The 69,689-nt window shown below is 42.4% G+C and overlaps 1 protein-coding gene across 1 annotated transcript; it reads right to left on the minus strand.

Annotated features, from left to right (window-relative positions):
• Window positions 1-33,069: 33,069 nt before the first annotated feature.
• On the minus strand, window positions 33,070-59,071 carry LOC132821678 (extracellular calcium-sensing receptor-like). Its single transcript, XM_060834388.1, has 6 exons — window positions 58,932-59,071; window positions 51,868-52,159; window positions 45,695-46,531; window positions 42,513-42,740; window positions 38,020-38,143; window positions 33,070-33,995 (listed from the first exon to the last, which is right to left on the minus strand). Exons 1-6 carry the CDS (start codon window positions 59,057-59,059, stop codon window positions 33,070-33,072), a joined length of 2,535 nt encoding a protein of 844 aa, XP_060690371.1. The 5' UTR covers window positions 59,060-59,071.
• Window positions 59,072-69,689: the final 10,618 nt, after the last annotated feature.

The following is a 69,689-nucleotide window of genomic DNA, read 5'->3' on the forward strand; positions in this document are numbered from 1 at the left end:
GACTTTGGTACCTGATCGAATCCTTACAGAACTGTGACTGGTTAGAACAGAGGGATATTTTGCCTAAAATTCCTGATGTGACAAAGAAACAACTGATCATTTTGTAAACATGTCTTACTATTGGGAACCATGCTCACCAGGATTTCTCTTACAATGCCCAAAGACTAGGATCGAATTTAATGGATCACACATTTTCACTGTTCATAATAGAGACACTTAAAATCAATGCTTGAATTCTTACTGTTAGGGTTTCATGTTGGAACCAAATATCACATAATATCATATTAATCATGGCATTGTAATTATGGTACTGAATGAGCAATGCATGAATTTAATCTCAACAAAGACTATTAAAAAAAGGGCTGAGCATTCAATAACTTTATAATTATTTTTGTACAATTTAACTGGCAGATCTATTGTTAACAACCGGGTTTTTTGGCATGTGAAACCCGAACTGATACATAAATAAAATACTGCAGTTGCTGGAATTCTGAAATAAAAACAGAAGGACGATAGACATCAAAATAGGTCAAGCAGCCTTAATGGACAGAGAAACGCTTTACAAATTTTGATTCACTAATTCCCTCATCTGTACAACATGGGTGAGGTTAGGCCTTGATGCCCTCATAAAGATAATGACTTACAACATTATTGCTTCAAGAAGATGTCTGAAAGATGAAATACTGACAGTAATCTTTTCATGATTGGACCGATATGTGACTTCAGACCCCCAGCAATGTGGCTGACTCTCAACTGCCCTCTCCAAATGGACCAGCCATTTGGTCCAAGAGCAATTTTGAATGGGAAACAAATGCTAGACCTGGAGGGGTGCTTGCATCCCTGAAAAAAATCAAACCATCACAAAAGGAAACACGAGGAAGCATTTTTACAGAGTGGGTTATCACAATCTGAAACATATTTTGGAAAAGCTCCTGTGCAGAGGAATAGGACTAATTGTTTATACTTTCAAGGAGCCAGCATGGGCTGATGTGGCAATTTCCCCTAGCTGTCCTGAAATACTGTATGATTCGATGGATTGTTCTAATTGATATTGCTATAGTTCACCCAGGAGAGTGACCTTGCTTTCAATGATTGATATTTTAATTGGAAATTACCTTCTGTTCCAATTTATTCCATAAATGCATAAACTATTCTCATGCTACAGAAAGCACAATAAAATCAGGCTTAAATATAGCAGGGCATTGCATCAAGGATTGTTATAACCCATTTTAGTAAACACCAATATAATTAGGATAGTTTGCATAATTAATATCTATGGTCATTAGATGGTACAAAGCTCGAGCAATGCCAATTAGTTGGATATTGCTATTTTCAGCAAGACTGAAATTAAAACTTAAATCAATACATCATCATGAAATTAATCCAATCCACACCGGTAAACTCTTGGAACTGTGCTGATGATTTGAGGCCTGGGTCACGATATGGACGCAGGTGTTACAGTTAGCTGAAATTTCTGCTCATTTCACCAGAGACTTTCCTGGTGTTAGACTTGCAGCTGGTGTCTCCTCAGAGAGCACTATGTTTGTCAGGACCATTTAGTACAGCTCTGTTAGTCCCTGCAAAGTCACAAATTCCAGCTTGTATCTAATAGCACCTATAAACTAGTAAAATACCTGAAGGTATTTTAAATAGTTAGCGAACAAAGTTCAACACCAGGCCGCAGAAGGATCGAGAGGCTTAAAAGAGTGTCATGAGAGAATTAAGAGAGAGATAGAGGCGAGGTTTAGCTTAAGACACAGCTGGCAATGTAGAGCCAAAGAAAATCAGGGCCGTGGAAGAAGTCAGATTTGGAGAATTACAGACCTCCCGGAATCGTAGAGTCATGTAGCATAAAATCAGGCCCTTCAACCCTTCCCTCCATGCCGACAAAATTTCCTGAACTGAACCATTTGCCTATATTTGGCCCGTGGCCCTCTAAGCTGAAAATGTGTTGCTGGAAAAGCGCAGCAAGTCAGGCAGCATCCAAGGAACAGGAGATTCAACGTTTCGGGCATAAGCCCTTCATCAGGAATGAGGAAAGTGTGTCCAGCAGGCTAAGATAAAAGGTAGGGAGGAGGGACTTGGGGGAGGGGCGATGGAGATGTGATAGCACCGCCTTCCTAACCTGCAATCTTCTTCCTGACCTCTCCGCCCCCACCCCACTCCGGCACCTATTAAAGTTCATGTTTAGGGTCAAGAGTGTGAGATGGGATGAAGGATAGAGAAACAGGAATTAACTTTTTTTTCCAAAACGGATTCTCTATTCTTAACTTTTACTTTGGATATAACTCAATGTCTATGAAAATTGAGTAAAAAATGAGGTCTGCAGATGCTGGAGATCACAGCTGCAAATGTGTTGCTGGTCAAAGCACAGCAGGCCAGGCAGCATCTCAGGAATAGAGAATTCGACGTTTCGAGCATAAGCCCTTCATCAGGATTCCTGATGAAGGGCTTATGCTCGAAACGTCGAATTCTCTATTCCTGAGATGCTGCCTGGCCTGCTGTGCTTTGACCAGCAACACATTTGCAGTCTATGAAAATTGAGGCAACAACTTTGGGAATCAACTTCACTGCATTAGCTATCTCTTCACTTTCCTCAAATTTAAGACTGAATAATAAATATAGGTTTGGTAATTAAAGTTAGCCCCGTTGTATTTGAATTGGGGATAGACATTAAGTATCAGTATTACCAGTGTTGCTCACATTCCATGAGTGAATGCAAAACACAGGCAATTTTTCTTATTTTCAGCAGATTTAATGACATTTTATTTTCCATGGTCCTATCTACTTGAGGTCAATTTAGTTATTGTTCCTGAGACAGTGAAGCTGTTGCGAAGTGATATCATGGTTGGGAAACTTTAGGAACAGGAATTGATTTAACTCCTTGAATCTGCAGAATCTTGGATGGTGAATTTCATTTCCAAATATCTGACAGTGTCTTTAGTGCCTGGTCTGGTCCTCACATAACTGTGACTGGCTACAGGAGAAGGACATTTTGCCTAAATTCCTGATGTGACAAAGGAGCAGAACTGATCATTTTGTAAGTGTGTCTTACCACTGGGACTGTGCCCACCAGTAAGATGCACCAGAAATTTTCATTCACTGCCCATGGTCTAGGTTTGATGGGTCACGTTGTTGGTAATATATTTATTGAAATTCTTTGCTCCTGTGTTTACAATTTCCTGTTTCCTTTCTTCCTAATTTTCAGCCCTGTTCTGTGCACAAAAGAGGTAACAGTCTCTTCTGGAATATTCAACACGCATCAAAATTTAAACTTCCTGCTTGCTATTGGATTGGAGTGATAAATGAAATGTGGTTCACAGATTTTTACCACCCAAAATATTCTTGAATTTTTTTCTGGAGAGTAAGCAGGCCATCTTCCATGATGAAATGTCATACACCCGAAACATCGGGCCTTACTTTCCTCTTCAAGGTCGGAAATCCTGAGTCAAGCCATTTCTCAATATTGCAATGTCATTTACTGAATGGGGCAGTGCCTGCCCAGATTAGCCTCATGGTAGGAGGTGAGGAAGTGTTTGATTCGCAGCCATTATCTGGGTAAGCAGGTCGAATGAGTGAATGGGATACAGAGTCAGACAGATTATAAAGCCAGTCTTTGTGATTTTCTATGATACTTTACTATCGCTAGTGTCAATGCCACATCGGTTCTGTAAACTGAACTGACAATTATGCAGGCAGTAGGAACCAGAAACAATTTTCTAAATGGATTCAAAATCATTAATTTACAACAACCATGGCAAGTAGGATTTTCTGGTGTTGTGCTATCATCAGATGCTTGCTAATGTAGTAGACTCTGAAAATGTGGTTATTTTTAACATTATTTTGACAATGTACACCCAGTGAATTTCCAAAAAGGCTCTCAGCGGACTGCACTGTTCACTGGAAAGGTTAAAGAATGATCAAAAGTGAACATATAGGCATAGAGCATTGTAACAAATCAATACTGCAGTGAGTAGCATAACTAATATAAATAAAAGTAGAAAGTGTTGTAGGAGCCAACAGATTGGGTGGCAAGCTGGCTCAGTGGTTAGCACTGCTGCCTCACAGCACCAGGGTCCCAGGTTTGATTCCAGCCTTGGGCAACTGTCTGTGTGGATTTTGTATGTTTTCCCTGTTTCTCAGAACCACCTGATGAAGGAGCGGCGCTCCGAAAGCTAGTGCTTCCAATTAAACCTGTTGGACTATAACCTGGTGTTGTGTGATTTGTAACTTTGTACACCCCAGTCTAACACCGGCATCTCCAAATCATGAATATTTGCCCAGCAGCCTATTGTCTTCCTTTGTTAAGAAGGCGTTAGTGGATCAACAGTTTGGATCCATATCAAGGGGAACAGGTGGCTGAGTTGGCAGTGACTGAGATTTGCTGAAGGATATTGTAATGCTTCATAGCTTCCACAAAACTACGTACCCTGTCAATATCCACAGTCCCTTTAGGCCAGGCCAAACTATGACAATGCCACTTGCCTGCTGGTGATTCAACAAGATTGAAAATGAGAGTAAGTAGGTTCACAAAGACATCTGGTACATTAACATTTCCTTGAGCCAAGCATATTCTGAATGAATTTCTTTTATGTACAGTGATACGTTAGGAATGAGAGAATATCTGCATGCAGATTAGCTCATCAGAAGAAAATTGACTTCTAAAAATACAATGATCTGTGTGCGTCAAAAACCCCCTGTTGTTAACAGCAGGCTGCTTCTCGATTTATCTCCTTATGTTTGAGGTCCTTCCAAATCAACACTAAATTTCTCTGCATAAAAATGTCAGATGACCTGTTCCCTTTAAACAGACATGTTGCCTTTTATGGGATCTTGCTCAGCCCAACACAGATTATGGAGCTGAATCTTACTTCTTTTTGGCTAAGTGCACATTGTGTCATTTTCTTTGGAGGGATTCTCGCCACAGGGCGCAACAAAATTTCTTGCCATATCTGCCTCATTGACAACTAATCCCCACTCCGGTAGCATCCCGCATCGATTCTGGCCCTATCTTAACACTTGCCATTCCCAGAACAATTCACCACTCACTGGATAGCTACAAAAAGACCTGCTTCCCCTAGCCCCATGCCACCTTAGACAGGTGGCTGTACACCCACTTAACTGTTGGCAATTCAGCAATGACCTTCACAGGCCAGCAGGTCATGCAGCGTCTGAGGAGCAGGGGAATTGATATTTTGGGCAGGAGCTGGTGCAGCAGCCACAAAGACATACCGCCCACAACATAGAACTATTTCAGCTGACACCCCCTCGCACATTCCGTCCCATTCTCTCAGCCTCGTCACTACCAAGTCACAAACTTTACCTGTCCTGAGACAGATACCGTCTAAACACCCTCTCTGATGCCCCGCTACAGTTTCCCGGTTCCCATTCCCTAATCCCACAACTTCCCTCGCGGGGATCATCACATACAGAGAAGCATTCGGACAAGTCTAGACAGGAGCATTTATTGATAGCTGGCTAAAGGGAGCGAGAAAGGAGATGAATAGAGTTGTAGTTCACACCTACGGGAAACCCAGTATCTCGACCTTGACAATGCATGGAGGAGAAAGTGAGGACTGCAGATGCTGGAGATCAGAGTCAAAATGTGTGGTGCCGGAAAAGCACAGCAGGTCAGGCAGCATCCAAGGAGAGTCGACATTTTCAGCATAAGCTCTTCATCAGAAATGTCGACTGTCCCGTTCCTCGAATGCTGCCTGACCAGCTGTGTTTTTCCAGCACCGCACTTTTTGACCTTGACAGTGCATGATGCAGCTAGCACAACAGAACTGAGTGTCAAGCTGGTCCTCTCTACCTTGGAGTGCCTGATGTAGCTGAGCTCTGCTATCCAGAAGGAGAGCTTCCCCCAGCACAAGCACGTGCCCCTTTAAACTCCTAATGTCCATCAGATTTGGAACCTGCATTTTCACCCGTCGAAGTTACACTGACTCTGTTCACCTTGGGCATTGCTCCACTTGTTGTCCAGTCTAGAGAGCAACAAGCAATGGCAGGGGGTGTAGCTGTCATCATAGGCAACGGGCCCCATCTAGTCATTGGTAAGTTACCCTTCACACCACCTCACACCATACCCCCGAGCCGCCGGGTCCCGTTTACTACGCTCTACCCTGACAGTCCATTTCCACCCATCTGCTCAATGTGGGGACCCACCATATTAAATATCATCTCTAACTGCACTCCCCCACCCCATACCTGGATATACCACCTTAATGATGCCCTCCTTGCTCTTCTCTGCTTCCCTGTGGTGGCCAGAGCAGTGGTCACTTCTAATTAGCTCTGCCCTGTAGTCTGCAATGCTCTCCAAAACCATTCTATATACTCCCCCACTCACCACACAGCCTGAGATTCCCTCTGTCACCGCCTTTGTTCCCACCTCCACCAATAGCTCTAATTTCCTTTGCTAATCATGACTCTCTCTGCCCTTTTTGATAGTGATCCCACTATCTATAGCCCCAAAAGGCCTTCTTAATATTCAACTGACAGACACCCAGGACTATATTTAATCCCTTCCAGTTTCCATCAGGGCTACTTGGCTGAATATACCTGTTGTGTATTTGTCACATAGACAGCTGACGTGGGTGCTGAAAACAGGGAGAGGCTTATGTGAAGCATTAATAACAACATGGGGTCCTATATCCTTTCTGATAACACACTGCAGTTCTCACACTCAACAGGGGGACTCAAAGAATGCCACCAGCCACGAGAAAGTTATTTTATGAATTAACCAATCTCTCATTCCCTTGAGTGCTGAGTAAAAATCTACTTAAAGCATTTGAAATAACTAAATGAAGTTCAGGGAGAGTCCAAAGCAAGGGAAGCAGATTGTTAAAATTCGAGCTAAATCATTCAACAATGATGTCCAAAGCACTCCTTCACACAAACAGAATACTCACCCAAAATGTTGCTGATACTATTAAAAATCACACAACACCAGGTTATAGTCCAACAGGTTTAATTGGAAGCACACTAGCTTTTGGAGCATCACTCCATCATCAGGTGATAGTGGAGGGCTCAATCCAAACACACAGAATTTATAGCAAAAATTAGATACTGTGAATCCATTCTGAGATTTACAGATTTTTATATCAAGGAAGTTGGAATGATGGCATTTAATCTAAAATCTACTTAGTTGGGAAGGGTATTTGAAAATATGAATGGACCACACTTGGACATATTTTCCTCCTCCTGCAGCTCAGTGCTTTACTTTTAAAGGATTTCATGGTTTAGAGAGATTAGATGGAAATTCAAAGCCATTCCTGGAAGTGAGTTCAGAGCCAGTCAGACAGGGTACTATTGGATCGAGAGCAGGGTATCAGTGTGCATCATATTGCAGCTTGTGGTACCTTGCTGTGTGCAAATCACCACAGGTATTTTTTTCATACGAGGGATGTTTCCTACATTACATCAATGGCTACAGCTCAAAGAACATCAGTGACAGTACTTTGAGGCATAGTACAGTCTAAAAGCCACAATACAAATACAAGTTATTTCTTTGAATTATTAACATATAAAGAAATAAATAGGCATTATTTTCAAGCAAATAATTTTGTAGATCAAAATGTAACGTGTTGGAATTACACAGTGATATGAAATACTTCCTCGCAGAGCAATATTCAAGAAGACTTTTAATTCTGTTTCTCTCTACAGAAGCTACCAGACATGCTAAGCCAGCACTTTCTGTTTTTATTTCAGATTTTCAAGATCAGTAGTAGTTGAATTACAATTATTAGAGATGCTGGGAAATTGTTTAGGTATGACAGTTAATTAACGAAGCACAGAAAACGGGAACAGGCATAGACCACTTGGCACCTTCTAGCCTGCTCCACTATTCAATATGACCATGGCTGGTTATCCAACTCAGTGCCCTGTTTTGACCTTTGCTCCATGACTTTTGATTCCTTTAGCATTAAGATCTATGTCACATCCCTTCTGGAAAATATTCAACATTTTGCCTTTCTGTGGCAGAGAATTTCACAGGCTTACCACTCTCAGTGAAAAAAAAAGTTTCTTTTTCTCAGTTTGAAATTGCCTGCCTTGAAACTGTATTCTTATATTCTGAGCCCCGCATCTGTATTTAATGGTCATCAGGAATACCATTTCTGCATTAATCCTGTTGGAATATGATAGATTTCTGTGGGACTCCCTCGACAACCCCCATGCACAATGCCCACCCCTGTCATTTTTCTATACTCCAGTAAGTATAGTCCTATCTGATCCAAGATGGCAGCAGATTAGGACTTCTCAGCCAGTGCTCATCCACTCCAACTGTTTCGTTTTTTTTCTCATTTGAGTTTTTTCGCCTTTTTTGTCGGTGATGTTCTAAAGTCCTGGCCTGAGCCCGGCCTCAGCATGGAGACCTCTCAGCCCATCATTGTATTCCTAACCAGTGTGGTGGTCTCTCAGCATTCCAATGTGGCCATCTCTCAGCGTTCCAGTGTGGCAGTCTCTCAGCATTCCAGTGTGGCAGTCTCTCAGCATTCCAGTGTGGGAGTCTCTCAACATTCCAGTGTGGCAGTTTCTCAACATTCCAGTGTGGCTGTCTCTCAGTGTTCCAGTGTGGCGGTCTCTCAACTGTTCCAGTGTGATGGTCTCTCAGCATTCCAGTGTGGCAGTCGCTCAGCATTCCACTGTGGCACTCTCTCAGCATTCCAGCGTGGCAGCGTCTGAGCATTCCAGTGTGGCAGCGTCTCAGCATTCCGGTGTGGCAGTCTGTCAGTGTTTCAGTGTGGCAGTCTCTCAGCATTCCAGTGTGGCAGTCCCTCAGTGTTCCAGTGCGGTGGTCTCTCAGTGTTCCAGTGAGGCAGGATCTAGGCATTCCAGTCTCTCAGACTCTCAGTGTTCCAGTGTGGCGGTCTCACAGCATTCTAGTGTGGCAGTCTCTCAGCATTCCAGTGTGTCAGTCTCTCAGTGTTCCATTGTGACAGTTTCGCAGTGTTCCAGTGTGACGAACTCTCAGCGTCCAGCGTGATGGTCTCTCAGCATTCCAGGGTGGCAGTCTCTCAGTGCTCCTGTGTGGCAGTCTCTCAGTGTTCCAGTGTTGCAGTCTCTGTGTTCCAGGGTGACTGTCACTCAGTGTTCCAGTGTTGCAGTCTCTCAGTGTTCCAGTGTGGCAGTCTCGGGCATTCACAGTGTGGCGTTCTCTCAGTGTTCCAGGGTGGCAGTCTCTCAGCATTCCAGTGTGGCAGCCTCTCAGCATTCCAGTGTGGCAGTCTCTCAGCGTTCCAGTGTGGCAGTCTCTCAGTGTTCCAGTGTGGCAGTCTCTTAGTATTCCAGTGTGATGGTCTCTCAGCGTTCCAGTGTGGCAGTCTCTCAGTGTTCCAGTGTGGCAGTCTCTTAGTGTTCCAGTGTGATGGCCTCACAGCATTCCATTGCTTTGGTCTCTCAGCGTTCCAGTGTGATGGTCTCTCAGCGTTCGGTGCCATGGTCCCTCAGTGTTTCAGTGCGACGTCTCTCAGCATTCCATTGTGGCAGTCTCTCAGCATTCCAGTGTGTCAGTCTCTCAGTGTTCCAGTGCGGCAGTCTCTCAGCATTCCAGTGAGACAGTCTCTCAGCATTCCATTGTGGCAGTCGCTCAGCATTCCACTGTGGCAGTCTCTCAGCATTCCAGTATGATGGTCCCTCAGCATTCCAGTGCGATGGTCCCTCAGTGTTCCATTGTGGCAGTCTCTCAGTGTTCCAGTGTGGCAGTTTCTGAGCATTCCAGTGTGTCAGTCTCTCAGTGTTCCAGTGTGGCAGTGTCTCAGTGTTCCAGTGTGGAAGTCTCTCAATATACCAGTGTGGCAGTCTCTTAGTGTTCCAGTGTGACGGTTTCTCAGCATTCCAGTGTGATGGCCTCACTGCATTCCATTGCTTTGGTCTCGCAGCGTTCCAATATGATGGTCTCTCAGTGTTCCAGTGCGATGGTCCCTCAGTGTTCCAGTGCGACGTCTCTCAGCATTCCATTGTGGCAGTCTTTCAGCATTCCAGTGTGGCAGTCTCTCAGTGTTCCAGTGTGGCAGAATCTAGGCGTTCCAGTCTCTCAGACGCTCAGTGTTCCAGTGTGGTGGTCTCTCAGCATTCCAGTGTGGCAGTCTCTCAGTGTTCCATTGTGGCAGTCTCTCAGTGTTCCAGTGTGGCAGTCTCTCAGCATTCCAAGGTGGCAATCTCTCAGCGTTCCAGTGTGGCAGTCTCTCAGCATTCCAGTGTGGCAGTCTCTCAGTGTTCCATTGTTGCAGTCTTTCAGCATTCCAGTGTGGCAGTCTCTCAAACTCTCAGTGTTCCAGTGTGGTGGTCTCTCAGTGTTCCAGTGTGTCAGTCTCTCAGTGTTCCATTGTGGCAGTTTCGCAGTGTTCCAGTGTGACGGACTGTCAGTGTCCAGCATGACGGTCTCTCAGCATTCCAGGATGGCAGTCTCTCAGTGCTCCTGTGTGGCAGTCTCTCAGTGTTCCAGTGTTGCAGGGTGACTGTCACTCATTGTCCCAAGGTTGCCGTCCCTCAGTGTTCCAGTGCGACGTCTCTCAGCATTCCATTGTGGCAGTCTTTCAGCATTCCAGTGTGGCAGTCTCTCAGTGTTCCAGTGTGGCAGAATCTAGGCGTTCCAGTCTCTCAGACGCTCAGTGTTCCAGTGTGGTGGTCTCTCAGCATTCCAGTGTGGCAGTCTCTCAGTGTTCCATTGTGGCAGTCTCTCAGTGTTCCAGTGTGGCAGTCTCTCAGCATTCCAAGGTGGCAATCTCTCAGCGTTCCAGTGTGGCAGTCTCTCAGCATTCCAGTGTGGCAGTCTCTCAGTGTTCCATTGTGGCAGTCTTTCAGCATTCCAGTGTGGCAGTCTCTCAAACTCTCAGTGTTCCAGTGTGGTGGTCTCTCAGTGTTCCAGTGTGTCAGTCTCTCAGTGTTCCATTGTGGCAGTTTCGCAGTGTTCCAGTGTGACGGACTGTCAGTGTCCAGCATGACGGTCTCTCAGCATTCCAGGATGGCAGTCTCTCAGTGCTCCTGTGTGGCAGTCTCTCAGTGTTCCAGTGTTGCAGGGTGACTGTCACTCATTGTCCCAAGGTTGCCGTCCCTCAGTGTTCCAGTGCGACGTCTCTCAGCATTCCATTGTGGCAGTCTCTCAGTGTTCCAGTGTGGCAGTCTCTCAGCATTCCAAGGTGGCAATCTCTCAGCGTTCCAGTGTGGCAGTCTCTCAGCATTCCAGTGTGGCAGTCTCTCAGTGTTCCATTGTGGCAGTCTTTCAGCATTCCAGTGTGGCAGTCTCTCAAACTCTCAGTGTTCCAGTGTGGTGGTCTCTCAGTGTTCCAGTGTGTCAGTCTCTCAGTGTTCCATTGTGGCAGTTTCGCAGTGTTCCAGTGTGACGGACTGTCAGTGTCCAGCATGACGGTCTCTCAGCATTCCAGGATGGCAGTCTCTCAGTGCTCCTGTGTGGCAGTCTCTCAGTGTTCCAGTGTTGCAGGGTGACTGTCACTCATTGTCCCAAGGTTGCCGTCCCTCAGTGTTCCAGTGCGACGTCTCTCAGCATTCCATTGTGGCAGTCTCTCAGCATTCCACTGTGGCAGTCTCTCAGTGTTCCAGTGTGGCAGTCTATCAGTGTTCCAGTATGATGGTCTCTCAGCGTTCCAGTGCGATGGTCCCTCAGTGTTCCAGTGCGACGTCTCTCAGCATTCCATTGTGGCAGACTTTCAGCATTCCAGTGTGGCAGTCTCTCAGCATTCCAGTGTGGCAGTCTCTCAGAGTTCCAGTGTTGCAGTCGCTCAGTGTTCCAGTGTGGCAGTCTCTCAGTGTTCCAGTGTGGAAGTCTCTTAGTGTTCCAGTGTGATGGTCTCTCAGCATTCCAGTGTGATGGCCTCACTGCATTCCATTGCTTTGGTCTCTCAGCGTTCCTGTATTATGGTCTCTCAGCATTCCAGTGCGATGGTCCCTCAGTGTTCCAGTGCGACGTCTCTCAGCATTCCAATGTGGCAGTCGCTCAGTGTTCCAGTGTGGCAGTCTCTCAGTGTTCCAGTGTGACGGTCTCTCAGCATTCCAGTGTGATGGCCTCACTGCATTCCATTGCTTTGGTCTCTCAGCGTTCCAATATTATGGTCTCTCAGCGTTCCAGTGCGATGGTCCCTCAGTGTTCCAGTGCGACGTCTCTCAGCATTCCATTGTAGCAGTCTTTCAGCATTCCAGTGTGTCAGCCTCTCAGTGTTCCAGTGTGGCAGTCTCTCAGAGTTCCAGTGTTGCAGATGCTCAGTGTTCCAGTGTGGCAGTCTCTCAGTGTTCCAGTGTGGCAGTCCCTTAGTGTTCCAGGGTGACAGTCTCTCAGCATTCCAGTGTGATGGCCTCACTGCATTCCATTGCTTTGGTCTCTCAGCGTTCCAGTATTATGGTCTCTCAGCGTTCCAGTGCGATGGTCCCTCAGTGTTCCCGTGCGACGTCTCTCAGCATTCCATTGTGGCAGTGTCTCAGTGTTCCAGTGTGACAGTCTCTCAGCATTCCAGTGTGGCAGTCTCTCAGTGTTCCAGTGTGGCAGTCTCTTAGTGTTCCAGTGTGGCAGTCTCTTAGAGTTCCAGTGTGATGGTCTCACAGCATTCCATTGCTTTGGCCTCTCAACGTTCGAGTTTGATGGTCTCTCAGCATTACAGTGCGATGGTCCCTCAATGTTACAGTGTGATGTCTCTCAGCATTCCTATGTGGCAGTCTCTCAGTGTTCCAGTGTGGCAGTCTCTCAGTGTTCCAGTGTGGCAGTCTCTCAGCATTCCAGTGTGGCAGTCTCTCAGTGTTCCAGTGTAGCAGTCTCTCAGCATTCCAGTGTGGTGGTCTCACAGTGTTCCATTGTGGCAGTCTCTCAGTGTTCCAGGGTGGCAATCTCTCAGCGTTCCAGTGTGGCAGTCTCTCAGTGCTCCAGTGTGGCAGTCTCTCAGCATTCCAGTGTGGCAGTCTCTCAGTGTTCCATTGTGGCAGTCTCTCAGTGTTCCAGTGTGGCAGTTTCTGAGCATTCCAGTGTGTCAGTCTCTCAGTGTTCTAGTGTGGCAGTTTCTGAGCATTCCAGTGTGTCAGTCTCTCAGTGTTCCAGTGTGGCAGTGTCACAGTGTTCCAGTGTGGAAGTCTCTCAATGTACCAGTGTGGCAGTCTCTTAGTTTTCCAGTGTGACAGTCTCTCAGCATTCCAGTGTGATGACCTCACTGCATTCCATTGCTTTGGTCTCGCAGCGTTCCAATATGATGGTCTCAGTGTTCCAGTGCGATGGTCCCTCAGTGTTCCAGTGCGACGTCTCTCAGCATTCCATTGTGGCAGTCTATCAGTGTTCCAGTGTGGCAGTCTCTCAGCATTCCAGTGTGGCAGTCTCTCACTGTTCCAGTGTGGCAGTCTCTTAGTGTTCCAGTGTAACGGTCTCTCAGCATTCCAGTGTGGCAGTCTCTCAGTGTTCCATTGTGGCAGTCTCTCAGTGTTCCAGTGTGGCAGTTTCTGAGCATTCCAGTGTGTCAGTCTCTCAGTGTTCTAGTGTGGCAGTTTCTGAGCATTCCAGTGTGTCAGTCTCTCAGTGTTCCAGTGTGGCAGTGTCACAGTGTTCCAGTGTGGAAGTCTCTCAATGTACCAGTGTGGCAGTCTCTTAGTTTTCCAGTGTGACAGTCTCTCAGCATTCCAGTGTGATGGCCTCACTGCATTCCATTGCTTTGGTCTCGCAGCGTTCCAATATGATGGTCTCAGTGTTCCAGTGCGATGGTCCCTCAGTGTTCCAGTGCGACGTCTCTCAGCATTCCATTGTGGCAGTCTATCAGTGTTCCAGTGTGGCAGTCTCTCAGCATTCCAGTGTGGCAGTCTCTCACTGTTCCAGTGTGGCAGTCTCTTAGTGTTCCAGTGTAACGGTCTCTCAGCATTCCAGTGTGATGGTCTCACAGCATTCCATTGCTTTGGCCTCTCAGCATTCCAGTGTGATGGTCTCTCAGCATTACAGTGTGATGGTCCCTCAATGTTCCAGTGTGACGTCTCTCAGCATTCCTTTGTGGTAGTCTGTCCGTGTTCCAGTGTGGCAGTCTCTCAGCGTTCCAGTGTGGCAGTCTCTCAGTGTTCCAGTGTGCAGTCTCTCAGCATTCCAGTGTGGCAGTCTCTCAGTGTTCCAGTGTGGCTGTCTATCAGTATTCCAGTGTGGCGGTCTCTCAGCGTTCCAGTGTGGCAGTCTCTCAGTGTTCCAGGGTGGCAGTCTCTCAGCATTCCAGTGTGGCAGAATCTCAGTGTTCCAGTGTGGCAGTTTCTGAGCATTCCAGTGTGGCAGTCTCCCAGTGTTGCAGTGAGGCATTCTCTCAATGTACCAGTGTGGCAGTCTCAGTGTTCCAGTGAGGCAGTCTCTCAGCATTCCAGTATCACAGTCTCTCAGTCTCTCAGTGTTCTAGCGTTGCAGTCTCTCAGTGTTCCAGTGTGGCAGACTCTCAGTGCTCCAGTGTGGCAGTCTCTCAGTGTTCCAGTGTGGCAGTGTCTCAGTGTTCCAGTGTGACAGTCTCTCAGCGTCCTAGTGTGGCAGCCTGTCAGTGTTCCAGTGAGGCAGTCTCCCAGTGTTCCTGTGTGGCAATTTGTCAGTGTTCCGGTGTGTCGGTCTCTCAGCATTCCAGTGTCAAAGTCTCTCAGTGTTCTAGCGTGGCAGTCTCTCAGCGTTCCAGTGTGGCGGCCTCTCAGTTTCCCAGTCATTCAGTGTTCCAATGTGGTAGTCTCTCAGTGTTCCAGTGTGGCAGCCTCGGGCCGTTCCAGTGTGGTATTCTCTCAGTGTTCTGGGGTGGTAGCCTCTCAGCATTCCAGTGTGGCAGTCTCTCAGTGTTCCAGTGTGGCAGTCTCTTAGTGTTCCAGTGTGACGGTCTCTCACTGTTCCAGTGTGACAGTCTCTCAACATTCCAGTGTGACAGTCTCTCGGCATTCCAGTGTGATGGTCTCACAGCGTTCCATTTCTTTGGTCTCTCAGCATTCCAGTCTCTCAGTTTTCCAGTGCGATGGTCCCTCAGTGTTCCAGAGCGATGCCTCTCAGCATTCCTGTGTGGCAGTCTCTCAGTGTTCCAGTGTGGCAGACTCTCAGTGTTCCAATGTGGCAATCTCACAGCATTGTTGTGTGTCAGTCTCTCAGTGCTCCAGTGTGGAAAACTCTCAGTATTTCAGTGTGGCACTCTCTCAGCATTCCACTGTGGCAGTGTCTCAGCATTCCAGTGTCACCGTCTCTGTGTTCCAGTGTGGCGGTCAATCAGCATTCCAGTGTCGCAGGCTGTCAGTGTTCCAGTGCGCTGGTCTCTCCGCATTCCAGTGTGGCAGTCTCTTAGTATTCCAGTGTGGCAGTCTCTCAGCATTCCACTGTGGTAGTGTCTCAGCATTCTAGTGCCACCGTCTCTCAGTGTTCCAGTGTGGTGCTCTCTCAGCTTCCAGTGTGGCAGTCTCTCAGTTTTCCAGTGTGGCAGTCTCTCAGTGTTCCAGTCTGGCAGTCTCCAGTGTTCCTGTGTGGCAATCTGTCTCCGTTCCATTGTCGCAGTCTCTCTGAGTTCCAGTGTCACAGTCTATCAGCATTCCAGTGTGGCAGTGTCTCAGTATTGCAGTGTGACAGTGTCTCAGTGTTCCACTGTGGCAGTCTCTTAGTTTTCCAGTGTGGATGTCTCTCAGCGTTCCAGTGTTGCTGTCTATCGGCATTCCAGTGTGGCGGTCTCTCAACATTCCAGTGTGGCAGTCTCTCAGTGTTCCAGTGTGGCAGTCTCTCAGTGTTCCAGTGTGGCAGCATCACAGCCTTCCAGTGTGGCAGTCTCTCAGAGTTCCAATGTGTCAGTGTCTCAGTGTTCCAGTGTGGTGGTCTCTCAGCATTCCAGTGTGGCAATCTCTCAGTGTTCTAGTGTGGCAGTCTCTCAGTGTTTCGGTGTGGCTGTCTATCAGCATTCCACTGTGGCAGTCCCTCAGCATTCCGGTGTGGCTGTTTATCAGCATTCCAGTGTCACAGCCTCTCAGTGTTCCATGTGGTGGTCTCTCAGCATTCCAGTGTGACCGTCTCTCAGTGTTCCAGAGTGGCTGTCTATCAGCATTCCTGTGTGGAAGTCTCTCAGCGTTCCAGTGTGGCTGTCTATCAGCATTCCAGTGTGGCAGTCTCTCAGCATTCCAATGTGGCAGTCTCTCAGCATTCCAGAGTGGCAGTCTCTCAGTCTCTCAGTGTTCCAGTGCAGCAGTCTCTCAGTGTTTCTGTGTCGCAGTCTCGCAATGTTCCAGTGTGGTGGACTCTTAGCATTCCAGTGTGGCAGTCTCTCAGCTTTCCAGAGTGGTAGTGTCTCAGTGTTCCAGTGTGAGGGTCTCTCAGTGTTCCAGTGTCACAGTCTCTCCTAGTTCGAGTGAGGCAGTCTCTCAGCGTACCTGCGTGGCATTCTGGCGGTGTTCCATGGTGGCAGTCTCTCCGATTTCCAGTATGGCAGTCTCTCAGTGTTCCATTGTGGCAGTCTCCCAGCATTCCAGTGTGGCAGTCTCTCAGTGTTCCAGTGTGGCAGATTCTCAGTGTTCCAATGTGGCAATCTCACAGCATTGCTGCGTGTCAGTCTCTCAGTGTTCCAGTGTGTCAGTCTCTCAATGCTCCAGTGTGGAATTCTCTCAGTATTCCAGTGTGGCACTCTCTCAGCATTCCACTGTGGCAGTGTCTCAGCATTCTAGTGTCACCATCTCTGTGTTCCAGTGTGGCTGTCTATCAGCATTCCAGTGTCGCAGGCTGTCAGTGTCCCAGTGCGCTGGTCTCTCAGCATTCCACTGTGGCAGTGTCTCAGTATTCCAGTGTCACCGTCTCTCAGTGTTCCAGTGTGGTGGTCTCTCAGCTTCCAGTGTGGCAGTCTCTCAGTTTTCCAGTGTGGCAGTCTCTCAGTGTTCCAGTGAGGCAGTCTCCCAGTGTTCCTGTGTGGCAATCTGTCTCTGATCCAATGTGGCAGTCTCTCAGTGTTCCAGTGTGGCAATCTGTCAGCATTCCAGTGTGTCGGTCTCTCAGCATTCCAGTGTCACAGTCTCTCAGTGTTCTAGCGTGGCAGTCTCTCAGCGTTCCAGTGTGGCAGCCTCTCAGTTCTCCAGTCGTTCAGTGTCCCAGTGTGGTCGTCTCTCAGTGTTCCAGTGTGGCAGCCTCAGGGCGTTCCAGTCTGGCGTTCTCTCGGTGTTCCAGGGTGACAGTCTCTCAGCATTCTAGCGTGGCTGTCTCTCAGTGTTCCAGTGTGGCAGTGTCTCAGTGTTCCAGTGTGGCAGTGTCTCAGTGTTCCAGTGTGGCTGTCTCTCAGCATTCCGGTGTGGCAGTCTCTCAGCATTCCAGTGTGGCAGTGTCTCAGTTTTCCAATGTGGCAGCCTCTCGGCATTCCAGTGTGGCAGCGTCTCAGCATTCCTATGTGGCAATCTCTCAGTGTTCCAGTGTGGCAGTCTCTCAGCATTCCAGTGTGGCAGTCTCTCAGCATTCCAGTGTGGCTGTCTCTCAGTGTTCCAGTTTAGCAGTCTCTCAGCATTCCAGAGTGGCAGTCTCTCAGTATTCCAGTGTGGCAGTGTCTCAGTGTTCCAGTGTGGCAGTCTCTCAGCATTCCAGAGTGTCAGTCTCTCAGTGTTCCAGTGTACCAGTCTCTCAGCATTCCAATGTGGCAGTCTCTCAGTCTCTTAGTGTTCCAGTATAGCAGTCTCTCAGTGTTTCTGTGTCGCAGTCTCGCAGGTTTCCAGTGTGGCAGACTCTTAGCATTCCAATGTGGCAGTCTCTCAGCTTTCCAGAGTGGTAGTGTCTCCGTGTTCCAGTGTCGCAGTCTCTCCTAGGTGGAGTGAGGCAGTCTCTCAGCATACCTGTGTGGCAGTCTGGCAGTGTTCCAGTGTGGAAGTCTCTCCGATTTCCAGTGTGGCAGTCTCTCAGGGTTCCATTGTGGTAGTGTCTCAGTGTTCCAGTGTGGCAGTGTCTCCGTTTTCCAGTGTGGCAGCATCTCAGCATTCCAGTGTGGCAGTCTCGCAGTGTTCCATTGTGGCAGTCTCTCAATGTTCCAGTGTGGGAGTCTCTCATCACTCCAGAGTGGCAGCGTCTCAGTGTTCTAGTGTGATGGTCTCTCTGCATTCCACTGTGGCAGTCTCTCACCATTCAAGTGTGGCTGTCTCTCAGCATTCCAGAGTGGCAGTCTCTCAGTCTCTCCACATTCCAGTGTGGCAGTCTGTCTGTGTTCCAGTATGGCAGTCTCTGCTATTCCCAGTATGGCAGTCTCTCAGTGTTCCAGTGTGACACTCTCTCAGCGTTCTAGTGTGGCAGTCTCTCCGAGTTCCAGTGTGGCAGTCTCTCTCTGTGTTCCAGTGTGGCAGTCTGTCAGTGTACCAGTGTGGTAGTCTCTCAGTGTTCCAGTGTGGCATTCTCGCAGCATTCCAGTGTGGCAGTCTCTCAGCATTCCAGTGTGGCAGTGTCTCGGTGTTCCAGTGTGATGGTCTCTCAGTGTTCCAGTGTCGCAGTCTCTAAGTGTTTCTGTGTGGCAGTCTCTCAGTGTTTCAGTATGATGGTCTCTTAGCATTCCAGTGTGGAAGTCTCTCAGCGTTCCAGCATGGCAGTGTATCAGTGTTCCAGTGTGGCAGTCTCTCAGCATTCCAGTGTGGCAGTCTCTCGACTTTCCAGTGTGGCAGTCCCTCAGCATTCCACTGTGTCAGTCACTCAGTGTTCCAGTGTGACGGTCTCTCAGCGTTCCAGTGTGATGGTCTCTCAGCATTACAGTGCGACAGTCTCTCATCGTTCCAGTGTGGCTGTCTCTCAGCATTCCACTGTGGCAGTGTCTCAGTGTTCCAGTGAGGTTGTCTCTCAATGTTCCAGTTTGGCAGTCTCTCAGTGTTCCAGTGTGACAGTCTCTCAGTGTACCAGTATGGCAGTCTCTCAGATTCCTGTGTGGCAGTCTCTCAGCATTCCAGAGTGTCAGTGTCTCAGTGTTCCAGTGTGATGGTCTCTCAGCATTCCAGTGTGGCAATCTCTCAGTGTTCCAATGTGGCAGTCTCTCAGCATTCCAGTTTGGCAGTTTCTCAGCATTCAAATGTGGTGGTCTCTTAGCGTTTCAGTGTGGTTATCTCTCAGAGTTACAATGTGGCAGTCTCTCGGTGATCTGGCATGGTGGTCTCTCAGCTACCCAGCCTGATGGTCTCTCAGTGTTGCAGCGTGGCCGTCTCTCAGTGTTCCAGTGTGGTAGACTTCCAGTGACCTGGGGTGACATTAGCATAGACCTCAGGCCTCGAAATGGTTCCACAACAGTCTTCAAGCCTCAAGAGCCTTGAGGTGAAGCCGTGTTCAGTCTGGAGTCAAGGCCTGATATGGACTGATGGAGGGACTACTTTTCTGAACATGTTTATTCCTTTATTTCTGTTATCATGTCCCTCTAAGAATTCGTACTTAAGAATCTGTACCTCGGTGGCTTTCTACATAAGATGAATGCGTGAGACAATAAAGCTGGTTCCAATTCTAATTCTAATTCTGACCACTCATATGTCAGTCCCGCTGTCCCAGGAATCAGTCTGGTAAGTCTTTGTTGCACTCCACTCGTAGCCTGAACACCCTTCCTCCAAGTCATTTAGAGTCATTGAGATGTACAGCATGGAAACAGATCTTTTGGTCCAACCCGTCCATGCCGACCAGATATCCCAACCCAATCTAGTCCCACCTGCCAGCACCCGGCCCATATCCCTCCAAACCCTTCCTATTCATATACCCATCCAAATGCCTCTTAAATGTTGCAATTATACCAGCCTCCACCACATCCGCTAGCAGCTCATTCCATACACATACCACCCTCTGCGTGAAAAAGTTGCCCCTTAGGTCTCTTTTACATCTTTCCCCTCTCACCCTAAACCTATGCCCTCTAGTTCTGGACTCTCCGAACCCAGGGAAAAGACTTTGTCTATTTATCCTATCCATGCCCCTCATAATTTTGTAAACTTCTATAAGGTCACCCACCAGCCTCTGACGCTCCAGGGGAAAACAGTCTGTTCAGCCTCTCCCTGTAGCTCAGATCCTCCAATCCTGGCAACATCCTTGTAAATCTTTTCTGAGCGCATTCAAGTTTCACAACATCTTTCGAATGGGAAGGAGACCAGAATTGCACGCAATATTCCAACAGTGGCCTAACCAATGTCCTGTACAGCTGCAACATGACCTCCCAACTCCTGTACTCAATACTCTGACCAATAATGCAAAGCATATCAAATACCTTCTTCACTATCCTATCAACCTGCGAATCCACTGTGAATTCTACACAGAGTCATACAAATATACAGCACGGAAACAGACCTTTCGGTCCAACTTGCCCATGCTGACCAGGTATCCCAACCCAATCTAATCTCACCTGCCAGCACCTGGCCCATATCCCCCCAAACCCTGTCTATTCATATACCCATTCAAATGCCTTTTAAATATTGCATTGGAAGCCTCCACCACTTCCTCTGGTAGCTCATTCCATACACATACCACCCTCTGAGTGAAAAAGTTGCCTCTTAGGTCTCTTTTATACCTTTCCCCCTCACCCTAAACTATGTCCTCTACTTCTGGACTTTCCCCACCCCAGGGAAAATACATTGTCTATTTATCCTATCCATGCCCCTCTTGATTATATAAACCTCTATAAGGTCATCGCTCAGCCTCCGACACTCCAGGGAAAACAGCCTCAGTCTATTCAATCTCTCCCTATAGCTCAAATCCTCCAACCCTGGCAACATTCTTGTAAATCTTTTCTGAACCCTTTCAAGTTTCACAACATCTTTCCGATAGGAAGGAGACTAGGACTGCATGCAATATTCCAACAATGTCCTGTACAGCCGCAACATGACCTCCCAACTCCTGTACTCAATACTCTAACCAATAAAGGAAAGCATACCAAACACCTTCTTCACTATTCTATCTACCTGTGACTCCACTTTCAAGGAGCTATGAACCTGCACTCCAAGGTCTCTTAGTTCAGCAACACTCCCTAGGACCATACCATTAAGTGTAAAATCCTGCTAAGATTTGCTTTCCCAAAATGCAGCACCTCGCATTTATCTGAATTAAACTCCATCTGCCACTTCTCAGCCCATTGGCCCATCTGGTCCAGATCCTGTTGTAATCTGAGGTAATCCTCTTCGTTGTCCACTACATCTCCAATTTTGGTGTCATCTGCAAACTTACTAACTGTACCTCTTATGCTTGCATCTAAATCATTTATGTAAATGACAAAAAGTAGAGGGCCCAGCACCGATCCTTGTGGCACTTCACTGGTCACAGGCCTCTAGTCTGAAAAACAACCTTCCACCACCACCCTCTGTCTTCTATCTTTTAGCCAGTTCTGTATCCAAATGACTAGTTCTCCCTGCATTCCACGAGATCTAACCTTGCTAATCAGGCTGCCATGGGGAACCTTGTCGAACGCCTTACTGAAGTCCATATAGATCACATCTGCTGCTTTGCCCTCATCAATCTTCTTTGTTACTTCTTCAAAAACTCAATCTAGTTTGTGAGACATGTTTTCCCATGCACAAAGCCATGTTGACTATCCCGAATCAGTCCTTGCCTTTCCAAATACACGTACATCCTGTCCCTCAGTATTCCCTCCAACAATTTGCCCACACCGAGGTCAGGCTCACCGGTCTATAGTTCCCTGGCTTTTCCATACCACCCTTCTTAAACAGTGGCACCACATTTGCCATCCTCCAGTCATCCGGCACCTCACCTGTGACTATCGATGATACAAATATCTCAGCAAGAGGCCCAGCGATCACTTCCCTAGCTTCGCACAGAGTTCTCGAGTATACCTGATCAGGTCCTGGGGATTTATCCACCTTTAACCGTTTCAAGGCATCCAGCACTTCCTCCTCTGTAATCTGGACATTTTGCAGGATGTCACCATCTATTTCCCTACAGTCTATATCTTCCATATCCTTTTCCACAGTGAATACTGATGCAAAATACTCATTTAGTATCTCCCCCATTTTCTGTGGCTCCACACAAAAGCCACCTTGCTGATCTTTGAGGGGCCCTATTCTCTCCCTAGTTACCCTTTTGTCTTTAATATATTTGTAAAAACCCTTTGGATTCTCCTTAATTCTATTTGCCAAAGCTATCTCATGTCCCCTTTTTGTCCTCCTGATTTCCCTCTTAAGTATACTCCTACTTTCTTTATACGCTTCTAAGGATTCACTCGATCTATCCTGTCTATACCTGACATATGCCTCCTTCTTTTTCTTAACCAAACCCTCAATTTCTTTATTCCCTATACCTACCAGACTTCCCTTTCACCCTGACAGGAATATACTTTCTCTGGATTCTTGTTATCTCATTTCTGAAGGCTTCCCATTTTCTAGCCGTCCCTTTACCTGCGAACATCTGCCTCCAATCAGCTTTTGAAATTTCTTGCCTAATACTGTCAAAATTGGCCTTTCTCCAATTTAGAACTTCAACTTTTAGATCTGGTCTATCCTTTTCCATCACTATTTTAAAACAAATAGAATTGGAAGGAGGCCAAAATTGCACACAATACTCCAGGTGTGGTCTCACCAAGGCCAGAAGGTCCATACAATATTGGAGCAGAATTGGGCCATTCAGCCCATCAAGTCAGCTCCAACATCCAACAATTGCTGAAAAGGCTGTATACTCTTGCAATAAGACATCCCTGCTCAAGTACTTGAACCCTCACTCAGAAAGCTAACGTACCATTTACTTTCTTCACTGCCTGCTGCACCTACATGCGTACCTTCAGCGACTGATGTATTTTTCTTTCTTTATTCGTTCACTGGATGAAGGCATCACTGGCCAGATGACATTTATTGCCCATCCCTAATTGCCCAGAGGGCAGTAAAGAATCGACCACATTGCTGTGGTGCAGAGTTACATGTAGGCCAGACTGGGTAAGGACGCAGATTTCCTTCCCTAAAGGACAATAGTGAATCAGATGGGTTTTCCCAACAATTAGCAATGGATTCATGGTCATTGTTTCACTCTTAATTCCAGATATTTATGGAACTCAAATTCCACCATTTGCCATGGTGGGATTTGAACCTGGGTCCCCAGGATATTAACTAGATTTCTAGGTTAACAGTCCAGTAATAATACCACTGGGCCATCACCTCCCCTACTCTAAGGTCTCATTGTACCTCCCCATTTCCAATCTAATGCCATTCAGATAATTTTCCTTTCAGTTTTTGCTACCACGTGAATAATCTTACATTTATCCACATTATAATTCATCTACTATGCATTTGCCCTCTCATTCAGCTTGTCTAAATCACACTGAAACATCCCTGTATCCTTCTCACAGTTCACTCTCCAACCCAGCTTTGTGACATCTACAAATTTGAAGACAGTACATTTAGTTCCCTCATCTAAACCATTAATATATATTGTGAATAACTGGTCCAAACACTGATCCCTGCAATACCCCACTAGTCACTGGCTGCTCAGAAAATGACACGTTTATTCCTATTCTTCATTTCCGAACTGCCAACTGCTTCTCTATCTCTGTAAGTGCAGTATTTCTAATCCTATGTGCTTTAATTTTGCATGCTATGATCTTCCATGGGACCCTGTCAAAACCCTTCCAAACAAAGACATTTTACAATGGCAATGAATAGCAGAATAGACCTACAACATGTCAGTTCAATTGGCAAACTGCACAATGTTGGAAGCTCGTTACTTCTCAAGTCAACCACTAGATGGCAGAGCATACCATAAAATCCACAGTTGCCGCCAACTGTCTTGAAGAAGTGTCACAATTTGTACATATTTATATTTCAGGCATTTTTTAAAACAATAATCACGAACTTAGTAGTACACCAGGCTTCACAAAGCAACAAAGTTGTGGCAGGTTCTTGACGAACAAGGGAGTAAAAGGTCATTGGAGTTTGTGAGAAAGTGGAATTGAGGTCACAAACAGATCAGCCATGTTCTTACTACATGATGGACAATCCCAAACAGCTAAATGGCCTATTCCTGTCCCAGTTCATATGCAAGGGATTGCATTTTGGTAAAACAAAAAAAGGTAGTGTTTGTACAATTAATGGTAGGGCCTTGGTTAGTACTACAGATGTTGGAGGTCAGGGTCCTGATGAAGGGCTTATGCCTGAAACGTCGACTCTCCTGCTCCTCGGATGCTTCCTGACCTGCTGTGCTTTTCCAGCACCACAGTTTTCGACCTCAGTTTGTATTGTAGATCAGAGGTAGCTGGGGATGGATAATTCTTTGAAGTTTGCGTCACACATAGACAGGGTGGTTAAAAAGGCATTCGGCACGCTTGTCTTCATCGCTCAGTTCTTTGAGTACAAGGATTGGGGAGTCACGTTGAGGTTGTATCGGTTAGTGAGGCCTCTTCTATAAAATGGTGTCTAGTTCTGGTTTCCTAGTTATAGGAGGGATATTTTTAAGTTGAAGAGGGTTCAGAAGAGATTTACTAGGATGGTGTCAGGTATAGAAGGTTTGAGTTATAAAGAAAGGCAGGATAGGCTGGAAGTTTAGTCACTGGAGTGTAGGAGTTTGAAAGGAGACCTGATAGAAGTTTATAAAATAATGAAGGGTGTAGCTGTCTTTTCCCTAGGGTGGGGGAATTCAAGACGAGGGGGCACACTTTTAAGGTGAGAGGAGAGAGGTTTAACAAAAAGACATGGGGGCAATTTTTTTAATACAGAAAGTGGGTTGCATGTGGAATGAATTTCCTGAGGAAATGATAGATGCGGGTACAATTACAACTTCTATAAAGTGTGAGAATGAGTGCATGAATAAGGAAGGTTTGGAAGGGTATGGGCCAGAAGCAGGCAGGTGAAGCTGGTTTAGTTTGGGAAAATGTTTAGCATGGACTGGTTGAATTGAAAGCTCTGTTTCTGTGCTGTATGACTCTATGACTCTGGAACAATTTCCAATTATGTACACATTAATGGATTCAAATTCCCAAAACAATGGACAGTCTTCCAGCAATAAAATCACACCGAACCTTATGAAGAAAAATTAGGACATGTGATTGAAAGCCTTCTAAAAAGTTAAGTTGCAAGGACCCAGGCTGCTGAAGGCTTAGCTTGCCAAAGCAGTCCCACACTTAATTAACATTTACTCAAGTTGCCAGAAAAGATCATCACTATTACCAACAGTCGCTCTCAGTTTTATTGCATGTTTCCATTTCCTAACAATTTCGAAACACTTAAATTCAATCATCTGTCGTGCAGTATTTGCCAGCTTCAAACATTTGCTCGCAGGAATTTCCTTAACCTGGAGGCCGGACTGGGAGGTAAGTGGTGATGAGACTGGGATGGAGTTGTTTCTTTGGGCTGGGCAAGTGGAGGAAGGTTTCCCAGTGACAATGGCACATGTCGATCAGCCTCCATTAGTGAACAGGCAGGCAGCCAATTTAAATTATGAAGGGCTGCATCAGGAATGATATCGTTGGATGTCAGCTACAGTGAGGCTGACCTCCTAGCAGCAGTGCAAAGGGGAGGGGAATCCACTGTGACCAGAGGTTACATAGTCCAGTTGAAGGTTGGGATGGGGTGGGGGTGACCACACAAAGGAAAGTCAGCCTCATGGCCCTGGAGGGCTTTATCTTCTGATTCACTAACAACAATCTCTTTTAATTAGCCTGACCTTTCTGGGAGCACTGTAACATTCTGTGAGTCATCCCAGCAATGTCCTGCTCTCCACTTCGGAACTGTCAGTTGTCTATATCATTAGAATTGCCCATGTTTCTGGCCTTTCTTTAAGCTCTTCAAATGAATTTATCCCCGGCACAAAAATGGACACTCTTGAAAACTTCTTAAATTTCTAGCACTTTCTGTTTTCTGGATGTAGGTTTGCTCACTAAGCTGGACATTTTCAGATGTTGTTGTGGTTCTGTTCGCTGAGCTGGAAGTTTTTGTTGCAAACGTTTTGTCCCCTGGCTAGGAGACATCATCAGTGCTCAGGGGATGAAACATTTGCAACAAAAACTTCCAGCTCGGCGAACAGAACCACAACAACGAGCACCTGAGCTACAAATCTTTGCACAAACCTTGAACATTTTCAGATGTTTCGTCACCATACGAGGTAACATCATCAGTGAGCCTCAGGATGAAGCACTGGTGGTATGGCCCACTTTCTATTTATCTGTTCAGATTTCCTTGGGTTTGTGATGTCATTCCTTGTGATGGTGCCATTTCTTGTTCTTTTTCTCAGGATGTGGTAAAAGGGATCCAAGTCAATGTGTTTGTTAATAGAGTTCTGGCTGGAATACCATGCTTCTAGGAATTCCATGCATGCTTCTGTTTGGCTTGTCCTAGGATGGATATGTTGTCCCTTCCTCATCTGTATGTAAAAATACTAGCGAGAGTCGGTCATATCTTTTTGCGACTAATTGATGTTCATGTATCCTGATGGCTAGTTTTCTGCCTGTTTGCCCAATGTAGTGTTTGTTACAGTCCTTGCACGGCATTTGGTAAATGAAATTAGTTTTGCTCTAGAGAAAACTTCTTTTGATTTCATTTACTAAAAAAACTGACAAGTGCATACTAATGATACTAATAAGTGATCTTCTGTTGCCGTTATATCAGATAGCTGACAGGCAATGGACTGGGCACTATGAAAGAAAAGCTTAATTATTATGATATACAAATTTTCAGCTCTGTTAATAGAACATAGAACAATACAGCACAGAACAGGCCCTTCGGCCCACGATGTTGTGCCGAACATTTGTCCTAGCTTAAGCACCTATCCATGTACCTATCCAATTGCCGCTTAAAGGTCACCAATGATTCTGAATCTGCCACTCCCACAGGCAGCGCATTCCATGTCCCCATCACTCTCTGGGTAAAGAACCTACCCCTGACATCCCCCCTATACCTTCCACCCTTCACCTTGAATTTATGTCCCCTTGTAACACTCTGTTGTACCCGGGGAAAAGTCTCTGACTCTCTACTCTATCTATTCCCCTGATCATCTTATAAACCTCTATCAAGTCACCCCTCATCCTTCGCCGTTCCAATGAGAAAAGGCCAGCACACTCAACCTATCCTCGTACGACCTATTCTCCATTCCAGGCAACATCCTGGTAAATCTCCTCTGCACCTTCTCCAAAGCTTACACATCTTTCTTAAAGTGAGGCGACCAGAACTGCACACAGTACTGCAAATGTGGCCTTACCAAAGTCCTGTACAGCTGCAACATCACCTCAACTCTTGAACTCAATCCGTCTGCTAATGAATGCTAATACACCATAGGCCTTCTTACAAGGTCTATCCACCCGAGTGACAACTTTCAAAGAGCTATGAACATAGACCCCAAGATCTCTCTGCTCCTCCACCTTCCTAAGAACCCTACCATTAACCCTGTATTCCACATTCTTATTTGTCCTTCCAAAATAGACAACCTCACACTTGACAGGGTTGAATTCCATCTGCCATTCCTCAGCCCAGCTCTGCATAATAAAGCTGTCAGATTTTGTCTGAAGCAATGGATGTGCCTGTCTCTGTGGGTTCAAATACCACTGGTTCACCATGGAAAGTACAGTTATAATGCAGACATACTGTTTGATAATCCTTTTAGTACACGCCAGGAGAGATTCCTGGTCAGCTGTGTGGTAGGATGAACTTTAGACCCTTTGTGATTGCTATCAGAAAGTTTCAGATACAGCATGTATTTAAAGTGCATCATGCCATGACAACTAAGTGTCCTTTGAGGACAGTGTTGCTGAATTGGTTGGATGGCTGTACTAGATCAGGTTGATGCCAAAAGCATGGAGTTTGATCTCAGTTCTAGCTGGAGTAGATTCAGGATCTGCCTCCTCCTGGTGGAGGTCTTTCTGCTGTGGCTGGGACCTGCGATCGGACAGAGAACTTGTGAAGAGCAAAACTGCTGAAGAGGAGTCTTTTCAGACTCGAAATGTTAACTCTGTGTTTTCTCTCCACGGATACTGCCAGATGCAAAACTTTGTGTTACAGCTAATACGCTGCAATCCAAGTAACAGCCTTCTCTAAAACCTCTACATCTATAGTGGAACGATTAGAACTGCACACAGTACTCCAAACTGGCCTAACCAAATTATAGTTTAGATTAGAGTGGTGCTGGAAAAGCACAGCAGGTCAGACAGCATCCGAGGAGCAGGAAAATCAATGTTTCGGGCAAAAGCCCTTCATCAGGAATAGAAGCAGGGAGCCTCCAGGGTGGAGAGAGAATTGACAGCTGTGACCTGCTGTGCTCTGACCTTTATGTAATCCTATGCATGTGTGTTTTACACTTCCCTGCTTAAGCTGCAGCCGGAGTTGGCAGGTTGTCATTGTTACAGGCGGTGGTAAAAATGGGGATTTTAGCACACAAAAAGGATAAGGTATATTTCCCAATCAATCAGTGGAATAAAGAGCTTCACCTGCAAACCATGAGCAACAATACTGAAACTGGTGTACAATGGCAATGGCACCTCCAACAGGAACCATCGTTTACACAAATAGAGCTCAGAATATATTACCTCATTGAATAATGAGCCTAGTGTTTGCATTAGGTGTGTGTGTGTTCTAAATGAGATTATCCTGATAATTGAAACATAAGAGAAAGTTACCTCAACAGGATAGACTTTATTGAGTATAATGGCTTGTACTTCAACATTGATGTGGATACCTTATAATGAGTGTGTGGAATATACAGGCTGAAGCAATATTAATAGGTCGTAGAGTCATAGAGATGTACAGCATGGAAACAAACCCTTCTGTCCAACCTGTCCATGCCGACCAGATATCCCAACCCAATCTAGTCACATGTGCCAGCACTCAGCCCATATCCCTCCAACCCCTTTCCTATTCATATACCCATCCAAATGCCTCTTGCAATTAAATATGATTATGGGCAAAAGGAGGGACTAAGAGATGATCTGAGATTGATCTGAGATTGGGTAAAATGGACTCTGCGAGTTACCAAAATATTCTCCTGTTCTAAACCAGAAAATGATCAGAATGTTATCAATTTAGAGATCTGAACTAATGATACAGCAACATCACTGTGGCAGCTGGAGAATTCAAAACCAATTAATGAAATAAGATTAAAGTAAAACCTGGAATAAAAAGCAATATTGGTGACCAGGAAACTGTTTGATCTTTGTGAAAATAAAAACAAATGGACTCATTCACGTTCTTTAAGACAGGTAAAGTAGGAGATTGGCTGTAAAGCATGGAAGGTACTATATAAATGCAAGTCTTTTTTTCCCCAGGAAATATATGATAACTTCCTGTTATGGAAACACATGATGCTTGAAATGCAATTGTCATATGAGGAAAAACTGAGCAAATTTAGCCTATGCTCATTGGATCATAAGGTGTAGGAGCAGACGTAGGTGATTTCATTGAAGGTGACCTGATAATCCTCAACCTCTCTTTCACTGTAACCCTTGATGATTAAAAATCATTCTATTAGAATTTAGAAGATTGAGAGGTAATCTTATTGAAGCAATGTGGAGATGCCAGGGTTGGACTGGGACAGACAAAGTTAAAAATCACATAACACCAGGTTATAATCCAACAGGTTTATTTGGAAGCACTACTTTTCAAAGAGCAGTGCTCCAAAAGCTAGCACTTCCAAATAAATCTGAAGGACTATAATCTGGTGTTGTGTGATTTCTGACTTATTGAAGCAACTAAGATACCGTAGAAGCTTTATAGGATTGATGCTGAGAGGAGATTTTGTCATGGAAGTAAATCTAGAACTAAAGGTACATGATTTAACAATAAAAGATTTGAGATGCAGATGAGGAATATCTTTTCTCAGTGAGTCTTTGGTCTTTGAAACTGTCTCCAGCAAGGAGTGGAGACTGGTCATTGAATATACTCAAGGCTGAGTTAGATTTTGACTGACAAGGAAATTGTGGATTTTGGCAGCAAAGTGGAATTCAGGCCAATTCAAAACTTACTAAATGTCACAGTGGGGTCAACAAGCCAAATGGCCTGCTGTTGCTATAACAACAATGAAAATCATTCGATATCTGTGGCAATCAGCTTCGCCATGACACTGAGTGAGATGTTCAAGTTCTATCCTAGCCTTTCCTTTATGTATCTCTCTCTCCTTATAACATGATGCAGAGATGCCAGTGTTGGACTGGGGTGGGCAAAGTCAGAAGTCACATGACACCAAGTTATAGTCCAACTGACAACACTTTACCTGATGAAAGAGCAGTTCCCCAAAAGCTTGTGATTTCAAGTAAACCTGTTGGACTGTAACCTGGTGTGGTGTTGACTCCTTTACATTCAACAGTGTTCAGGCCTCCAAAGTGAACCAATCACTAGTGTGTTTTTTTTTCATTAGAATTGCCCATGTTTCTGGCCTTTCTTTAAGCTCTTCAAATGAATTTATCCCCAGCACAAAGATTCCAATGGACACTCTTGAAAACTTCTTTTGATTTCATTTAATAAAAAACTGACAAGTGCATACTAATGATACTAATACATGATCTTCTATTGCCGTTATGGTCAAATCAGATAGCTGACAGACAATGGACTGGGCACTATGAAAGAAAAGCTTAATTATTGTGATATGCACATTTTCAGCTCTGTTCATAAAGATTTTATCTGAAGCAGTGGATGGGTGCCTGTCTCCGTGGGTTCAAATACCACTCGTTGGCCATGGAATGTACATTTATAATGCAGACATACTGTTTGATAATCCTTTTAGTACACGCCAGGAGAGATTCCTGGTCAGCTGTGTGGTAGGATGAACTTTAGACCCTTTGTGATTGCTATCAGAAAGTTTCAGATACAGCATGTATTTAAAGTGCATCATGCCATGACAACTAAGTGTCCTTTGAGGACCGTGTTGCTGAATTGGTTGGATGGCTGTACTAGATCAGATTAATGCCAAAAGCATGGAGTTTGATCTCAGTTCTAGCTGGAGTAGATTCAGGATCTGCCTCCTCCTGGTGGAGGTCTTTCTGCTGTGGCTGGGACCTGCGATCGGACAGAGAACTTGTGAAGAGCAAAACTGCTGAAGAGGAGTCTTTTCAGACTCGAAATGTTAACTCTGTGTTTTCTCTCCACAGATACTACCGACCTGCTTAAATTTCTAGCACTTTCTGTTTTCTGGATGTAGGTTTGCTCACTGAACTGGACATTTTCAGATGTTTTGTCACCATACGAGGTAACATTGATATGGTTAATGTAATTTCTGCAGTTTCATGCATTCACACACAACACACACACACACACACCTCACACATAACCCACACACATACACACACCTACACACACACACACATACACATACACTCACTCACACACACACACCTACACACACACACACTCTCACACTCTCACACACATACATACACACACACACACTCACTCACACACATACACACACCTACACACACACTCACTGTACTAAAACTGAGGTTTTATGAATAAAAGCTAAATTATGAAACTAATGATCGACTAGGCCATAATGAAGCATGAACTAGAAGTCACCTCTGTTATGCCAGGAACATGGTAACCTTGGGCAAGAAACCAAGGAATGCTTCAGTTAGACACAGAGGGCAAAATACAATGAAAGCTCTTTTCATGACATACACAAAAATCAATAAATGTTAACATGAAGATGATAAGGGAATGTGCCAAATAGCAGAAATTGTAAAATAATATAACATTTTAATTAAAGAAATTGGCAGAGAAAAGCGTGAAATGCTTTAACCAATGGAATTGTCAGTAATGATTTTTAATGTAAGAAAAATCCATAGCGTGAGATGTTTAAACCAATGAAATTATCACCAATGTATTTGAATGGAAAAATAATGTATAAGTATTAGTGCTGTAAAATCTCCCGTTGCGATTTCCGAAGTCCTTTTTGGAACTCGCCCAATCTTCGAAGATTGAATAAACACCTGTTGCTCCGTCTGTGTGTGTCTCGCAGTATTTCGATTTGCCACGGGAGAAGTGATAGCCGGTGGGGATAAGGGCTGATACCAGTCAACTTGGAGTTCGCCTTTTTGAACTTAACCTTGCGGACAGTCTCCCTTGATACAAGGGTTAAAGGACAGTCCGCGGTTGGCAGAGTTCGGAGGCAGGACCCGGTTGTTCTGAATCAGATCCCTAGAGTTAGAATAGTTAGCCAAGTGTCAGGAACTATTCTCCGGAGATTCAGAAAGCCTAGACAGAAATCACTTATAACAACATCATCAGTGAGCCTCAGGATGAAGCACTGGTGGTATGGCCCACTTTCTATTTATCTGTTCAGATTTCCTTGGGTTTGTGATGTCATTCCTTGTGATGGTGCCATTTATTGTTCTTTTTCTCAGGAGATGGTAAAAGGGATCCAAGTCAATGTGTTTGTTGATAGAGTTCCAGCTGGAATGCCATGCTTCTAGGAATTCCATGCATGTTTCTGTTTGGCTTGTCCTAGGATGAATATGTTGTCCCTTCCTCATCTGTAAAGAGACTAGTGAGAGTGGGTCATATCTTTTTGTGGCTAGTTGATGTTCATGTATTCTGATGGCTAGTTTGCTGCCTGTTTGCCCAATGTAGTGTTTGTTACAGTCCTTGCACGGTATTTGGGAAATGAAATTAGTTTTGATTCCAGCTCAGCAGGCAAACCTACATCCAGAACCTCAATCTGAGCTACAAATCTTCTCAAAACAGACTTTCCGTTTTCATTTAAGAAAATATTGCACTGGGCTACCATTCTTAAGTAAATCAAGGAATATTTTGAAATGAAGATGCAATTTGGGAAAATATTGCTGATTGCATTATTTCGGTTAAGCATTCTTTGTTTGGCAATTTGAGCAGTAGTTTGAGGCAATACGTCCAACACAAAAATGTAACAAGCTTTAGAGTGCCATATGTACTCAGATTACTGACTGCACTCAATGTGCAAATTTGGTCTGAAAACAGAGAGTGCTGCAGGAACACAGCAGGTCTGGCAATATTGTTGGAGAGACAAACAGAGTCAATGTTTTGCAGCCAACTTGATGCTTCTTTGGAACTATTCTGAAGAAGAGTGATTCTGGACTCAAAAGGTTAGCTCTGTTTCTCTCTCCATAGACATTGCAAGGCATGCTGGGTTTCTCCAACACTTCTAATTTTTATTTCAGATTTCCAGCGTCCACAGTATTTTGCTTTTAAGTGACCTTGAGGTTGAAAGAGACTTAATTGCCTAATGTTAGAATCAAAATCGTATTAAGATGACTGGTATGTTTTCAACTGGCCTGTTTTATTCATGAGATGTTTCTTTGTGTTTCTTTCTGGTTTTAACAGGATTATGTAACATTTTGGAGCAAAAATGCAGATAAGCAGACCAAAGCTTGATGCCAAAATGGCAAAGATTTCAACAGCGACAGCATATTTTCCTGGAGAACTGATGTAGGCTGGAATAAAAGCCAACCAAACTGCACAGAAAATCAGCATGCTAAAGGTGATGAATTTGGCCTCGTTGAAGTTATCCGGCAGCTTTCGAGCAAAGAATGCAAGGACAAAGCTCACGCAGGATAAAAGGCCGATGTAACCCAGCACACAGCTAAATGCCATCACTGAGCCTAAATCACACTCAAAAATAATCTTCTCATTGTAATATTTAGTCTGCTTTACTGGAAATGGTGAAGACACAAGGAGCCAAGCCACACAGATTACAAGTTGGAGAACTGTGCAGGCCAGGACGCTGAGGAGTTGCTGCAGAGTCCCAAACCATTTCATCATGTTATTGCTGGGAAGAGTGGCTCGAAAAGCCACCAGTACAACCAGGGTTTTGGCCAGTACACATGAAATGCAGAGAACGAAACTGACCCCAAACAGTGTGTGCCTCAGCATGCAGGACCAGACTGATGGTTGGCCAATAAAAGTCAGCGAGCACAGGAAACAGAACATCAACGAGACGAGGAGAAGGAAACTGAGTTCAGAGTTGTTGGCTCGAACGATTGGAGTTTTCCTGTAATACCAAAGGACCCCTGCAACAGACATTGTGCTAGCTGTTCCAAGCAAGGACACAGTTGTTAATGTGATTCCCATTGCCTCGTCAAATGCGAGGAACTCAATTTCTTTCGGGATGCATTGATTTTTTTGTAGGTTGGACCAGTCTTCCAGTGCACAAGGAATACAGTTCAGTGAATCTGAGAACAAATCAAGTGTTTGCATTGATTTAGTTGCTATAAAATGAACACACACACACACACACACACTTGTATGGGACTAATGATAAATGCTAGAAGGAGTAGTTGTACAAGAGGTTAGCGTATAAGATGCTGGATTAGTGATGCTGGAAAAGCACAGCAGTTCAGGCAGCATCCGAGGAGCAGGAAAATCGATGTTTTGGGCAAAAGCCGTTCATCAGAGTAGAGGTCCACTTTGGACCACCTTATCTGGTTTCCAGCATCTGCAGTCATTGTTTTTACCTAGTTCGAGCATAAGAGTGTTGCAGCTGGGAATGTGTGCTGTTGGGGGCTGTGGTGGGGAAATGTTTTAGCCTAAGGAAAGAAAGGCTAAGTTCACAGAAAGATCTGAAGTTAAGAATTAGAACATTACATTGAAGGTTTTCGGAGGTCTGGAGCCAATGTATCTGAGAGAAGAAAGGCATATCATGAATTTAGAGTGGGTCAGAATAAGCATAAAAGAATTGGATGAACTGCAGCTTAGAGTAGATAAAGTTTGAGGTTCCATTAGTTAATCAATTCTTGAAGCATTCAAAGGCATGGAAGTGCCCTTTTGCAGCAGCAAGACATAGAGATGGAGGCTGGAAAAAGGGATCTTTACAATGGAGAGTTTATGTGGTCAAGAATAGTTGTGTAATAATAGGGTGGCGAACTATCTATTTTGAGGAAGGTTCACTCAACCCAAAATGTAACTTTGATTTCTGTCCACAAATGTTGCCAGACTTCCTGAGTTTTTCCAGCAATTTCTGTTTTTGTTGCTGCTGGTGAACTATCTATTTTAGCTTGCAATAGTGACTAAAATGAGAATTGGAATCAGAATTTGTGAAATAGGGAAGGATATTGGCTGAACTCTTCCCATTGTTGAGTGGAAGGAGGTCACAGTTCGTCGCAACTGGATGTTAGCACAAATATAGTGGAGCGGTTGAGAAAACTTTGGAGAGTTGGAGGCTAAAATGTTTCATCCTTGAGTTAAATTGTGGGGATGTGCGTCATATTGTGTGGGATACTACCATTGGGAAAGCCCACTGGATCAACAGCCTACCAGGCTCTGAAGTGTTCACTCACTCTTCTTAGAGAATTTCAGCAATGTCTTTCCTTGCTTGAAACTGCTAGCCATTCAGAGAGTGGCAGCCATAGCAAGTAGCAGCACTGCTGCTAAGGCATAGGAAGAACGAAGTCCTGAATCAACAGGCAAGATGTTAACTATTTGGGGCCTTTGCATTCGTGGAGAGAGAGGGTCAGGACAATCAAAAGCAAGGACAGAGGTGTGGCTTTAAATGGTCATTCCTTTTGACCCCATCCATATCCTAGCTAAAAGGGCTGCCAATTTTTTTGCTGGTAGGGAATACATTTAATCCAGGTGATGGTGAAGCGCTCCTTAAGTCAGCCATTGCTTGACTACTTAAAGGCCTTAATTCATCAAGTGCCTACAAGGTCAACCTGGGGCCTTCTGAGCGGTACTTAATTTATCGGTGGCAGGAAGGAGATGGTGACTTATTAGTGCCAACCCATCAACTGCCTTCCATGACTCATATGCCACTTATTCTCCGGTGAGGAAAATCCCAGCCAGAGTTCATTGTCATGAACACCCCTTATCTAGAGATAATGTCGAAAAATGTGATACTGGAAAAGCGCAACCAGTCAGAAAGCATCCAAGAAGCAGGAGAGTCGACATTTCAACCATAAACTCTTCAAAAGGAATTCCTGATGAAGAGCTTATGCTCAAAACGTCGACTCTCCTGCTCCTCAGATGCTGCCTGACCGGCTGTTCCTTTCCAGCACCACACTTTTTGACTTTGATCTCCAGCTTCTGCAGTCCTCACTTTCTCCTAAAGAGACCTAAAGGGCAACTTTTTCACACAGAGGGCGGTACATGTATGGAATTAGATGGCAGAGGATGTGGTGGAGGCTGTTACATTTGCAACATTTAAAAGGCATTTGGATGGGTATATGAATGGGAAGGGTTTGAGAGATATGCGCCGGGTGCTGGTAGGTGGGACTATATTGGGTTGGGATATCTAGTCGGCATGGACGGGTTGGACTGAAGGGTCTGTTTCTATGCTGTACATCTCTATGTCTCTATGACTGGCACACGGGCATGGAAAAGGAGACTGTAAAGAATGGATTTCTGTGGGATCCAGGAATAAAGGTGTAGTGGCAGAAAGGAATGCATTTGATGTATTCCTCTGGAAAGACCCAAACCAAGTGATTAGAATCATGCTGAGTTGGACAATAGAGGAAAGGAGTTGGAGAAAGATGTGTGAACATGGGCCAAGCTAAACACAGAAGTGTTCAAGGAGGTTAGGTCATGATAATGCACAGACGATGTTACTTCAGTACAAAATGTGCTGCCTGAGATGATAGTAGAAGCAGTTCAACAATAATCAACCAAAGAAATTGGATGATTAATTGAAGGCAAAACTAATATTTTGAGTTATTTGGAAAGAGCAACATCGCAGAACAAATTTGGATAGCAACACTAAAGACTGAAGGCAGGTTTTATAGGCAGCATGTTCTTCATTTGTGATCTTTGACTGTACGTTTCTATGATGTGACCAATTGTCTCAATGTTTATTCATTGGCAGATTATTATTCAACTAAAAATAATTTGACATTGCAAACTTTTTACAAGTTCAGCTAGATATTTGTGGGCGGCACGGTAGCACAGTGGTTAGCACTGCTGCCTCACAGCGCCTGAAACCCGGGTTCAATTCCCGACTCAGGCGACAGACTGTGTGGAGTTTGCACGTTCTCCCCGTGTCTGCGTGGGTTTGCTCCGGTTTCCTTCCACAGTCCAAAGATGTGCGGGTCAGGTAAATTGGCCATGCTAAATTGCCCGTAGTGTTAGGTAAGGGGTAAATGTAGGGGTATGGGTGGGTTGCGCTTCGGCGGGTCGGTGTGGACTTGTTGGGCCGAAGGGCCTGTTTCCACACTGTAAGTAATCTAACCTAATCTAATATTCCAACAATAATGAATTCCATTGTTTCAAGATCTGGGACTACAATGGGGTATGAATCTTGAACACAGTAACTTCCACAAAGTTTTTCTTGAGGAATAAAAGGCCAAACCCATTACAAAGAAAACCGAATGGTGAAGGAAAGCAATCGAGAAAATCATTTTGTTTAATGGAACCACCAGTGAATGTGTGATTGTTCTACTTAGACAGTAAAAAGGGAGATTTAATGCAAGCGTTCAAAGTAAAATGATGTCTTATCAGTATAATGAAGGATAAATTGTTTCCAGTGATGGGTGTACTCTGAGGTAACTGGTACCAGAATAAGAGGCAACATGGATAAATTTATACAATGAGTGATTTGTTGTGATTTCGAATGCATTGTCTGTAAAGAGGTAGGAAACAACTCCAAAACTGAAAATGTGTTGCTGGAAAAACGCAGCAGGTCAGGCAGCATCCAACGAGCAGGAGAATCGACGTTTTGGGCATAAGCCCTTCTTCAGGAACCTGACAATTTCCTGACCTGCTGCACTTTTCCAGTAACACATTTTCAGCTCTGATCGCCAGCATCTGCAGTCCTCACTTTCTCCTAGAACAACTCCAAAAGCCAATTTCAAAAGAAGGAATGGAGATGCATTCAGAAAAGGATACATTTACAAGGATGGAAGAAAGAGCTTGGCAGTGGAACCATCTGGGTTGTTCTATCGATGAGTTAACATGGGGAGCAAGTGCTCGTATCTTGATTAAACAGTGTAGAGAGGAGAAAGAATCACCATGAAATCATTTTGGTTCTTAGAAGGATTGAGAGAAGAAATTCTGGAGAAATATTGAGCAAAAGTGTAATGAAAAAGAGAAAGATATGAAGATAAAGAGACCACAGGATACATGCCAAAGATGAAAGGTGTATTTTCAATCTCAGTCATCCATCTCATGTTGCATTCTTCCCCTGAATGCAAGAGCAATAATAGACTTTGAGGAGAATTCACATCATGGATGGACATGGGAAGTTTTATGGAGAGGTAATAAATTTACCTGTGTCATTAGTAATTTCACCATCAGGGCAAGGCAAACAATCAGAACAGCAAAGTGGTTGTCCACTTCGAATTGCTTTCCTTGTGCCAGGAGGACATCTTTCTGTACACACTGACTGGGGAACCTAAATGATAAAAACAAAAAGCATGCACACAAACTGGGTGTTGAGTTCAATTTTTACAGTATGAAAATGAATAATGTCCGTTCACCCATACCTCATCTGTTCACTAACCTACAATGGCTATTGGTCCAGTGAACCTTAGATGTTAAAATTTTCATCCATTTGTTCAAATTTATGCACTAACTCACCTCTTCCCTATCTTTGTAACCTGTCCTAGCCACACAACCCTGTGAAATCTCTTCACACCTCAATGTGGTCACTTCTGCACTCCTAACTTTTATCACCCCAACTTTGGTTGCCAAGTCTCCAGCTGTCAAGATAAACCTCTGGAATTTCCTCCATAAACTCTCCTACCTCTGTCCATCCTCCTTTAAATTACTCCTTATAACATACGTCTTTCACCAATTATTTAGGCCAAACATCTCATTATGAATCTCAGTATCAAATGTGCACATCAGTAAAAGTAAAATCAATAAGCTTCACATGGTCAGGAAGGAGGGATCACACCTAGAGTGTGACACAGTCCGAGTGAGTACATAGTTTGGAGAATTTTGAGGCAATGTAAGATTTTGTACAGAGGGCAACAGATGCTTTTTGCTTTTTTTTTGTTTGATCATAATTTGTATGTTTTTTTTTAATGGGATAATTAAAGCCCAGGATCAGGGGTCCAACACAAAAGAGAGACATCATAGGTGAACTGTAAGTTGGTGATGCATACTAATTTGGATATCTATTATGGGTAACTTTCAGATTGTAGTAAATAGGGGAAATGCTATAAGGCAACATTATAAAAGACCAGTAAAATTTTTTAAAAATCAAAAATCAAATTAAGGACTAAGTAATTATAAGAGAGATTCAAGGCCAGGTGATGTGTTGCAACTGCATGATTTGGGAGCTGGTTGACCCCATTGTGGTTTATAGTGACTATGTCTGTTGCAAGTGTTGGTTGCTTGAGGAATTCTGATTGATGAGCTGGAATCTGAGCTTCAAGCACTGTAATACATCAGGGAGGGTACGAGTTATCTGGACACTGTATTTCAGGAGGCAGTCACACCCCTTAGATTAACTCCCTTGAATTCGTCAGTGGTCACAGAGTGTGAATACAAGCAAGGAAAGTAGAGGGATCTAGGAGTACCGCTGAAGGAGCGTCAGCCCTTGAGCTTGTCCAACAGGTTTGAGATTCTTGACCACTGCATGAATAAGAGTAGAGTCTACAAGGAGGATGAGCAAACTGACCAGAGCACAGTGATACAGTGAGCCATTCAAGAAGGGGGAAGATAAAAGAAATGTAGTTGAAATCCGGGATAGTAAAGTCAGGGGAATTGACACTGTTCTGTGGTCAGGATTGAGAGTCCTGAAGGCTTTGTTGCCTGCCTGGTGCCCAGGTTTAGGATACCTCATTTGGCTGCAGATGAATATGGAGTGGGAGGGAAACGATCCAGTTGTCATGGCCCACGTAAGTACCAACAATTTAGGTGGAAAGAGGAAAGAGTTTCTGCTGAGGGAATAGGAGAAGCTAGGGGCTAAATTATAAAGCAGAACCATAAAGGTAATAATCTGAGCCACAAGCGAATTGGCACAGGGTCAACAAGATTAAAGAGGTAATCACCTGGCTCAAATATTAATGTGGGAGAAACGGGTTCAAATTCGTGGGATGTTGGCACCAAGGCTCAGGAAGGAGGGAACTGTTCCAATGAGGCAGGATGCAGCTGAATCATGCTGGAACCAGGGTCCTGGTGAAATGCATAACTCGGGCCATGGACAGAATTTTAAACTAAATCATGGGGGTGTAGGTTCAGTTGAATGGAATATTATGCTAAGAGCCAAAGGGTAGGTGGACTCAGCAGAGGTTATTAAAGTTTCCAGAACAAATTAAAGGTTAGGAACCTAACTTCAGGCACAGCAGATAGAGGGACAACTATGAGAAAAGAGGCAGTCAAAGCAGGATTCAAGGTGTATTACTTAAATACATGCAATATACAAAAGAAGACATATAAACTTGTAGCACATATCGAAATATCCAAGAATATACGTTCTATCAAAAGCGCAGACATATGGGGGGGGGGGGAGGGGGAAGGATGATTGGGGAGGATGGTGGTATTGTCTTGTTAGTAAGAAATGAAATTACATCGATAACAAAAAATGATATAGAATCGGAAGGGGTAGAATCTGTGTGGTTTAAGTTGAGGGACCACAAAGGAAAAAAAATCCCTGATAGAAGTTAGGCACAGGCCTCCTATCAGGATGTATGGAGAAAATAAATCAGGAAATAGAAAATGCAAATAAGAAAGTCACTATTGCAAAACTTGATTTGATTTGATTTATTGCTGTCACATGTGCTGAGGTACAGTGAAACATGTACGTTTCAATGCGCAGGTGGACTGGGAAAATTAAGTTAGTAACATGAGGAATTCATGAAATGTCTATGAGATGGCCTTTGGAACATCTTGTAGTAGAGGTCACTAGGGAACAGGAAATTCTGGATTTGGTGATGTGCAATGAGGCAGACTTGATTGGAGAGTTTAAGCTGAAGGATGCAGTGACCAAAATATGATAGAATTCACCTTGCAGCTTGAGAGAGAGAAGGTGGAATATGATGCAATGGTACTACAACTGGCAGCTACAAAGTCATAAGGGAGGATCTGACTAGAGTTAATTGAAAGGGAAGACAGTGAAGCAGCAGTGGCAGGAGTTTCTGGGAAGTCAAGGATAACATAAAAACCAAAACAAAAAGCACACAATGCAGTGAAGATTAATGCAGAGCAAAAAGATTGGGAAGCCTTTACAAACCAGCAGAAGATAACTTTAAAAAGTATTAAAAGGGAAGAAGATGGAGTATGAGGGTAAGCTCGCTAATAATACAAGAGTGTTTTTATACATTAAATGATAAGAGAGAGGCAAGAAAGGACATTGGACCACTGGAAACAGAGGCTGGAGAAGTAGTAATGGTGAACAAGGAAAAGGTAGAGGAACTGAATAGATGCTTTGCATCAGTCTTCACAGTGGAAGACACCAGCAGCACACCAGAACTTCAAGAGAATCAGGGGGTAGAGGTAAGTGTCATGGTCATCACTAAGGAGAAGATGCTGAGGAAACTGAAAGCTCTGAAAGTAGATAAATCACCCGACCAGATTAAGAGAGTTCTGAAGGAGATAGCTGAAGAGATTGTAGACACATCTTTCAGCAATCATTGGAGTCAGGGAGGATTCCATAAAACTGTTTAAGAGAGGGAGGGAGAAGGCAGGAAATTATAGGTTATTGCAGTGTACTTGAGAGTGCATGACAAAGTAGGCTGGGTCAGAATGGCTTTGTTGAGGAGAAGTCATGCTTGAAAAATCTGATAGAATTCTTTATGGAGGCAATGAGCACTTTAGGCAAAGGAGAAATGGATGGGCTGTTGATTAGCAAGAGGTTCAAGGGTTATGGGGAGAAAGCAGCAAAATAAGATTTAAAGAAACACCTCAGCCATGATTGAATGGTGAAGTAGAAATGATGGGCCGAATGGCCTAATTCTTCTCCTATATCTTCTGGCCTTATGGTCTTCTTTGGTCATGCTTCTTTATGTGCTTTAGGTGTTATACAAATACAGGTTATTGTGGTATTTATTTTCCATCTTTAGTTGCTCTAAAGATTTGATAAGGGGTATACTGCTCTACTTCAAGGAGATAATTGGGAACCAATCACAGTGAACTGATACTGGAATGAAAACAAAAATTGCTGGTAAAGCTCAGCAGGTCCAGCAACATCTATCGAGAGATATTGCCAGACCGGCTGATTTTTTTCCAGCAAGATTTGCTTGGGTTTCTGATTTCCATCATCCATAGTACTTTGTTCTTTTTAGTTGTGATGTGATACTGGAGTTTTTTTTAAAGAACCCCTACACTCTGGAAACAGGCTCTTCAGCCCAACAAGTCTACACCGACCCTCCGAAGACTAACCCACCCAGATCCATTCCCCATATTTACCCCTGATTAATGCACCTAACCTACACATCCCTGAACACTATGGGCAATTTAGCATGGCTAATTCACCTAACCTGCACATCTTTGGACTGTGGGAGGAAACCAGAGCACTTGAAGAAAACCCACGCAGACATGGGGAGAATGTGCAAACTCCAAACAGACAGTCACCCAAGGCTAGAATCGAATCTGGGTTCCTGGCATTGTGAGATAGCAGTGCTAACCACTGGGCCACCATCCTGCTCACGCACTGAGTACTGCCCATGAGTTGTGTGAAGGTTATATCAGGCAATGACATTATTGAAGCAGTCAGATTTGATAAGAGTCAGACAACTTTCACAATATTTGCAAATAATGGCAGTAATATCCATCAACAAAATCTGTAGAGCTAAATAACAATTGACCAAACTTACTGTCATTTGACCGTTGTGCCAAATAATATTTTCCTCATTTATCAGAAGTTCGTTTCCCAAACCTAATGCAGCATTAAAGCTGCCAACCTGAACATATTTAATGGAACCATCTGCATTTTTGTGCCAGTTGATTATATCATAAGAGGCAAGTGGATCCCCATTCTCATTGAAATAGATTTCTTCCCCTAACTTAGTGGTGAATCTCACTTCTTTTAGGTAATGGAGGAGCTGTGGAAAGATGAGAACACAGGTTAACAGCCATGCTTCAGTATTTAGGCGTCAGCATTAATGCTGATGTATTCACAAATGCATTAACATTAATAGAAGGCACACCATGTCTAAGATACTGCACCGGAACAAAATATAAATCAGATGTTATGCATTGAAAACGCTAAAGAAATGTTAAGAATTTCATCCAATAACTTGACTTTCTCTGCCCAAGTGGTAAAACTGAAAATCTCTCCCACTCTTCTCCAAAATTCTGTAGAATGCGGGAAGGTTCCAATAGATTGGAAAGAAGCAAATTTAACACCTTTATCCGAGAGAGAGAGATAGATAGAAAGTAAGAAACCACAGACCAGTTAACTTAACATCTGTCATAACATTGTAGCAAGGCATTTTGGAAAGTTCAGCAGAAGCAAGCTGAGTCAACTTGGTTCTGTAAAAGGAAAATCATGTCTAGTCATTGTATTAGAGTTATTTGAGGAAGTGACATGCACTATGGACAAAAGAGGACGTATTAGATTTCCAGAAGACAGTTACTGAGGAGCTGCACCAAAAGTTACTGTAAAAAATAAAGGCTCATAGTGTAGCAGGAATATACTTCAATGGATAGAAGATTGGCTGGCTAACAGCAACAGATAGTCAGCAATACTGAAGAAGAATCATATTGGACTCAAAAGGTTAACTCTGTTTCTTTCTCTACAACTGTTACCAGACTGACTGAATTTATCTAACATTTTCTGTGCTTGTTTTAGATTTTCAGCATCTGCAGTATTTTGCAGATAATAAGCACAAATGGGTCATTTGCAGATTGGCAAGATGTAATGAATGCTGTGCCACAATCCCACTACTGGAACCTTAACATTTCACAATTTATATGAATGACTTGGATAAAGGGACCAAAGGTTTGGTTGCGAATTTTGATGATGATACAAAGAAAATAAATTGTGAAGGGGTCATAAGGAGGCCTCAAAGAGTTAGGGATAAGTGAAGTGAGTGGGAAAAGATTTGGCAAATGGAATATAATGTGAGAAAATGTGAAACTATCCATTTTAGCAGGAAGAATAAGTAAGAGCCATATTATTTAAATGGTGAGAGAGTGCAAAACTCTGGAATACAGAGGAATCTGGGTGTTCTTATGTATGATCACAAAATATTTTTATATAGGTACAGCATGTAATTTGGGAAGCAAATACAAAATTGTCATATACAAAAACAGAAATTACTGGAAAAGCTCAGTAGGTTTGGCAGCATCTGTTGAGAGAAATCAGTTAATATTTCTGGTCAAGTGACCCTTCCTCAGAACATTTTTTATCATGTTGTGAGTGGCATTAATTACAACTGTCAGGAGATTATACTTTAGTTATACTGGCACACTCTCCTCATTCCTGATGAAGGGCTCTGGCCCGAAATGTCGAATTACCTGTTCCTTGGATGCTGCCTGACGTGCTGTGCTTTAACCAGCAACACATTTTCAGCTGTAAATGCTTTGAAACCCATTCAGAGAATGGCTATTGAACTAATACCTAGAATGGACAGCTTGTTTAATGAGGAAAGTGTAGATCGGCTAGGCTTACTGGTGTTTTAAAACTAAGAGGCAACTTGATTGAAATATGTAAAATTCTGAGAACTCTTGATGGGATGTAAAAATGATGCTTTGTCTTGTAGGAAAAACAAGAAATAGTAATCTCTGTCTAAAAACAAGGAAGTGTTCATTTCAGATAATGGCAAGAAGAAATATTGTCTCATGGGGGGTCGTGAGTCTTAGGGACTTTAGTTTTTAAAGGGCAGTGGGAGCAGAGTCTTTGAATATTTTGAAATAAATAGATTCTTCAGAATCAAGGGGATTAAAGGTTAGCAGAGGTAGGTCGCTTTATGGAACAACCTGATCAGTCATGATCTTATTAAATGGCAGAGCAGGATCAACAAAATAGTTTCATAAAATGGTAGCTCAGTGGTTAGCACTGCTGCCTCACAGTGCTAGGAACACTGGTTTGATTCCAGCCTTCGGCGACTGTCTATGTGGAGTTTGCATATTCTCCCCATATCTGTGTGAATTTCTTCTGGGTGCTCCAGTTTCCTCCCACAGTCCAAAGTTGTGCATGTTTGGTGGATTGGCCATGAGAAATATGGGGTTACAGGGATAGGGGTGTGTGTGTGGGTGGGATGCTCTTTGGAGAGTCAGTGTGGCTTGATCGGCCAACTGGTCTGCTTCTACATTGCAGGGATCCTATATATCTAGATGTAGATACAAACAGCACCAAGCTTCATCCCACAATTTTCTCCCTTTTACAAGATGCAGCCAACTCCTTGCAAGCTTGCTGCAGCACATCTAACACTAATATTTCTTATACCTGTTAAATTTTTAAACTTAAATTTTAAACGTGTAAACATTACTAATAACATTATTTTCTGTCTCTGTCTAAGTCTTTTTGATCTGTACATCCTTGTTTACTATGATCTGCCTGTTCCGCTCAAAAGCTTTTCACTGTACTTCAGGGTACATGTGTTAATAAGTAAATCAATCAATTAAACTAAAAGCATGGGTACAAATTGACATTCACGTGGCACATTTGAACCCACTGGATTTTTCAGCTGGATGGTGTAAAGACTTAAGGGCAAACCTAATCTAATCTCATCTAATGTTCAGACATGTAATTTATCACTTTTGCGAAGTGTAGTAAGAAATCCTGGTTCATTACTTTTCATTTCACCAACCCAAAAGGGTAGTGGCTTGTACCATCTGTAGGACGAAGGAGAGACCAATTTAGTCAATACAGATAATATTGGGCTTGACTTGCTCTGTGTAACACAGACTGACCAAGACGGCTGTGGTAAATCAATAGTATAACATAGTTGTTCGTGAAACAATAAAAAATGGAGTATCCAGAAAATGCCAGATGGATATAAGTGTCCTCATGTTAAAAATGTCAATTTCTTTAGAGTACAAAGTCTCTTACCTGCCATGGTTTGAAGTTGAAAATATTGGCACAGGTGTTATTTGATAGGAAACCAGTGCCATTTTTGCAAGAGTCCAGATTATGAAGAGCATGTGCTATTGTGTATATGGCCTTATACACATTGTAAGAAACCCTCAGTTCAGACACATCTGAATAGATGCTGTAGGTATTGTTTAAATCCTCTATACCTGTGCATTGTCCATGAGGGACTTTGGATTTGTCAATCCCTTTGTTGGGACCTGATGCTCCAAGGGAACATTGAAATAATGTCTCCCACAATTCTCGCACAAAGGGATTATTTGGGGATTTGAAAGGATGGACGTGAAGAAGAAAACTCCTCAGGCCTGGAATTTCAGATTTGGGAATTGCAAACCCTATTGTCCCACTCAAAGTCAGGAAATGTTCTTTTGTCGCGATTAAAGCAGATGTAACCCAGGCCTCACTCGCTATCCATTGTCGACCAGTAAGATTTTGCTTCACGACTTCTCTGATTAAAGGGTATGCATCTCCCTCAATGGCAAACATGACAATGACCCTCGCAGTAGATGTCTTGATGGTCTCCGTTATTTGAAGTATCCTTTTCCTGGAGTATATTTTTGGAATTACTTCTGTAAAAGCAATGCAAACACCAAGTTTTCTGACTGCGTCACTGAATGCTTGAATTCCATTATGGCCATAGTCATCATCACCTGCGATCGCTCCAATCCAAGTCCAGCCAAATCGCTTCACCAGTTGAGCAACACCTTGAGCTTGGTGGGCATCACTTGGCATCGTTCTGAAAAAAGCTGGGAACTTATTCCTGTGACTTAGACAGGCACAGGATGCAAAGTAGCTGACCTGGAAAAAGTCAATTATGCAGTTCATAATGCAGCATAGAAAAAAGTTGTTCATAGAATCTTGACATAGTACAATAAAAAAAACATTTGATACATCATGCCTGTGCTGCTCTATAACAAAATAATACAGTTTAGCCTATTTCTCTGCTGTTTCCCCATAGTCCTAACTTTGTTTTTCTTTTTCAAGTATCCAATGTCATTTTGAATGCTATTATTGAATCAGCTTCCAACACCTTTTTTTCGACAATGTACTCCAGATCCTTCCAACTCACTGCTTATTTTATTTTCTCCTGTCATCTTTGGTTCTTTTGCCAATTACCTTAAATCTGTGCCTTTTGATAAGTGACCACATTGCCAGTGGAAATTGCTTCTCCCAATTTATTTTATCAGTACCTGTCTTAATTTTGAAACCCTTTCCTAAATTGTCTTCTCCTGAAACTTTCTGCTCTGAGTTTTTCTAAATAACTGAAATTCCTATTATTATTTTATTATTCTAAAGCACCTCCTATATATCCTCCTTGAAATGTGATGGTCTGATGTGGGCATAACACTCTAATTGTCTGACAGGTCAAATTGTATTAAGCATCAGCAAAACAATGCAATCATCTTTCCTTACCTGAAGGCTAAAGCTTTGATGCTTAAATGCTTATTCTTCATATGTCCCATTGAGATTCTATAGTGTCATGGGGCAGTTGCAAACAAATCAAATCCCTATCCTTACCCAATGTTGACAACTCACTTTGGTACACTAACACCTAAAATCCAAAACAGCAAAACCAGTTAAAAGAAAAAAAATACTCATCCACATTGGTGCCCAGGCCAAGATTTATTACTCATCCACATTACTCATCCAAATTACTCATCCACATTGGTGCCCAGGCTAAGATTTATTGCCCATCCCTGATTGCCCTGAGGGTAGTTAATAGGCAACGGCATTGCTGTGATCTGGAGTCATGTGTGAGCCAGAACATAGGATATTATGGAACCAGATAGGTGTTGGCAATAGTTCATTGTAGTTCCACAGTGACTGTGGAAGCAGGCTTTCTTTTTATTCCAGAACTTTATTGAACTCAATTTTCATCATCTGCCATGGTGGGACTCAAAACATGATGTCAAATCATTAACCTGAGGTTCTGGATTTAATACCAGTAAAATTTCCACAATGCCATTATCTTTCCTGAACTGAGATGGTAATCATAATTGAAGAACTAATTTGGGATCGAACTATGCCTGTCTGATTTAGAAATGCAGAAAACAGGAACAGAAAGGACCATTTGGTCTACTGATTCCGTTCCACCATTCAATATTATGATGGCTAAACCGCCATCTCAGTCCTGTACTATGCTTTCTCTCCATATCTCTTAGTTTCTAGAAATCTAACCATTTATTTCTTATGTGACTTGTTCAGTGACTTGACCTCCACAGTCTTATGTGCCAAGAATTCTACACAAAATCATACAAATACACAGCACGGAAACAGGCCTTTCGGTCCAACTTGCCCATGCTGACCAGATATCCCAACCCAATCTAATCTCCCCTGCCAGCACCCGGCCCATATCCCCCCAAATCCTTCCTATTCATATACCCATCCAAATGCCTTTTAAATATTGCAATTGGAAGCCTCCACCACTTCCTCTGGCAGCTCATTCCATACACATACCACCCTCTTAGGTCACTTTTATACCTTTCCCCTCTCACCCTAAACTATGTCCTCTAATTCTGGACTTGCCCCACCCCAGGTAAAATACATTGTCTATTTATCCTATCCATGCCCCTCTTGATTATATAAACCTCTATAAGGTCATTCCTCAGCCTCCGACACTCCAGGGAAAACAGCCTCAGCCTATTCAATCTCTCCCTATAGCTCAAATCCTCCAACCCTGGCAACATTCTTGTAAATCTTTTCTGAATCTTTTCAAGTTTTACAACATCTTTCCGATAGGAAGGAGACTAGAACTGCATGCAATATTCCAACAGTGGTCTAACCAATCTCCTGTACAGCCGCAACATGACCTCCCAACCTCTGTATTCAATACTCTGACCAATAAAGGAAAGCATGCCAAACACCTTCCTCACTATCCTATCTACCTGCGACTCCACTTTCAAGGAGCTATGAACCTGCACTCCAAGGTCTCTTAGTTCAACAACACTCCCTTGGACCTTACCATTAAGTGTATAAGTTCTGCAAGGATTTGCTTCCCCAAAATGCAGCACCTCACATTTACCTAAATTAAACTCTATTTGTCACTTTTCAGCCCATTGGCCCATCTGACCAAGATCCCGTTGTAATCTGAGGTAACCTTCTTCGCTGTCCACTACACCTTCAATTTTGGTGTCATCAGCAAACTTACTATTTATACGTCTTATGCTCCCATCCAAATCATTTTAAAAAATGATGAAAAGTAGTGGACACAGCTCCGATCCTTGTGGCACTCCACTGGTCACAGGCCTCCAGTCTGAAAAACAACCCTCCACCAACACACTCTGTCTTCTACCTTTAAGCCAGTTCTGTATCCAAATGGCGAGTTCTACCTGAATTCCGTGAAATCTAACCTTGCTCACCAGTCTTCCATGGGGAACCTTGTCAAATGCTTTACTGATGTCCATTAAGATCACATCTATACATCTTGACCACATCCTGAGTTTTTTAAAAAATTCTTTAACAAGGTTAGGGCATAGCTAGGCCAGCATGTATTGCCCATCCCTAATTGCACAGAAGCAGTTAAGAGTCAACCACATTGCTGTGGGTCTGGAGTCCAGACTAGACAAGGTAAGGATGGCAGTTTCCTTCCTTGAAGGACATTAGTGAGCCAGATGTGTATTTCTAACAATCAACAGTGGTCATCATTAATTCCAGATTTTTATTGAATTCAAATTCCACCACATGTTGTGGCAAGATTTGAACACAGTTATCCAGAACATTACCTGGATAATACCATTAGGTCACCACATCACCCAAGTGAAGAAATTTCTTTTTTTCTTAGCTCTAAATGGTGTACCCTTATCCAGGGACTATGAGCTCATGTTCTATATACATTGCAGCCCCCTTTCCTCCCTTCCCTGCCAACCACCAACACCACATCCCTCCCCCCCCCACTAATTCCAGACAAGAAACATTATTTTTGCATCCATTCTGTCCAATCCTGACAGAATTTGATCTGCTTCAATGACATTACCTCTTATTCTTCTGCACTCTATAAGTTTAGTAACACATGCGATCATGCATTTATTCACAAATGAAAAATAATTAGTGAAAATAATATGCTAACAGTGACTTAAAAGAATTTTTTTAAATGATGGAAGTTTTTGAGAGAGTGTTTACAGAGAGAATGTTTCCTCTTCACAGGAAAGATCATAAATAGAGATCACCAAAATAAGATAGTCAGCAACAAAATTCAACAGGGAATTCAACTGATGCTTCTTTCGGTAATAAGTGGTAAGAATATGGAACTCACCATCACAGGGAGTGGCTGAAATGAATCTTATAGAATCATTTGAGGTGAAGTAGAAAATGGAGTGATGATCGTTACAATGGAAATTTGAATATGAAAAGATCTGCAAAGTTTGAGTGGAACAGAAATAAATGGCATAAACTGCTTAGGTGGAATAGCTTGTTTTTGCACTGTGTAGAGTCGAAAGATGTGGTGCTGGAAAAGCACAGCAGGTCAGGCAGCATCGGAGGGGTGACGAAGGGCTTATGGCCGAAACATTGATTCTCCTGTCCCTTGGATGCGCCTGACCTGCTGTGCTTTTCCAGCACCACACTTTTCAAACCTGACTCTCCAGCATCTGCAGTCCTCACTTTCTCCTCCTCCTCTGCACTGTATATATATATATATAATATATATATATATATATATGTGTGTGTGTGTGTGTGTGTGTGTGTGCATATATAAGGACTTGGGGCAGAACTTTATTCCTCAGTTGTAGAGGCCTTTGGACAGATTGTCAAATGTGTTCGATTTTGAGTACACACATAAGGAGGGAGACTTGGAGGAGGTGTAACATAAATGAAAAACGATGCTGTTGCTAAACTTTATGTTGAGGAATGGTCTGATTATTGTGCATAAAATTATCAAGATACTAGACAAACATGATGTCACCATAGTCCTGCTTTCTCATTAGAAAGAGACAACTGGCAGTGGTTCAACCAAACGGTCATCATGACTCAGGTGGGGGAAGAGGTTGAAGAGGAGAGTCCTTCACAATAACCTCAGCCAGCGCAAGAATTGAATCTGTGCTGTTGGCATCACTCTGCATTGCAAACCAGCCATCCAGTCAACTGAGCTTTCTGACAGGGAATATGGAGCTGAGACACAATCAAAGCAACCATGATCTTATTGAATGGTAGAGCAGGGTCAGTAAGCAAACTGACCTCCTCCTCCATCTATTTTGATACCATAATTACAGTGGAGATGCCTTCTTGATTGTACGTAGGAGGATAAAGGGAAAACCAAGGGAAAATCAATGCCTTGAGATTGAATTTAGATTCAAACCTTTGGATCAATCTTCATCCTGCACGCTTACTAAAATGGCCAATTCATAATTTGGACATCTGAGGCAAATTGGCAGCTTGCCACCTTATCACACATCCAGTATCAGTATTATATTTCCTGTCAAACTAGAGTTTGCAACAATAACAACAGCATGCAATTATACAAATCCTCTATTGTGGTAAGATACCTCAAGAGTTTCATAGCAACATATTTGAAGTAAGGACACTTCAGAATAGGTGAGAAAAACTTCGTCAGAGAGGGGAGTTTTGAGGAGTGTGCCTGCAAGGAGGTGTAAAAACGTAGTGTGGTGGAGAGATTTAGAAAGGGAAGGACAAAATGTAGGGCCTTGTAAATATGGAATGCTGAATTTCAAGATGCTTGAATTAAGGCACATAGGGTTCTGTCAGGGTTGAGGGGCCAGACACAGAGATAAGAAGGGGCAAAGATACAGAGGGATTTGAAAACAAAAATAAAAATATTAAAAATCAAGACATTGTTAATGTGCAGCCAATGTTGGACAAGGGGTACAGGAGTGATGAGTAAATGAAAATTAGGTGCAATTTAGGATGCAGGCATCACAGTTAAAGATGAGTTCAAGCGATGTAAGTTAAAAGATGGGGACCAGATATTGAAAATGCCAAGTTTAAAAGTGACAATGGCTTAGCAGCAGATGAACTGAGACAGGATATTTGTTGGGCATTGCCACACTATAGAAATAGGTAGTTTTAGTGATGGTGCAGATGGGGTTGTAAATGGTATGGTTTGGCCTCAGATATCTGGATTAAGTCTTTGTTCACTGTTGGATGAATGTCAAACTGGAGACCTTGAACTCAAAACATACCATCGGAATTCTGAAAGCGCCCAGTGTTCTTTGTATAATCATCGACTGTGTTGATCCTGAGTCTCCGACAATTACAGGAATGGTGGAGAATCCCTTGCAGTCTTGCTTGGATATTTCTTCATTTTTGCCATTGGTAGATGCTAAGGCTGCTCTGAGAGACTGGGTGTGTGTTGCACAGGTATCATAAATCTGAAAACCCAGTTTTATATTTGGAAGAAGCAGCTCATCTCTGTTTATTTCTTGAATGGCAAAAATCATTGTCTGGACCCAGCGAAAAGATCTGAAATCAAAACTGAGAATGCAGGTTCAATGATTAACTTACATTCCATTTTTTTCACAAAACAAACAGAGATTAATGGTTAGATTTCTAATGTGCTGCCAAAGCATTATTAATTCCACATATCAAAACTACTTGATTTCCATTTTCATGTCAAGCTGAGAAACCTACTGCAGAATTAATTTACTTTGAGATTCATGGTGAAATGGAAAAATAAAAAACTCACAGAATCCTATTGTTATTGTTCAGAAGATAGCCATTCAGATAGATGTACATTTCTATTGCAGTTTTTACAACTAGCAGATGTCCTAATGTACTCAACTGTGAATGATGTACTTTTGAAGTGTTTAGTTAATGCTTTGGGAAATGAAGTCCACCTAAGAATACAAAATGTTGGAAATGGAAAAGAAAGCAAAAACAGGAGAAACACACAACAGGTCAGGTAACATTTGTGAAGAAAGCCAACAGAATATTTTAGGCTGTGGGCAGCACATCAAAATCTGAGTCTTGCAGAGGAACAGTATTGAAGGAAGAAAAGAACAAACAAAGTGAAATAGCAGGAGGGAGTACACAGTAACATATGTTGCAAGGAGCTGAAGCGAAGGGAAAATGGTCAAATCACACAAGTGACCCAATCAGAATGGAAGAAAATCAAAGACAAAAATCACACACGGCAGGTTATAGCCCAACAGGATTATTTGGAAGTACTAGCCATTGTTGTGCTGCTCCTTCATCAGGTAACTAGTGGAGTAGGATCATGAGACACAGAATTTATAGCAAAAGATCATAGTGCCATACAACTGATGAGATATATTGAACAAACCTAGATTGCTGTTAAGTCTTGCACCTTTAGAATGGGTTGCAGGTTTTGATTCATTAACAAGTAAATCCCTGAACTTTTTTCAAGTCACATTCCCGAGGTAACTGATGTGGAAGTTCCAGTCAAGGCATATGAGGTACAGGCTTGGATTCTTTGTCAGCTGATCAACCACGATTGGTTAGGCCAGTAAAACTCAGGGTGCCAAAAACTGGGATTTCCTCTTGTACTGTCATCGATGATCAGTCCCCCTCCCAGAAACCACCTGATTGATTGTCTTGGCTTGCAGTCGGACTGGGAGTCAAGAATACTGTAGGATCAGCTAGATCTTTGTCAGGAATGGAGATCTCACATGAGAAAGGGAGGCAGAGGAATCAATCTCTGTGGAAGGGGTGGAATGTCAATCAATGAGTGAGATGGGTGTTCTGAGGGAGGAGTGAACTGATTACTCAGGGCCTTGAAGACAGGTGGTTAAGTTAGCAGATTCCACCTGTAATAAGAGACAATTTAACCAGTGCCCTTTGACATTCAATGGCATTCCTTCAGTGAATCCCCCACTATCAACATCCTGGGGATTAACATTGATCAGAAACTCAACTTTACATATTAACTTGGCATAGAGAGAGTGCAGAAAAGATTAACTAAGATGCTACCTAGTTTGGGTTTCAAGGAGAGGTTGGATAGGCAGGGACTTTTAGCATAGGAGACCGAGGGGTGACCTTATAGAGGTCTATAATATCATGACAGGCAAGAAAGATAGAAACAACTTTCCCCAATGATAGGGAAGTCTAAAACTCAAGGACATAGGTTTAAGCTGAGATGGGAGAGATACAAAGGGTTTGGAGGAGCAATATTTCTCATAGAGGGTAGTTTGTGTCTTGAATAGGCTATAGAGGTAATGATGAAGTGAGTACAATTTTGTCATTTAAGAAACACACAGCCATGTACATAGACGGGATAAGTATGGAGGACATGGACTAAATGCATGCAAATGGGACTAGTTTAATTGTTAAACCTGTATGACATGGACAGGTTGAGCTGAAGGGCCTGTTTCCATGCTGTAAACCTCAATGACTCTATACTAATATACTGGCTACAAGAACAAGTCAGAGATTAAGAATACAGCAGTAAGTAACTCACTTCCTAACTCCCCAATGTCTGTACACAATCTACAAGGCACAATCCAGGAATATGATGTAATATTCTCCATCTGCCTTGATGAGTGCAGTTCCAACAACACTCAAGAAGCTTGTTATGATTTATGGCACCACATCCACAAACATCCACCCTCCACACCCAACACTCAATAGCAACAGAATATACTACATAAAAGATGCATTGGAGAAATTCACCAATGATCTTTAGACAGCACCTTCCAAATCCATGATCACTTCCAACCAAAAAATAGAACGCTATTTACATGGGAATATCACCATCTGCAAATTCCTCTCCAAGCCACTCATTATTCTTACTTGTACATGTTCTTTCACTGTCAGTGGATCCACATCCTGGAATTCTTTCCCTCAGAGCATTGTATCAACAGCACATGACCTCCAGCATTTCAAGAAGGCAGCTCACCAACACCTTCTCAAAGACAGCTATGGATAGGCCATAAGGCTGGCCACTAATGGCACTCATGACACCAGAGAGTATGAGAAAAAGTCTGAGGGAGAGGGCTAATAGAAGTTGGATTATAGGATTGGTGGCTTGGACATGAATTAGAAGTGTTGGGGAGCTTAGAGGCCTAAGGAGAAAGAGATTGCAGACCTTTTGGGTTGAAGAACTGAGGGGCATAAAATGTCTTGTGGGTTGGCATCTATCCTAAGGGATATCAGAGGCTTTGTAGGATTGGATCAAAGCCCTGAAGGTTGTCTGAGGCTGGTGTGGAGGCTTGTATTCGATGTTTGGTAAACCTCATTGACAACAGCCAAATTCAAAGAGCTACGTGCCAAGACGTTTACATTCTCACTTTCATATTTAAAATACCAGCCAATGCCCTTGGATCTGGTTTGTTTCCTGATCACATTACCACTTCAGTTAAATATGGAAGCTAGAAAGTTAGAGGTGGATTTGTGTCAAAAATCTGATTTTTATGATTTTAACCCACCCATTCCATCGCAAAGCCAATCCAAACTGACTCTTGCTTTGTTTGAAATTCTTTTCCCAGTTTGTGAACAGCTAGAGAGGGCTGGGGAAAAGGTGGCTGGGTTAGAGAGTCAGAGAAACTTGGCAAATCAAATGAGGACCAGGAATCTGATGAAAGAATAAAACAGTCAACATGAGGTGACCTGGTATTTGTCCCTCAAATAATATCACTCAAGAAAAGAGTATTGAATAACTATCACATTAATGTTTGTGAGATGCTAGTGTTTACAAATCTGCTGCTAGTTTTTCTACATTATAGCAATAGCTACACTTCAAATGTCTTCGGCTGTCACTTAACACAGAATGTGTCATTGGATTCCTTCATCTTTCTAACTGAGCTCAATTGGAATCTGAAGAAACAGCAACTCTTCTATCAACAAGGAATTCTACAGCTTTCCCAACATAACATTGAATTTACAAATCATAGACCCTGCCCACTCTTTTTTTGATCAGCAGTTGTTAATGTTGACTCCATTTTGTTTTGCCCATTTACACATCTTTAGACCTTTCTTTTGCCTCTTTTGTCTATTTTTTACTTTGCGCTATCATCCCTTTTACATTTTAATCTCTCCTGCCTTCAACTCTATCACTAGATTTCCTTCTGGTACTCTCCTTCTTTCCCCTCTTGCTCTACATTAAAACTGTACCAACTCTAAGCAATCCCAGTCAGGAAGAGTCACCACACAGAAACGTTAAGCCTGTTCCTCTCTTCGCGGATGCTGCCTGAATATTTCCAATACTTTTATTTTAACTGTTGGCTTTTTTGTAATAGGATCATGGGTATTACAGCTGTTCGCATTATATATTAATGATTTGGATGAAGGGACTGGGGGCATTCTAGCGAAGTTTGCATATGATACGAAGTTAGGTGGACAGGCAGGTAGTACTGAGGAAGTGGGGAGGCTACAGAAGGATCTAGACAGTTTGGGAGAGTGGTCCAGGAAATGGCTGATGGAATTCAACGTGAGCAAATGCGAGGTCTTGCACTTTGGCAAAAAGAATAAAAGCATAGACTACTTTCTAAATGGTGAGAAAATTCGTAAAGCCAAAGTACAAAGGAATCTGGGAGTGCTAGTCGAGGATTCTCTAAAGGTAAGCATGCAGGTTGAGTCCGTGATTAAGAAAGCGAATGCAATGTTGTCACTTATCTCAAGAGGGTTGGAATATAAAAGCAGCGATGTGTTACTGAGACTTTATAAAGCTCTGGTTAGGCCCCATTTGAAGTATTGTGTCCAGTTTTGGTCCCCACACCTCAGGAAAGACATACTGGCACTGGAACGTGTCCAGCGGAGATTCACACGGATGATCCCTGGAATGGTAGGTCTAACATATGAGGAACGGCTGAGGATCCTGGGATTGTATTCATTGGAGTTTAGAAGGTTAATGGGAGACTTAATAGAGACGTACAAGATAATACATGGCTTGGAAAGGGTGGACGCTAGGAAATTGTTTCCATTAGGCAAGGAGACTAGGACCCGTGGACACAGCCTTTAGAAATAGAGGGGGTCAATTCAGAACAGAAATGCGGAGACATTTCTTCAGCCAGAGAGTGGTGGACCTTTGGAATTCATTGCCACAGGGTGCAGTGGAGGTCGGGACGCTAAATGTCTTCAAGGCAGAGATTGATAGATTCTTGTTGTCTCGAGGTATTAAGGGCTACGAGGAGAACGCTGGTAAGTGGAGTTGAAATGCCCATCAGCCATGATTGAATGGCGGAGTGGACTTGATGGGCCGAATGGCCTTACTTCCACTCCTATGTCTTATGGTCTTATTACCATATAAATGCAACTTTTTCGATCTTTCTTTGCAGCACTCCTGAGATCTGGTATGGTTAAATACAGAGAATTTCTGTCTTCATGCTAACATCCAAAAGCTCATCTTCACCTGTACCAATCTGCAAATTTACATTGACAATAACCAAAAATCTGCAGAATGTGCTGTGCTATAAACTTACCACCAAAGTACCAATTTATTACTTCACTTTGAATTAAATCTTTTCCATTCCATGCAGCTCTGATTCTACATTGACAGTTGCATATGCCAGGATTCCCTCTGCTATCTCACTGAAAATTTACCATCCCAGGATATTCAATGCTATTTCCCTTTGGAGCCACAGATCATTCCAAATTGGAGCTACAACAACGTTTGTTCATTGCCACTGGGTTAAAATCCTGAAACAATCATCCTAACAGCACGATGAGTATGCACAGACTCCATGGACTGCCTCAGTTAAAGAACTGCTTCACTACTTTCTCCAGGGAAATTAAGGATGGGCAATACATGCTGTCCTAACTAACAAAACCACATCTACAAACATATAAATTTTTAAAAAGCACTTTATTTCCAGGAAGTACTTTTAAAGTGCGGTCACTGTTGTAATGTAGGAAACAACAATTTTTACACAGTTAAGTTCCATGAATGGCAATGACTCGCTTTTTCGAAGTGAGTTTGAGGTAGGGCAACTATTTGCTGTGACATCTAGGAACCTTTTTCCTGTTTTTCTTTAAAAGGTGTCATGGGTTTTATATTCAGTGAGCACTTCCAGAACCGCAGCATTCTTTCAGTACTGGCCATGAAATGTCAACTGAGATCTGCTCATGTATCTGGGATGAGTACCGAATCGACAACTGCAGACTCAGAAATAATCATGCTACTCACTGAATCATGCTTGACCCTGACAGAATGAATTCTTTCACATGCGATCCAGAGCACTTAAAAGGCAGCACGCTTTATGACTGTGCGGAGCACCTATACCAAACTCTATTCTCAGCCAATGCCAACGCATGCACTTTCTAGCAGGGCACCCTGGATTACTGTCAGCACTGGGGAATCTTGGCATTTTTTTTGTTTCCCTCCTTTAACAGCAATGAGGACAAGGGTAGCAATTTGATTAATGTATTTGTTGAAGTCATCAGGAATCAAAGTTTCTCAATGTTTGTGACTCAATACTGCAACAGATATTGTGTTATCTATCAATCCTTCCATTATTCAATAGATATCTTCAATGACATCGGATATTGTATTATCTGACAGAAAATCATAGAATCATAGAATAATATAGCATATAGAAGAAAGGCATTTAGTTTATCCCTAGCTTTTTCTCTTGAAATCGTAATTACTCCCATTCAAATTTCTCTCAATTCTCTTTTGAATGTTATAATTGAATCTGTTTCCACTGCTCTCTCAGATCAGACCAGGTTTCTGGATTAAAAAAAGCTTCTCGCATGTTGTTCCTAGTCTTATGTCAATGATCTTAAATCTGTGACCTCTAACTACTGAACAGGTACTGCTGTTTTCTCCTTAAAATAAGTTTTCTACAATCCTAGAAATGCTTTATCCAATAGACAGCATTAATAATCAAGTCAATTACTCACACAAGCAGCTTGAAGAGTGGCATTATAAGCTATCAGAAGAGAAAAACCCCAGTTAACCTTATTTGTCGAGAAACAGTTAACAAGTTCCTTCACTTTTTCACTATTAATTTGATACGGATGTAACCTATGCATGTTTTACACAGCTCAGCGCTCCTGTCAAACAGTTTCAATGAGACATTCTGAAGCTATTAAGTGATTTAGAGCCATATCAATGGAACTATGATCTTTTTGTTTATTTACTTCAGATCAGAATAAGTTGATAGCAAACATAAACCTAAACTCATCAGATCATCAGTTCAAAATGCTTCTCTAATCAATTGTTTTTACAAAATATGAAATACAAAAATTACTCAGAATTTTGTGAGCAGCGGAAAGGAACCTGTGATGATGCTAATTGTCCAGTCCTGGAAATATTTCCATTCACAGGTGGTTCAGTCAAGCGCAGACTTACCCCTCACACTGCGGTGTTACAGCCTTCACTTGAAAGGATGAATCTGGTTGAATTATTCGATAATGGATTGGAAACAAACCAGCCAGGATCACATCCCCATCCTCAAAGATGGTTGAGACATTAAACATTGCTCTAGGCTTGCAGCTGGGCTCTGCTACTACAGGAGTTGGGAGCAGTAAAGAAAACAAGGCTGGAAGCAAAAGCACTGTCATCTTGTCTTCATTTGATATAAAACAATAGGACCATTCCCATTTATATAGAAAAACAGTTCACACTATATGCAATGAAACCATGACATTTCCCCATAGCCAGGTAAAGGAAATATAACCCTCATCACTCTTGAGAATATTCAACCCATATAGAAAGTGCAATTAAAGGCTACTTAATCTCAAGCTGAAGTGTCATCTATAATGATGGACAGAAATTAAATTATATATGCGGAAAAACTAGAATGTCTATTTTATTTTTTCTTTCCAGACAGGATTTCCCTGGAGTAATCTCTTGTCCATTAGTGGAGTTGCGGAACACTACTGGAAATGTTAAGATAAATAACTTCTGTTTTGAAATAACTTTAAAGGGAAGTAAATTCAAAAGAATATGATGAGACACAATAATGCAAAGTTAATAAAATTTAACTGAACCTACAGCAGTTGTCCTTGGCATATATTTAATTTATGTTCATGGCACTTTGTATCAATAAATTGCAGAGACACTCCTGTCTGGAGATCATCCACCTATCACTGACCAAAATAAATAAAAGTCAAGTTCCATTGTTTATCATTCAATTAGTTGAGTTATCTTGATATGTAAATGTTATCATAAAATAACAGCAGCAATTTTGAAAAAAAAACTTGTTAATGTGCATAGCTGTATTTTCAAAGCAGCCGTGATTTGGAGATGTCAGTGTTGGCTGATGCACAAAGTTAAAAATCACACAACACCAGATGAAGGAGTGGTGCTCCAAAAGCTAGTGTGCTTCCAAATAAACCTGTTGGACTATAACTTGGTGATTTTTAACTTTCCAAAGCAGAATTATTTTCCATCCAATTACCCAATTTTAGACTTTAATCCAGTTTTGCTAACCCTAACCTTAACCTTCAAGGGCAATTAGCGATGAACAATAACTGTTGATCTTGTCAGAGTTGTCCATATCTCATAAGAGTATTTAAAAAGTTTATGTAAATATAATTAGATTGAAGTTATAGACTCACTTCAGAATGAAGGTGGTGCAATTCAACTTCAGATGCATGGATAGCACAAAGTTTTCTAAATCTCATGATGCAGTCTCGCCCACCAGCAGCACACAATGGCATAACTTGTATGCACTTATATGATTTTCTGCTAATTCATTCTATCAGTTAGAAATTGATGTGATGCCTGCCCCTGAGCTAACAATAAGCACTACAACAAATGGAACTTGCATTTAAATTGCACTTTGAACATCCCAATCCACTTCAAATGAGCCCTATTAAAAAAAATTGGCATCAAAGTATGTAAGGCAACATTAGAACAGGTGACCAAAACCAGGCCAAAGAGATAGTTTCAAAGGAGGATCATAAATGATAACACGTAAGGAGAGAAAGGAAACTCTAAAGAGGGATTTCCAGAGATTGTATCAAAATGCTACCATCAATAATGTGTGAAAGGTAATCAGGGATACACACTTAGGTGGGTGAAATTCCCTATTGGAGTTTCTGTTTTTTGTGGAAGTGGCTCTTATTGCCCTGCAGTCAGATGCCTATCCAAATCTGAAATACATGTTATCCATAGACTATAAGACAATAAAATATGGGAGCAGATTTAGGCCATTCGGTTCACTGACTCTGCTCCACTATTTGATCATGGTTGATATGTTTCTCCACTCTATTCTCTTGCCTTCTCCCCATAACCCTTGAACTTTTACTAACCACAAACCTATCCATCTCTGTTTTAAATAGACTCAATGGCTTTGCCTTTACAGCCTACTGTGACAATGAGTCCACAGATTCACCACTCTCTGGCTGAAGAAATTCCTCCTCATCTCAGTTCTAAAAGGTTGTCTCTTCACGCTGAGGCTGTGTCTTTGAGTCCTAGTCTCTCCTACTAGTGGAAGCATCTTCTCCATATCCACTCGCTCCAAATCTCTCAATATTCGGTAAGTTTCAATGAGATCCCCCAACTTCATTGAGTAGATACTCAGAGTCCACAACCACTCTGCCTATGACAAATCTTTTGTCCCCTGAATCATTCTTGTAAACCTCCCTGGGATGCCCTCCAATGCCAGCATATCCTTCCTTGGATACAGAGTCCAAAACTGCCTACAATATTACAAATAAATCAGACCAGAGTCTTATACAGCTTCAGCAGTATACCTCTGTTCTGCTATTCTTGTCCTCTTGAAATGAACGCTAACATTGCATTTGCCTTCCAAACTATCAACTGACCTTGCATGTTAACCTGAAGATAATCCTGATGTAGAGTACTTATTCAATTCCTCTGTTGTTTCTTTGTTCCTTATTGTAATGGGGTCAAGCAGGTGACCTCACAGAGTAAGAGATGTCCTTGATTGGGGCTGTTAATCTGGTCCAATCAGGGAGACCTGGCTGACAGATATAAACAGGAGCGTCAAAGGTTCAGTTCACTCTGAGACCAGATGGGAGGAGGTATGGAATTTCACCTGAAAAGCCAGTTTCGGCCCTTGGATGGTGAGCAGGAAGGAGGTGAAGGGGCAGGTGTTGCACTTTCTACGGTCACATGGGGAAGTGCTGTGGGACAGACAGGTGGTATTGGTGGTTATCGAGGAATGGACTAGAATGTCCCAGAGGGAATGGTCCCTATGAAATGCAGATGGGGGAGTGAGGGACTATGTGTTCTTCCCACTTGAGCGTTGGCCACATTATTGTCCTGCCATTCTCATATACTCATTCACTTAAACTGCACGATTAGTACCCTTTCACTCCCCACTCCCCACCTATTGTAAAAATACTACTCCCTCCACACTTCATGTCAGCTCTCGCAAAGAATCATCTCGACTTGAAACATTAGTTTGTTCTCTCTCCACGGATGCTCCTTGCCCTACTCTGATTTCTAGCACTTCTTATTTCAATACAGATCCAGCATCTGCTGTGATTTGCTCGCATACTGAGTATTTTACAGGTTTGTTTCAGGTTTATATATTTGTTAAGCTATAGACCTGTGTTTTAAATTTGTAATAAAAGCAATTAAACAAAATATTTTTGATCTAATGAGCAATTAAACAGTGCTATTGTCGATCTACAGTTAATGGAAAGACAAATGAATCATTATATGGTGCCTGAGGCAGTTGTAAGTACAAGCTTATTAATCAACCCGTGTGGTACTTAAAGCACTAACAAGCATTATAACAAGCATTAAAACAAGATGGAATCAAAGACATGAGGTGAAATAAAATATTTCAATGAAAATAGAAAGCTGATTTAGCATAGATGCAGAGTACCAAACAATAAAAACAAATTAATTATTGAACGATAAATTCTAAACTGGTGCAGTACACATTTTTTTTTAAAATGCATTGATTTTGAAATTGGACATGGACTGTGATAGTAAGCACCGGAACTGCTTTTGCCGACATAAGGCACACCCAGCATTCTGTGCTACTGCAGTGAGTAGGACTGAATACTAAACAGGCTATGTTATGAGCTTACAGTGCAATTGCCCAGGGTTTTCTCCCCTTTCCCATTTCCAATTTCAGATACCATATCCTCCAGTTGCATTGACCTTGTCCACCTTTGAATATCTTGTCCAATTCTGGTCACCTATGCAAATGCTTGTAGTTGTGGAGACAATTATCACTACAGAATTGATGCCTGGTCGTATGTCAGACTCAGTTGTCAATGAAGCCACAGAGAATAAGTTTCTCTGTTTTGACCAGAGATGACCACAAGGTGATATTAAAGGGTGTAAGTAGCTGAGTAGAAGTGTGGTTGGTGCAGTTGACATTTAAAAATTCTTGAAGTGATTTGTTGTGAACAAGAAGACTATCTAGAAAAGGGAGAAGAAGCAACAGAAAATGTCCACAAAATGTTAGATATGACTGGAAGTTGTATTAAAATGGTAAACACACTTACTTCCTCTTTCAAGTTCCAAGAGCAATACACTCATCATAACCCTCACAATGGTGCTTAACAAGAACACATTCAGAGGCAACTTTGTAATCAGAGCATTCTGTGAGTAAATAGAGTCACTTCTCTATTTTGTTTCTTTTGAGATTATTGCTGTTCATCAAACTGCCACACGCATCTTGTATGGACATATTAATTTTGATTTTTAATTTGTCCCATTACCAGTCCCTTCAGCACTGGGTGACAAATGATTTTAACATTTAATCGGTTCTGCATTAGGCCTTATCACATACTTGCTCTTTTGTTTTATTTCTATCCACACCCAGCCCCTCCCCCAGTTTTCCTCCTCCTTTCATTAGCTTAAAATTTCTTGCATTTTCTATTTTTCTCAGTCTGATGAAAGCTAAACCAAAAATGTCAACTCTGCACCTATTTCCAGGGACGTTACATGACCTACTGAATACTTGCAGCATTTTCTGCTTTTATCGTAGTAAATCTGTGAATCTATTACATTATAAACACTGTAATAGGACAGGCTGACGCTACATATTCAAGCTACTAAAAACAAGCAGATCAAGGACTAATGTCTTGAGTTTACTGGATGGTTTCACATTAATGATGCTTGTCCCATGTCCTGGACTGATTGCTGGCAGGAGACAGTTTGCTCTCTATTTTAGACATTAAACCCTACACAGATGCGGCATGCATTCACATTTTGTCTCTTGATGTTCCACAGTTAAAGTGTGCTCCCTCAGCAATAACCTCACTCTTACAGTTTTGCCAGCATCCAGACCAATTACCAGGAACCCACCTCCCCGCTCACTGGTACAGTTTTCACCATGCCAATGTGTCCCTGAGTTATTTGTCCTGTAGTTGGTCACACTGGTTTTAATTATTGTCTCCTCATTTTGTACAAAGATTTCACTTTAACTGCATTTATGAAAGTGGTCTGGTTTTAACTAGTTAATACACTACTCAATCGAGTTCAATCTGTTTACCAATGCTTATCTGTGTGTGTATATATATATATATATATATAACATTTTATTTTATTTTAACTCATATAACTAACATATTTAGAATACTTTTTATATAAGCAGTTTTAAACAAGTTTTGGTATACACCTTTGTATATTAATGTAGATATTATGTAGGTGCAGAAATTAGGATGGACAAGTTCTTCACTGTCCAAATGATATCTCATCATGTTTGTGTCCTGTTGAATACCCATACTTTGACCTGCTACAGCAGACACAGCATGTAGGTGGTCACACAGTAGTCTGTTATGTAAGGCGACAGCAGGTGATTCTCCCAATACCTAACCAGCATGAATGGTGATTCAGTCAAGCAGCATCCTGTATTCTTATTAACATTACCACTGACAGATCTTCAAACATATGGGCTTCCTTCCTCGCATATCATCAAAGTCAGACTGCCTGACACTAAGCTCTTAATTTTAAATCTGTAATAGAGTGAGAGGGGAAAGAGAATAAAGGGACCTAAGAGGCAACTTTTTTATGCAGAGGGTGGTGCGTGTATGAAATGAACTGCCAGAGGAAGTGGTGGAGGCTGATACAATTTCAACATTTAAAAGGCATCTGAATGGGTATATGAATAGGAAGAATTTAGAGGGATATGGGCCAAGTGCTGGAAAATGGGACTTGATTGGATTGGGAGATCTGGCCAACATGGATGAGTTGGACTGAATGGTCTGTTTCCATAGTATACATTTCATTGACTCTATGACTATTAGACAAGGAATTGACTTTTCTTTGATAAAATGCCATTTATACAGGCCTACTAAAATTGTTGCCTAATTATTTTCGACCAATGTTTCTCTTTAAATACACTCACTTTTGAAAGTGGTCTGATTTCAACTATTTTAAGAGTTAATACACAATTCAATCTAATTCAACCTATTTACCGATGCTTAACTGTATATAGATTTTATGTGTCATGCTTTTATTTTTACTCACATTAGTAGCATATTTAAAATACTGATTGATATTTTTATATTAGCAGTTTTTAAAAAACATTTTGGCATACATCATTATAAACCTACATCATATGTATTTACAAATTTTTTCTATTATTTTTATAGATCTACAAATTTATTTTAAATAAACTGGTAATTTGAAAATAAAAGATTCTTTTAAATTAGTTAATAGAAAGTTATTTAAACAATGCATTACATGTTAGAATGAAATTCATGCTGGGAATTATGGAAGGAGGAAAGCATCAGTACAAAAGGCTCAGAATCTGGTATTTCTAAAGTCCTACCATTAGAAAATTTTAAAAAAACAATTGTGTTTATTAATAACACATTGTCTTTACCTTCTTGGTGATTTATGTTTTATATATTGGGAAATGCAAATAGATCTGTGATAGATTGCTGATAGATCCTGTGAATATTTGGTAACATTTCATTAATTTAAATCAAATGCTTTATAAAGTGGAAAGATCTACAAAATATAAACCAGTTTTCAGAATTCCCTTTTGTTTGCATAGTGACTCAGATGCTAAATGACTGTGCAATCATCACACTTTATTTAATGCTTGTACATTACCAGCAGTGACACCTGAGGCTTTGTTATTGCCACGGATACACTCACTCAACTGTTTGGTAGCATGAAGGAGATGAGATTACATTAAAATTAAACTTAAGTGAAATAGCAGGGTGTCTGCACTAAGAGCAAGTGCACTTGACTGGGTGGAACATAGTTCAATTCTTCTATGACACATTAAGTGAACTTGGTTCATTAACTTAGTTTACTTGACAACAGGATTTTTAATTTCCATTTTGAATTTACAATTCGAATTTGTCAACAGCAGTTTCTTGATTGTGGCATAATTTATGAAAGCAGAGAAATCTACTTGTATATATGAATTACACTTTTTGTTGAACTATCTCAAAGTATTTCTAAAAATCAATCAATCCTGGATGAGTGTCTTCTTAATTGAATAAAATTAATACATATTTTTATGTATTATACAATCATAAAGTCTATGACTTGCATGCCTGCTGTATCAAGTTATTCTTCGTTTTGATTGTAATGCCTATTTTCCTGTTCATTTTGAAGTCAAATCAGTGCATTCAGTTCAGAGTTCCTGTTTGTTTTTTTGTGTGTGACATATTCAATTTCCTGTCCATCAGAAAAAAATATACCGGAATAAGAGTAACATAAGTTGGACTGTTGAAAGAGAAATGAGCCTTCTACTCTGCTGGTAGTTGCATGGTAAACTAATAATGGAACTGTTGACTAACCAGACTGAGCATTCTGTTTATTCTGTCTCTTATTCTTACCTTGAGCAGGTCCCTGTTATTGGTTAACCATCTGTTTTTACCTGGTTTCATCTTCCACATGGCATGAGCCAAACAAGATCCAGAAGTGTTTTTGCATTGGTGGGTTCTGATCTATATTCACACAGCTACACCTTTATTTGGAGAATCCCAGTGGTCTAGGTTGAGGATAGGAACACATATAGTAAGCATGATCTACACGATTGCATCCAAGCCCAGAATGTACTGAAACAGGCTATTTTGTAGAATGTCTTGTTAAGTAGAATTTTCTCTGCCCCTGCAAATTGAAATTATTTAATTTTGTAATAAAGGAATCAAGGAGTAAAAGGGCCAAAGGTCTACCACCTCACCAAATGAGATTTAAGCATTGAGAAAGAATAAGAAGAACTGAGGAGAAAGAAATTGAGTGAATTTGTGTTAAATCAGACAGAGAAAGATAAATAATTAAGGAAGGGAAAATTGGATTCAGAAAGAGAGAGAGCAAAGTAGAAAGGAGAAGTAAGAAGAAGAAGAAGTAAAAGACTAAACTTCAAATTGAGAATTTTCAAGCAAGTATTTACGACCTGCAAGAACAAGATCTTATAGGTTTAATTTATGCCATCCTTAGCTGGTAAGGTTGAGCAACATTGATGGAACATAAATTTCATAATTAAAATATTCCTTATGTTTTTTAGAGCCGGCCTAAGTTTCTGCAGAAAGGATATTTGGTACTTAATGCACAAATGTAGGCATTCTGTTAATTTGATAGTGACATTGTATGAAATGTATGACAGTTGGAAAATAATGTTGAGAAGGAGGAAGGTGCATGGAGGAAACTACAGAGAACAAAGGCATAGCCACCAGAACAATGAGAGAACAAAACCAGTCACTTCAGACTTCTCAATATAAATTGGAATACATTTCTGTTTATCCAGCATTAAATGTTTGATAAACAGTCTGATAATTTAGTTGAACTGAAGAAGATAGGAACGATGATGGTGAAGAAGATTGTGCGCTAAGAGTATATGTAAAAACAAAAGCTATGCTTTTAGAACTTAGAACATAGAACGATCCAGCACAGAACAGCCCTCAATGTTGAGCTGACCTGTGAACTAATCTAAGCTCATCCCCCTCCATTCTCCCATCATCATCCATGTGCTTATCCAAGGATTGTTTAAATCCCCCTAATATGGCTGAATTAATGACATTGGTAGACAGGGCATTCCACACCGTTACCACTTTCTGAATAAAGAACCTGCCTCTGACATTTGTCTTAAATCTATCACCTCTCAATTTGTAGTTATGCCCCCTCATACAAGCTGATGTCCTCATCCTTGGAAAACGACTTTCATTGTCCACCCTATTGAGTCCTCTGATCATCTTGTATGTCTCTATCAAATCCCCTCTTAGCCTTCTTCTTTCCAATGAGAACATACCCAAGTCTCGCAGCCTTTCCTCATAAGACCTTCCCTCCAGACCAGACAATATCCTCGTAAATCTCCTCTGTACCTTTCCAATGCTTCTACATCCTTCCTGTAATGGGGCGACCAGAAATGCAAACAATATTCCAAGTGCGGCCACGCTAGAGTTTTGTATAGATGCAGCATGACATTACGGCTCTGGAACTCAATCTCTCTACCAATGAAATCTAACGCAACATATGCCTTCTTAACAGCACTATCAACCTGGGTGGCAACTTTCAGGAATCTATGTATGTAGACTCCAAGATCCCTCTGCACATCCACACTACCAAGAATCTTTCCAGTGTTCTGCCTTCCTGTTATTCTTCCCAAAGTGAATCACCTCACATTTACCTCCATTTGCCATCTCTCAGCCCAATTCTGCAGTTTATCCAAGTCCCCCTGCAACCTGTAACATTCTTCCACACTGTCTATGACTCCACTGACTTTGGCGTCATCTGCAAACTTACTAAGCCATTCACTTATGCCTGCGTCTAAATCACTTAAAGAAATGACAAACAGCAGTGGTCCCAAAATAGACCTTTGTGGCACACCACTAGTAACCGGATCGAGGCTGGATATTTTCCATCAAACACCACTCTCTGCCTTCTTTCAGAAAGCCAGTTTCTAATCCAAACTGCTAAATCTCCCTCAATCCCATGCCTCTGCATTTTCTCCATCGGCCTACCATGTGGAACCTTATCAAAGGTTTAACTGAAATCCATGTACACCACGTCAACTGCCCTACCCTCATCTACATGCTTGGTCACCTTCTTAAAAAACTCAATGAGGTTTGTGAGACACAATCTGCCCTTGACGGAACCATTGTTGACTATCTGAAATCAAATTGTTGTTTGTTAGATTATTATAATCCTACCTCTTATAATCCCTTCCAAACTTTTCCTACAACAGAAGTAAGGCTCACTGGTCTATAATTACCTGGGTCATCTCTACAGCCCTTCTTGAACAAGGGCATAACATTTGCAATCCTCCAGTCCCCTGGTATTAAGCCTGTAGATGATGATGACTCAAAGATCAAAGCCAAAGCTTCTGCCATCTCCACTCTAGCTTCCCAGAGAATCCTTGGATAAATCCTATCAGGCCCAGGGAACTTGCCTACTTTCACTCCTTCTAGAATTGATAACAACTCTTCATAGCTAACCTCGATCCTTTCTAGTCTAGTATCTTGTATCTCATTCTTCTCCTCTACAATATTCTCCTTTTCCTGAGTGAAAACTAATGAGAAATATTCATTTAGCACCTCTCCGATTTCCACAGGGTCCACACTCAACTTGCTACTTCTATCTTTGATTGGCCTTATTTCTACATTACTCATTCTTTTCTTCCTCACATACCTATAGAAAGCTTTAGGGTTCTCCTTTAATCTACTTGCTATAGACTACTCATGTCCTCTCTTTGCTCTTCTTAACTCTACCTTCAAATTCTTCCTAGCTAATCTGTAATTCTTCATCACCTCATCTGAACCATCTTGTCTCATCCTTCTTCTGCTCAACAAGAGTTGCAATTTCTGTGATAAACCATTGTTCTCTTACCTTATCATTTCCTCCCTGCTTGACAGGGATATACCTATCAAGGACACACAATATCTGTTCCTTAAAGCAGTTCCACATTTCGATTATCCCCATCCTATGCATTTTGCAATCCAATTCTTTGCATCCTAAGTTTTGCCTAATTGCATTATAATTGCCCTTGCCCCATCAATAACTCTTGCCCTGTGGCATGTACCTATTCCTTTCCATCGCTAAACTAAACGTAACTGAATTATGGTCACTCTCTCCAAAGTGCTCACCTAACACTAAATCAAACACCTGACTTGGTTCATTTACAAGCACCAGATCCAGTATGGCCTCCACTCCACGTCTCTGAAATGGCCACAGCATCAAAGTTCCAGGTACCTATCTATGCTGCAAGCTCACCTA

The sequence above is a fragment of the Hemiscyllium ocellatum genome, chromosome 13 (genome assembly GCF_020745735.1).
Source record: "Hemiscyllium ocellatum isolate sHemOce1 chromosome 13, sHemOce1.pat.X.cur, whole genome shotgun sequence".
In the NCBI taxonomy this organism is placed as follows: Eukaryota; Metazoa; Chordata; class Chondrichthyes; order Orectolobiformes; family Hemiscylliidae; genus Hemiscyllium; species Hemiscyllium ocellatum.

What these genes read in the sequence shown, in the direction of transcription:
- LOC132821678 (XM_060834388.1), bottom strand. Translation starts at nt 59,059, where the DNA reads ATGTTTAATGTCTCAACCATCTTTGAGGATGGGGATGTGATCCTGGCT. An exon ending in GCGCTTTCAGAATTCCGATG is followed by an intron (nt 46,532 to 51,867) that starts GTATGTTTTGAG and finishes GACTTTTTCCAG; the next exon opens with GTCAGCTACTTTGCATCCTG. An exon ending in GGCACAACGGTCAAATGACA is followed by an intron (nt 38,144 to 42,512) that starts GTAAGTTTGGTC and finishes TTTATCATTTAG; the next exon opens with GTTCCCCAGTCAGTGTGTAC.